Genomic DNA, 70941 nt, shown 5'->3' with positions numbered 1-70941 from the left:
CCCAAGTAGCTTGGATTATAGGCATGTGCCACCTCGCCCAGCCAAGAAAGGAATTTAAATGTTTCACTACAAAAATCAACAAAACACAAATGAAAACAGTAATGCAGGAAATGAGGGATGAAAAAGCTATAAGACATATAGAAAACAAATAGCAAAATGACAGAGTCCCTCTTTATTAGTAATCACTTTGAATGTAAATGGATTAAACTCTCCAGTCCAAAGACAGAGATTGGAAGAATGAATGAAAAAAATATAATCTAACTATATGCTGTCTACAAGAGACTCACGTTAGATTCAAAGACACAGTAGGTTGAAAGTGAAAGAATGGAAAAGAATATTCTATGCAAATAGTAACCAAAAGAGAGCAGAGGTGGCTCTACTAATATCAGACAAAATAAACTTCAAATAAAAAAGGTTATGAGACAAAGAAGGACATCGTTATATATTAATCAAAAAGTTCAATGCAGTACGAAGGTATAAGAATTATGAACAAAAATAGAAAAAATTAGCCAGGCGTGGTGGCATGTGCCTATAGTCCCAGCTACCTGGGAGGCTGAGGCAGGAGAATCACCTGAGCCAGGAGTTTGAGGTTGCAATGAGGTACAATAACACCACTGCACTCTACCCAGGGTAAGAGAGTGAGACTCTGTCTCAAAAAATAAAATAAAATAAAATACTTAGGAATTAACATAACCAAAGAGGTGAAAGACTTGTACAATAAAAAATACAGGCCGGGCGTGGTGGCTCACGCCTGTAATCCTAGCACTCTGGGAGGCCGAGGCAGGAGGATTGCTCGAGGTCAGGAGTTCAAGACCAGCCTGAGCACGAGCGAGACCCCGTCTCTACTAAAAAAATAGAAAGAAATTATCTGGACAACTAAAAATATATACAGAAAAAACTAGCTGGGCATGGTGGCGCATGTCTAGTCCCAGCTACTTGGGAGGCTGAGGCAGAAGGATTGCTTGAGCCCAGGAGTTTGAGGTTGCTGTGAGCTAGGCTGATGCCACATCACTCTAGCCAGGGCAAAAGAGTGAGACTCTGTCTCCAAAAAAAAAAAAAATACAAAACATTTCTGAAAGAAATTAAAGAAGACATAAATAAGTGGAAACAATCCCATGTTAATGGATGAAAAACTTAATGTTACAATGTTAATATTAATAATACTATCCAAAGCTATCTACAGGTTTAATGCAATCCATATCAAAAGCCCATTTTTGGAAAAACAGAGAAACCTGTCTTAAAATTCATATAGAATCTCAAGGGACCCCAATTAGCCATAATAATACAAAAAGAAGAATAAAGCTGAAGGACTCACACTTCCTAAATTCAAAACTTACTATAGTGCTTCAGTAATGAAGATACTGTGGTACTGACATAAAGATAGATATATAGGCCAATGGAATAGAATAGAGAGTCCAGAAATAAGTCCTCCCATATATAGTCAAATAATTTTCAACAAGGGAGCCAAGACATTTCAATGGAGGAGGGGGTCTTTCCAACAAATGGTGCTAGAAAAACCGGTGATCCACATGCAAAAGAATGAAGGTGGACCATCCCTTATCTCCATATACAAAAACTCAAAGTAGATTAAGGATCCACAACTAGGCCAGGTGTGGTAGCTCATGCTTGTAATCCTAGCACCCTGGGAGGCCGAGGCAGGTGGATCGTTTGAGCTCAGGAGTTCGAGACCAGCCTGAGCAAGAGCAAGACCCCATCTCGTAAAATTCCTAGAAAACAGAGGGCAAGAGCCTCACCACATTGGATTTGGCAATGATCTTAGATATGACACCAAAGGCACAGGCAACAAAAGAAAAAATAGGTCAATTAGACTTTATGAAAATTAACATATTTTGTGCATCAAAAGACACTATCAACAGAGTAACAAGGCAATCCACAGAATGGCAGAAAATATTTGCAAATCATATATCTGACCAAGGATTAGTATCCAGAATATATAGAGATTCCTAAAACTCAGTAGCAAAAAAAAAAAAAAATCCAATTGGAAAATGGGCAAAGGATTTGAACAGACACTTCTCCAATGATTGACAATGGCCAATAAGCACATGAAAAGATGCTTAACACCACTAATAATTAGGGAAATGTAAATCAAAAGTACAAGATACCACTTCACACCCATTAAGGTGGCTACTATAAAAAAAAAACCAAAACCAGAAAACAACAAGCATTGGCAAGGATGTGGAGAAATTGAAACCTTTGTGCATTGCTGGTGGGAATGTAAAATGGTGCAGCCACTGTGGAAAACAGTACAACGATTCCTCAAAAAAGTAAAAATAGAATTATTATATGATCCAGCAGTTCCACATCTAGATATATATGCAAAATAACTAAAAGCTGGGTCTCGAAGAGATACTTGTACACCCATGTCCACAGCAGCATTATTCACAATAGCTAAAAAATAGAAGCAATCCAGGTGTCTATCAACAGATACATGGACAAGCAAAATGTGGTAGATACATGTAATAGAATATGATTCAGCCCTAAAAAGGAAGGGAATTCTGACATATGCTGCAACATAAATTAACTTTGAGGACATTATGTAAGTAGAATAAACCAGTCACAAAATGACAAGTACTATATGATTTCATTTATATGAGGTACTTAGAGTAGTCAAAATCACAGAGACAGAAAGCAGAATGGTGGTTGCCAGGGGCCAAAGGGAGAAAAAAGTGGGCAGCTATTGTTTAATAGGTAGAGAGTTTCAGTACTGCAAGATAAAAAGAGTGAATGGTGGTGATGGTTGTACAATATGATACTTAGTACCACTGAATTGTCACTTAAAATAGTTCATTTTGGCCAGGCACAGAGGCTCACGCCTGTAGACCTAGCACTCTGGGAGGCCAAGGCGGGAGGCGCTCTCCTTGAGCTCAGGAGTTCAAGACCAGCCCGAGCAAGAGCGAGACCCCATCTCTACAAAAAATGGAAAAATTAGCCAGGCATGGTGGCGCACCATGCAGGTATCTGATTAGTAATGCTGGTGTCACCTTCCTTAATGCTGCCACGCAGTCACAGCCACAGACCTCTCCAAGGAGTCGACCATCCTGAGCTGTGGTCTGATGTCCCTGCAACATGCCTAGAAGGTGGGGTGGCCTATGATTCTGAGCTAGGAGGGGTGCTGTTTCTTGCTCCCTCCTGCTGCCATCTGCAGTTTTCCCTTTCCTTTCTTCTGCAGACAGACAACTTTTGCTTCCTGTCATCTTGTAACAGCCTCTGACATGTCCCACTGAGTTGTAGCCCTGCATTTCTTGGTAGCCTCTCTATTTTTTTCAAATTTAACTGAATACCATAAAGATAAAGAATTTTTACAGATGTTGAGATCCATGTGTGGACAGAGTAGCACTGAAAGTCATCGTACATACTTTAAGCTGGAGTCAGAGCCAAAATTTGCTGGGACCTCTAGTCCCAGCTACTCAGGAGGCTGAGGCAGGAGGATTGCTTGAGCCCAGGAACTTGAGATTGCAGAGAGCTATGATGATGCCACTGCATCCTAGCCAGAGCGAAAGAGCAAGACCCTATATAAAAAAATGTTAATTACATGTTATGTATATTTTACCACAATGAAAATAATTGAAAAAAGTAACCATTAAGTAATAACCATTGCATGATGTGCCACGGTTTGTTTAACCATTGAAGGACATGTGGGTTGTTTCCAGTTTGGGGCTATTACAAATAAAGATGCAACAAACATTTGAGTACAGGTTTTTGTATGAATAAACAAAATATATTTTCTCTAGGATATATGCCCAGGAGAGCAATTGTGTCATATGTTAGTCAAATGCTTAGTTTTTAAAGAAACTGATAAACTGTCTTCTAGAGGGCTGTACCATTTCACATTCAATGTAAAATTGATCCAGAGAAACTGGATCAATGTATAAGTGATCCAGTTTCTCTGCATCATCACTAGCATTTGGTGTATACCTATATGTTATTTTAGCCATTCTGATAGGTGTATAATGACATTTCATTTTGTCTTTAAGCTGCACTTCCATAATGGCTGATGTTGAATATCTTTCCATGCAATTACTACCAGCTTTGTATCCTCTTTAGTGAAATATGTCTTTATGTCTTTTGGCCATTTTCTACTTGATTTTTTAATAAGTTTTGGGAATTCTTTATATATTCTGGACACTAGTCCTTTTTTGGCTATGTAGTTTGAAATATTTTCTCCCAGTCTGTAGCTTTTTCATTCTCTTAACAGCGTCTTTTGCAGAACAAAATTTTTAAATTTTATGGATCCGATTTATCAATTTTTCCTTTAATGAATCATACTTTTGATGTTAAGTCTAAGAACTCTTTGCCTAGCTTAGATCCTTAAGTTTTTCTCATGTATTTTTCACTAGAAGTTTTATAGTTTTACATTTTATATTTAGGTCTGTGATTCATTTTGAGTTAATTTTCGTAAAAGGTGTGAGACTTTGGCTTTTGGGGGGGGTCTATTGATGACAAATTACACTAGCATCACTTGTTGAAAGGCTGTCTTCCAGGGTATGACAGGACAGCCCACAAAAAATTGGGCACCTATCTGCACCCAGATACTCAAATAAATAACGAGTGCAGTGGCATCAGCCTAGCTCACAGCAACCTCAAACTCCTGGGCTCAAGCAATCCTCCTGCCTCAGCCTCCACAGTAGCTGGGACTACAGGAATGTGCCACCATGCCCAGCTAATTTTTTCTATGTATTTTTAGTTGTCCATATAATTTCTTTCTATTTTTAGTAGAGACAGGGTCTTGGTCTTGCTCAGGCTGGTCTCAAACTCCTGACCCCGAGCCATCCTCCTGCCTCAGCCTCCCAGAGTGCTAGGATTACAGGCCTGAGCCATCGCGCCCAGACCAAAATATACAAAGACTCTTAAAACTCAACAATAAGAAAACATATAACCCAACATTAAAAATGGACAAAAGACCTGAACAGACATTTCATCAAAGAGGATATGCAGATGACAAATAAGCCTATTAAAATATGATCATCACCATATGTCATTAGGGAATTATAAATTGAAACAATAAGGAGATACCAGTATGCCCCTATTAGAATGGCCAAAATCCAAAACACTGACAACACCAAATGCTGGCAAGGATGTGGAGCAACAAAAACTCTCATCCATTGCTGGTGGGAATGCCAAGTGATTCAGCCACTTTGGAAGACAGTTTGGAAGTTTCTTACAAAGCTAAACATATTCTTACCACGTGATCCAATGATTGTACTCTTTGGTATTTACCAGATGAATTAGAAATTATCTTCACACAAAAACCTGCACACAGATGTTTATATCAGTTTTATTCATAATTGCCAAAACATGGGAGCAACTAAAATGTCCTTCAGTAGGTGAATGGATAAATAAACTGTGGTACATCAAGACAATGGAATATCATTCAGTGCTAAAAAGAAATAAGCTATCAAGCCATACAAACACATGGAGGAAATTTTAATGTATATTACTAAGTGGAAGAAGCCAGTCTGAAAAGGCTGCACACTGTATGATTACAACTAGATGACACTGTGAAAAAGGCAAAACTATGGAGATAGTAAAAAAGATCAGTGGTTGCCAGGGATTGGGAGGAGGGCAGGATAAATAGGTGGAACAGAGAGGATTTTTAGGGCAGTGAAACTATTCCATATGATACTATAAAGGTGGATACATGTCAATGTATGTACATTTGTCAAAACCCATAGAATGTACAACCCCTTATATAAACTATGAACTTTGGGTGATAACCATGTTTCAGTGTAGGTTCATCAACTGTAAAATATGTGCTACTCTTGAGCAGGATGTTGATATAGGGGAGGTTGTGCTTGTGTAGGGGGAGGGGATATGTTTGAAATCTTTGTCTTTCCACTCAATTTTGCTGTGAAGCTAAAACTGCTCTAAAAAATAAAGTCTATTTTTTTAAAAAGGCTATCTTTCCTCCATTAAATTCCTTTTGTGTATTTGTAAAAAATCAGCTGGACACATTTATGTGGGTCTATTTCTGGGCTTTCTCTTTTGTCCTGTTGATCTATGTAGGTATCTCTCCTTCTGCCAACACCACATAGTCTTGATTACTGTAGCTACAGAATGTCTTGAAATTGGGCAAACTGACTTCCCCCACTTTATTCTTTTTCAGAAATGTTTTAGTTATGGCAGAGTGTGGCAGCATGCCTGTAATCCCAGTTACCTGGAAGGCTAAGGTGGGAGGATCACTTGAGCCCAGGAGTTTGAGGCTGCAGAGAGCTATGATTAAGCCTGTGAGTAGCCTCACTATATTGCACTCCAGCCTGGGCAACAGAGCAAGACCTTGTATGAAAGGAAAGAAAGGAAGAAAAGAAAGAAAGGAAGGAAGGAAGGGGGAGGGAGGGAAAGAAAAAAAAGAAAATGTTTTAGTTATGCTTGTTCTTTTGCCTTTCCATATAAATTTTAGAATAATGTTGTCTATATCTATATGTTAGGGTATAAAGTCTATACTCAGGCTGAGAAAGATTTCTCACACAGTGATTATGATATACAGAAGTAAAAGTTAATTTATTTCTCCGAGAAAGAAAGAGAGGTGGGGAGAGACAGAGAGAAGGGAGGGAATGGCCATGGCACACAGAGGAAGGAGTGAAAATCCAGGTAGATGAGGGACAGTTTCTTGGTGCTTTTAAAGGGTAAAAATGGCTTTTTCCACAAAAAAGGGGGGGAGGGCTCCCCCTGCCCACTTCAGCAGACTGACAACAGAAGCGGCTGTGAGATGTCAGGGAGTTCTTTATTTTTCTCTTTTCTTTATGAGACCAGCTTATCTGAGCCCTTGGAATCTGTATTTTTGGCAGGAACTGAGGCAGAGAGCTGGCACAGGGAGCATTCACATCCCTACTGTCCACTTAGGGCTCTTCAAAGCTGAGAAAGAACACTTAGAGATAACGAGTTAGGTCACAGGTGTTTTAATTAAACAAAACAGAGGGGACAGTTGTGTTGTGAGTTTTTTCTCTTTCTGTTTGATAGTTTATTTTCGTCTGGTTAGATAGGTTGTTAGTAAGGCTGTCTTTCACTATAAAAATTTGTTCTGCAATTTTGATAGGAATTGTGTTAAACCTGTGTCACTTTGGAAAGAATTGCTATCTTTACTACATTAAATTTGCCAATTCATGAACAAAGTATGTCTCTGAATTTATTTGAATCATCTTTGATTTCTTTCACCAGAATTTTGTAATTTTCAGCACACAGATCGTGTATAAGTTTTGTTAATATTTTACCTAAGTAATTCATTTTCTTTGGAGTGATTGTAAGTGCTATTGTTTTTAATTTTGATTTCTTCACATTTATTGTTAGTATATAGAAATGTGATTGATTTGTATGTGTTGCTCTTATGTTCTGTGAACTTGCTGAACTCATTTATTCTAGGAGGTTTTCGTAGATTCCTTGGGATTTTCTGTATGGACAATCTTGTCCTCTACAAATAAGAACTGTTTTATTTCTTTTTTTTTTTATTTTTATTTATTTATTTATTTTTTTTTTTGAGACAGAGTCTCACTCTGTCACCATGGCATCAGCCTAGCTCACAGCAACCTCAAACTCCTGGGCTTAAGCAATCCTACTGCCTCAGCCTCCCGAGTAGCTGGGACTACAAGCCTGCGCCACCATCCCCGGCTAATTTTTTCTATATATTTTTAGTTGTCCAGCTAATTTCTTTCTATTTTTTTCAGTAGAGACGGGGTCTCACTCTTGCTCAGGCTAGTCTCAAACTCCTGAGCTCAAACAATCCACCTGCCTTGGCCTCCCAGAGTGCTAGGATTACAGGCATGAGCCACCGTGCCCGGCCTCTTTTTTTCCCCTTTGACCCCCAGAAAAACCCCAAAACCCTTACCCTTGATGCCTACACTGGCACTTCTCCTTTCTTTCTCTCGTGCCACGCCCTTCCCCCTCTTTGGAAGTAAATAAACTCTCTTTCTTTAAAACTATTCCAATCTTTGTGTTGAAAATTCTTTCTCATCCTGCACTGTGAGTCCCCACCCTAACAATGGGAATCTGACTGGTAATAGGAATAGAGAGTTCATGAGGGATTAAACAATAAAGGAAAGTAAAGAAGGCAACAATAGGAGAATATGAATGTGTGTGTATGTGTGTATATAATCTGGAACACAGGTATGTAATTTACTCCTGATATGTGTTCAGGGGAACAGGAAATTAGAAATCAAATAATGTCAGTCAGTGGTGATGGTAATCAAAAATCTTAATGCAAAGCATCTGATTGTGTTCAAATTGTACAGACATATTATGAGAGAGTCTGTAATACTGAACACTATGCCAGGAAGTGATTTTAAATTACATCTAAATGGATAGTAATTCAATGGCTAATATAACTACTATAAGTTTTTTTAGTGAATTATAAAAGAATTTTAATAATTTATTGGGTCACAGACATAATCTTTGTATAATTGTTCAAATTGGTTTTGAGTTTTATTAAAACAGGTGGTTCCAAATATTCCAGTATTTTGAAACTTATACTTTAACAAGTATTTTTTGCTTTTTAAGTCAGTAGTTTATTATCCATTTATTTAGATCTTCTTTAATTTTTTATTTTATTTATTTATTTTGAGACAGAGTCTCACTCTGTTGCCCAGGCTAGAGTGCCGTGGGGCCAGCCTAGCTCACAGCAACCTCAAACTCCTGGGCTCAAGCAATCCTCCTGCCTCAGCCTCCTGAGGAGTTGGGACTACAGGCATGTGCCACCATGCCCGGCTAATTTTTTCTATATATATTTTTAGCTGTCCATATAATTTTTTTCTATTTTTAATAGAGATGGGGTCTCGCTCTTGGTCAGGCTAGTCTCAAACTCCTGAGTTCAAATGATCCACCTGCCTTGGCCTCCCAGAGTGCTAGGATTACAGGCATGAGCCACCACGCCCAGCCTTCTTTAATTTTTTAAACCAGCTTTTTTGTAGTTTTTAGCATATAGTCTAGTACATTTTTGCTAGATTTTTACATAAATATTTTACCTTTTAGAGTGATGGTATATGGTACCGTATTTTAAATTTCTGTGTTTATGTGTGACATTGCTAATAAGTAGACATATAATTGGTTTTTCTGTTTATCTTCTATCCTGTGACCTTATTAAACTCACTTATTAGTTCTACGAATTTTTTTTTAGATTTCTTGGGATTTTGTATGTAGACAATTAGGGCATAAACAAATAGAGACAGTTTTATGTCTTCCTTTCTGATTTGCATTCATACTACATCCTTTTCCTGTGCTACTGTACTGGCAATAACTTCCAGTACTATATTGAATAGCAGTGGTGAGAGCTTACCTTTATCCCCATCTTATCCCCATCTCTCTTCCTATTGCTGCTCAGATTCCCATTGTTAGGGTGGGGACTCACAGCACAGGATGAGAAAGCATGCTCAACACAAAGATTGGAAGTATTTAGTCTTTCACCATTAACAATAATGTGAGCTGTAGTTTTTTTGTAGATGCTTTTTTTCAAGTAGAGGAAGTTTCTCTCTATTCCTATTTTTTGAGAGTTTTTGCCATGAATGCATGTTGAATTTGGTCAAATGCTTTTTTTTGCATTGATTTATATGATCATGTGATTTTTCTTTCTTACGTGTTGATGTGCATGGGTTACATTGACTAATCTTTGAATACTGAAATAGACTGCATCCCTGGAATAAACAGCCCTTGGTTATGGTGTATAATTCTTTTCATAGATTGCTGGATTCTATTTGATAATATTTTGTTAAGGATTCTTGCATTTAAATTCATACTGAAGGATATTGGTCTTCAGTTTTCTTTTTTTTGTAATGTCTTTGTCAGGTTTTGGTATCAAGGTAATATTAGAACAAAATTATTGGCCAGGCACAGTGGCTCATGCCCGTAATCCTAACACTTGGGAGGCCGAGGTGGAAGGATGGCTTGAGGTCAGGAGTGCTTGAGGTCAGGAGTTCAACACTAGCCTAAGCAAGAGCAAGACCCGTCTCTACTAAAAATAGAAAAAATTAGCCAAGTGTGGTGGTGCACACCTGTAGTTCCAGCTACTCAGGAGGCTTAGGTAGGAGGATTGCTTGAGCCCAGGAGTTTGAGGTTGGTTTGAGGTAGGCTGATGCCATGGCTCTCTAGCCCCAGCAACAGGGTAAGATCTTGTATCCAAAAATAAAACAAAACAAAATTATTACAGATAAAATTGAATCCTCATTCCCTCCTCCCCCTACCCCAGATGCAGCTACTGAGCTACTAGAACAACTTTGATTTATATCTAGTTCATTAATGTGGGCTTTTAAAAATAAATTATAGTATATTCCTATAATTAAATATTATATAGCCATGAAAAAAGAATGAGGCAGATCTATAGGTGCTAATTTGGCAGATCCCCATAATACATTATTACATTAAAAATATATAAACACACATATATGTGTCTAATTAGCATAATACAGTTCCATGTGTGTAACCAAAGGGATAGATATGTGTATGTGAATGTACTTGTATATAGAGAGAATATTTCTGGAATTATACGTAAGAAACTGGGGCCTGTGCTTGCTTATATATAAGAGGAACGAGGGTCTGGGGATCTGTGGTGGGAAAGAAACTTGCTTTGTAAACGTTTTATCAAAGCATAAAAACACACAAAGAAGAGTGAGTACATTAAATGTTTATACCTCAATGAAATTTCACAAACAGTACACTCGAGTAACTAACACCAGATGCCAGAAATTTGTTTAATATAGTTTCTGCCTCGGCATCTATTTTTAGGTCTGACACAATTTGTTTGAAACCCTGTCACATCCTGTCACACACCTTTGGCCTGGTTAAAAATTCCCCTTCTCATGTGATTATTTACAATATAGCCTGCTTGTTCCTCATCCCACTGACCCAAAACCCAACATACTCCACAGCTGCTGACCACAGTAAAACCTAAAACGTAATAGTCAACACCAGACTCATGTAAATAAGTTTCCCCCTTCATGCATGTTTTCTTTAAAATAGCCAGTCCACACTCCCCTGAGGAAAGCCTAGAGATAACACCCACAGACCTTTAGACAAGCAGAGTCCTCCCACCCACCGGTCGAGCACCCTGCTGTCTCTGGACTCCCTGTAGGCCCTCAGGGACACCCCACTTGTCCCTGGGACCTGTGAGGAATGAACTGCTTGCTATTTTATGTGTCCTGCTGTGCTGCCTCCTCTGTGTCTCACCTGGCCAACACACCCGAACTTGATGCCTCTCCTGGTCAGGACTTTCCTTGAGAGTGGCTTTCTGGTAGGAATAAACTGGACACAGGTCATGTAAGAACCGCGAGGGTGTCTGCCAGTATAAGCAAGTTTCCTGTAAAAGGGACACCTGGCTAGACGCTGGACACTTAGGTATTAGGCCATCCGCCAGGAAGAAAAAGTATCCCATGAAAGGCACATTGTAAACATGTCCCATAGAACCCCACCAGGGCAGGGCTAGGATTAATAACCAGTCTCCAGAGAGAGAGAGCTCTAGATCAAATTAGAGGAGAATTGGCGCCACATCAAGAGAGACATTTGCTTTTAAATGTACACTCTTATTTGCTGTCTAAGGAATTTTTTTTTTTTTGCCATGAGCATCATTCACATTTTCAATGAAAAAAAGTTAATTTTTAAAAATCAAGTTATCAATGGCTCTTGTAAAAAGTACAGACCAGCAGCCAGTGTGGTGGCTCATGCCTGTAATCCTAGCCCCTTGGGAGGCTGAGGAAGGATGATGACTTGAGACTAGGAATTCAAGACCAGCTTGAGCAACATCTCAAGATCCCATATTTACAAAAAATTTAAAAATTAGCGGGGCGTGGTGGCCCACGACTCTGGTCCTAGCTACTTGAGAGACTGAGGCAGGAGGATTGCATGAGCCCAGGAGTTCGAGACTGCAGTGAGCCATAACTACACACTGCACTCCAACCTGGGCAACAGAGTAAGACACTGCCTCCTAAAAACAAACAAATAAGAAAGTACAGATCAGTCCTTGAATGTCCCAAACCTCAGAGACAGACATTGTTTACGGAGTCATGTCAGAAAGACAGGCCCTAAGTTGCGTTTCTGGCCTTTTATCTCAGGAAATGCCCCTGAAGAGACTTGGGGTAATAAGTGAAAAGGGGGACTCTTGGCTATGCAGGGTCCTTCTGTGGGTCCTTTCAGAAACCTTCCCTCCTGCTCTCAGCCAGGACGATTTTCAGTGAACTTCTGCCCTCAAGAGGCCTCCCCCCAGATTGGACAGGGGACACTAGCTCTTCCTGTACACACCCTCAGCTGTGAAGAGCAAGAACCAAAGGCATCTGTAGTTCCTGGCTACGAGGCTGAATGTCCCAACTTGCCCTGCTACAGCACAGGTTGATGTCTAATAACATTTTACTGTGACTTTTTGAGTTCAGATATGAGATTGAGATTGTTATAAATGAGAAAAACTGGCTTCAACCACTTTTACTGAATACTGAATGGTTTTGGAAATTAGCTTTTGCTGCATACTTGATTGTGTTTTTTTTTTTTTATTAATTCAACCTAAAATGACAGAGCAAAACAGATCTTCTATGTGAAACTGTGTTGGAGATCCCCAAGACCCCCTCAGGTTCAGTGATTCACTAGAAGTATTAATAGTCACAGAATTCAGAAAAGCTGTTATACTCATGGCTATGGTTTATTACAGCAAAAGGATACAGATTAAAGTCAAGAAAAAGGTGTATAGGGCAGAGTACGGGAGAGGTTGTGTGCAAGCTTCCAGCTAGCCCCTCCCACTGGAGTTTCCCATGTCAAAACTGATACAGCACAGCCTAAGGCCCCACCATAAACTGGCTTGTTAGCATAAACTATCTGGCATTGCTCAAGACGCCAGGTGTACAAATTTATCAAGCAGGATATTCAAGGGCTTAGAGATTGTCTCCCAGGAGCCAGTCAAGGGCCAGATTTCTTTGAAATATGTGGGGTTTGAAACACACCAAACTTGCTGAGTTAACCCTTTATTGCACAGAAACTTACACCAGAGCAAAGTCATTTCTATGACAACTGACATTGTTTGAATCATGAGTAGTGTCAAGCTGCTTTCTACATTTCCCCTGGTGTCAAAAGTTAATGAAGTGAGATTTATATTCTCATACAAATTTTTAGGGGTTATACTTTTCAAGTTCAAACTACAGTGCCAGTGGCATTTTTTAGATCTTGATGCAAGTGCAAAGGAAATTTCCATATTTCTAAATCCATTTAACTGTGCAATTCAGGAGCTTCCTGCTAACCTTCAGCTGGAAGTGATTAATCTACAATGTAATCACATGCTAAAAGGCAAACGTCAAGAGAAAAAAGTTAATAGAATTCTAATATATATGCCTATAAACGCCTTCCAAGCAATGAATGTGCTAGCTGTTGGTTGATAGAGTATTTGGCAGTACTGTGTGAAAAGACATTATCAAAGATAACATAGTCATTACAGGTCATTATTAACTGATAAACATTTGTAGTCGATTTTGATGGCAGGGAACACTAACCAATTAAATAAAATGTAATCTCTTTCAAATAAGAATTGCATTCTTCTCATTAGCAGGTCTGTGTTACACAAAAAAGTACTCAATTGTCATTATCTTTTAAATTTTGAAATTAAAAATTTATGAAAATTTTTTTCTCTCTTGTTACAAGGACCTAGATGTTGTCCTTGATTTTACTTCTTGTCTAAAATATTTACTATTTGAACTTTTTCAGGAAAAGTTTGATGACCCCTGGTCTGTGAAAAGACTAGGGTCTCAGTTTTGCTTTGATTCTGCCCACCTGTCCTTCAGGCAGAACTCCCCAGGAAGAGAACCCGACCTCAGGAGGCAAACACCAGCTCCGCCTCTCCCAGCCCAGGCAGCAGTCTAGGGGGTCCTTTCTTCCTCTCCTGTGGTGACCACCATTCAACCCACCAGCATCCACAGGTGGGACCTGAGGCCCGGCTGATTGACACGGCCGTCTAGAGGCAGAGAGCTCTGCCAAGGGAGCCGAGCCCTCACCTGGAGCAGTCCTAGAAGGTCACACAACCAACTAATCACAGAACCAGGCCAGAATCCCAGATCCTGGTTTCCAGGATGGGGATGGCTACGGATGGGAACCAGGACCCACCTTGAGCAGTTTGAATTTGTTCTTCAAAGCCTGAAACAGGGAGGGGCTCTGTGGGACTAGGCACAGCAGTATTCTGGCAGCGGCAACAGTGGAAGCGCAGTCTCATACTTTGCTCTTAACTTGGGCTACCCCGAGGGCAGGATCCTGCTTTACCCCAGACTGGAGGCAGCAGGGCTCCTTCCACCTTGCTCCTCCCCTGCCTGTGCCCTAACCCGGCTTGCAATGCCCTCAGTGTATGTGGGAGGATAACTCTTGTAGCAGAGGGAACAGCCTGAAAAAGGGTAAAATGTATTACAAGCTGTCTCTTTAAAGCACCCCCCACTATTTTGGGGAATTAAAACCTACATCCCTGCCTCAGGCCAGTGGTTGGGAGGGGCAGGGGAGTGTCTTTTGTTCTTTTTACCATAGAAGATGGCTCAAGGGAACTGTCTGGGCAGACATCATGAGATTGTCTTCACTGGAGATGAGGTTGATCAGAACCATCAAGGGTAGTTAAACAACAATAGCCTGAAGCTGAAAACCCTCCCCTTTAAAAGCTCTGCATTTCTGCTTATAGAGAGGACTGTGGTACTTTAAGATGGGAGTCTGCCATACTCCTCATTTGCCAGCAAATTAATAAACTCCCCTTTCCTTCTCCTCAAACCACCTGTCCTCCTTCTTCTGATGCAGCCTTAGGGACAAGTGCTGAATTTTTGGTAACAGAATTTGGCGTCCCTGGCTGGACCCACCTGCGCCCCGTGGAACAGCACCCTACAACTGCTGGAAGCAGCCCTGGGTCCAGCTGTGGGTCTCTGATGGTAGGAGCATCTTCTTTTTGAGGTGAGAGAGTAAGGGAAGACCCCAGCAGCTGCCAGAGCCCGTTTGGGCTCTAAGGAAAGAATTCCTGTCCCTTTCCCTGTGAAGCAGATGCAGCTCCAGCAACCTGAACTGAGCCAAGGAAAAGGAAACGAATTTGGGAAGTGTCCAGACAGACACCAGGCCATTGTCTGAGTAAGCCCCCCAGCATGCAGGCTGAGACCCTTGATTCCACCCTTTTGGGAGGTTTTCAGACCTTCCTCTGGACCTGTTTTGAGGCTCTTTAGGGGTGGAAGTCATCAGGTTGAGTGGAACAAGGGAACCTGGTTTGGATTTGGAGCTCATTTGTGGTTCCCAGGTAACCTGGGGGCTTAGGAGATGTTGGTTCTCGTTTGAGAGAATTTGGTTCTCATTTTGAGTGGTTCTCACTTGTTTGGAAGGCCTTGGTATTTTAGATCGTTTGGGTTAGCAATTCCCCATATCGTCTCTGCTTGTTTGTGAATTTTGTCCCAACACGGGAGGCTCCATTTCTGTTCCATCTGAAAATCCCTTGGGGAAAAAAGAAAATACCACTTGGCCAACATATGTGTTGGACTGTGAAGAGAAGTGGATGTTGAATGAAACCTTAAATTATTATACTGTCTTGCAACTGGAATTATTTTGTCGAAGGTCAGGTAATTGGGACGAGATCCCACATGTACAATCTTTCATGAGAGCGCATAAAGGCCTGGGACAAAGTTAATGTACAAGAGTGACCTCTGCTGGTGGTGGGTGGGATAGTCAAGCACTGTGAGAATTAACCGGGTTCTGATCCCATGAACGCTTTACCCGCTGCCTCTCCCCCGGCTTCCCACTCATTCCAGAAAGAGCCGCAGGCTTGGCCTTGCTCAGGCCCACACAGCTGGGGCCCTGCTGCTCTGCCCATCACGGGCCTTTGTGATGCTTTGTTGTTGCTGTTGTTGTTTGTTTTTTGTTTTTTTGAGACAGAGTCTGACTCTGTTCCCAAGGCTGACTCTGTTGCCCTGGCGTCAGCCTAGCTCACAGCAACCTCAAACTCCTGGGCTTAAGCAATCCTCAGCCTCTTGAGTAGCTGGGACTACAGACATGTGCCACCATGCCTGGCTAATTTTTTCTATATATTTTTAGTTGTCTAGTTAATTTCTTTCTATTTTTAATACCGATGGGGGGCGGGGGCGGATCTCGCTGTTGGTCAGGCTGGTCTCAAACTCCTGAGCTCAAACAATCCGCCTGCCTTGGCCTCCCAGAGTGCTAGGATTACAGGCGTGAGCCACTGCGCCCGGCCATGATGCTTTGTTTTAATTAAACAGTCAGATTCCCTGGTCCCCACCAGTTTTGGGTCAGCTTCTGGATGCTAGCCCAGCCCCAGGGGCAGACCAGGCCAAAAGGGGACTGGCAAGGGGGAGCACAAGTGTGACGAGTCAGGGAGGCACCAGGCCTGCTGCAGCTGGGGTGATCCTGTCAACGGAAAAAAAAACCAAACTCTGTAAAATAATTTTAAAGAGATTTATTCTGAGCCAAATTTGAGGACCATGACCTGGAGCCATGTCCAAGAGGCCTTGAGCAAGTGGACTCGCTGTGGCTGGGTTACAGTTTGGTTTTATACATTTCAGGGAGACAGGGGTTACAGGTAAAGTCATAAATCAATACTCAGGAGGCATACATTGGTTTGGCCAGAAAAGGTGGGCCATCTCGAAGGGCGGGGAGTGTTACAGGTTATAGGTGGGTTTAAAGATTCTTTGACTTGTAATTGGTTAAAGACATGAAGCTTTGTCTAAAGGCTTGGAATGTTTTAACATAAGGAGCTGTTTATCAGAGATGAGCCACTGGACACATATTTGTTGTGTAGTTGAGGTCCTGCAGGTCTGTCTTGTACACCCTTAGGCCTGTTAATAATGGGTTACAAAGGGTGTCCCCAAGAAGGGAGGGGGGCATGATGAGGCCTGTCTGACCTCCCTCCTCCTGGCAGGCAATTTAGTTTTAGGATATTCCTTTGGCCACGAGGGGGTCCATTTAGTCAGCCAGTGGGGGGGTGAGCCTTAAGATTTTATTTTAGTTCACAATCCACAGAAAGACCGCATGGGCTTGGCTGCTCTGGAGCTCATGCCGATGGGCCCCTGCTGGAGGCCTGTGTGGATCCTGGCCCAGGCAGGCAGAGAGGGGCCAGGAGGGCTTGAGTGGCTTCAGTCCCATGCCCTCAAGGTTATGACTCAGGGGAGGGAATGGTCTCTCCTTCTAAGACCCGGCAGGGAACTCAGTTTGGCCAGAGGGCACCCATAGACGGGGCAGGGCAATTTCTAGTACTCAGAGACAAAGGAGGGGCCAGAGCCCCCTGCCTCACTAGTAGCTCAATCCAAATATTCCCCACAGGAGCCCCAGGTAAAATTGACAGTGGGGACTCGATTCTTTTTTTTAAATTGAGACTGGAGCTACCTTTTCTGTCCTTCCAAATAACTTTTTCTTAGTACAGGTGCCACGACCAGTGGCATACTTGTAAAGCCACTGGACAATATTGTGTGAGGGTGGCCACCTTGCCTCCAGGCAGTACCAGCTATTTGCAATTTGTTATTAAAGACTGTGTCTATTCTTAATCCTGCCACCCTGTTATAGCCAAAGAGAATGAGCCTTTGCAGCATGACTGATGAGAGGTTCTAGAGGCTGTCTATTCTAGCAGGATAAATATGTCAGATCGGCCAATGCCAGAACCAGGCTGGGATATTTTCACTGGTGGGAGCAGCTTTATGGACAGCGAAGGGCTGGATATGCAATGGTCATGGTCACTGAACACACTGCTGCCTGGGACTTCAGCCCAGGAAGCTGAGCTGCTTGCTTTAACCAGAGCTCTTCAGTTATCTAGAGGAGGAAGGGTAGACATTTATGCGGACTCTAACTGTGGTTTGTGGTTGTGCGTGCTCATGTGCCATCTGGAGGGAAGGGCACTCCTAATGGCAGGAGGTGGGGCCTCGGAGCCTTGATGCCCCAGCTGGATTTGGATCCCTTTTGATGAGGCTAGAAACTGAGACTCTGACGTTTGAGATGGCACAGCTACATGGAGACAGAATTCCCATGGGCTCGTTCTGCCCGGGGCCTTGGTTCAGCCTTTTATGGGGGGACCTGCATGAATGCACACATTGGGAGGGAGTGTGAGGCCTTGACGGATGTGGTGGGACTTCATCTGAGAGGACCTCGTTTGCAACAGACTATTTGTGTGCTCACAACGGTCCAAAGACCGAGAGGCCACCTGCTGCACAGGGAGCCCAGCATGTGGGGACCCACCCTCTTGACTGATGATTGGTAGTTTCACCCAATGCCCAAGCTCATATTGGTAGATACCTTTGCAGGCTGGGCAGAGGCTTATCCTACCTTAATCGAGGGAGCGTTTGAAGTTACCAGAATCCTTCTGAAGGAACTTAACCCGAGATGGGCTCCTACTAGGTGCTGCTGGCAGGGCCTTCGCTGAGTTCCTGCATACTGCACGTACTCCAGCCAGAGCAGGCACAGACCTCAGAGGATTATGGGATGACAGGCATCAGCAGTCCAGGGGAAGAGGCCAACCAGATGGAGAATGGCATGCAGGTGATGGACACCTCAGCAGCTCCTCCTCCTACAGCGGGGACATCAGCAGGCTTGGACTGACAACCCCATTCATTGTCAACAGGACCCAGAAGCACATTCCACGAGCCCTAGGCATTTCGCAACAGTGATAACGGACCGTCCTTTGTATTGAAGGTAACCGAGCAAGTAAGCAAATCCCTGCGCCTAGAATGGAAACTGCGTGCATCGTGGAACTGATGCAGGAGACCCAGCCAAAGTGGGATGAGGTATTGCCACTTGCCCTCCTCTGGATAAGGGTAGCCCCTGCAAACAGGCTTAAGTTAAGCCCCTGAGAAATAGTTTATGAGAGACCCTTCCCAGCACTCTGAGGTAAGTATGATAATATAACCATGAGTAAAGAAAGCAGAGTAAAGCAATATGTCAAATGAGGGGATTAGACACTAACCACTATGCATGAGTTTGCCTCTTTCAGGTCCCCACCCCCGGTGGAAGCAGAGAAGAAGGGACCCTCTGAAGTGCCTCTAACAACTCACACTTTGATGAATTGGTTAGAAGTAAAAGCTTGGGTCCACCATACCAAAGTAAAGAGGTGTCCCATGGAAGAAGTGGACCCAAGCTCTCAGTGGAGGGACCAGCCTTTAGGTGGTCTAAAGTATCTGTTTAGCTTTGGGTTATTTGTTCTGTCTATAGGATGGAAGAACAACTCCTTAGTGAGGATTTTCCCGGGCTGTTGGCTCTTCTACTGCTCTGTCTCAAGGCAGTTTGTCATCCTGGGCCCCATGCCGTGCGAGTATTCCTGCACGTGATTCTGAATTGGCAGCAGCCGGTCTCTCCATCACCTGCAGGGCATGACTAATAGCTTCGCACTCAGAGGGCCCATGTTTCTTTCTTGCCCAGCCCCATATCAGACCTTGTGTGCAAAGTGACAGTAAGGACCCACAGTCCTACTGGTGTCTTGGACACCAGGCGGATAAAATCTCTTCTCATCAGGTATTCTCCTCTATCTCGCCTTGTCAGTCCTCATGGTAGTAGCTGTTGCTTATGTCCTTTTTCACCTGGTCATCTGTTGCATTCTTTATTCTTTAAAATATATTGTCAAAGCTTTCAATGACACAAAAAACTATAAACCTTCTATCTAAAACATCACCCCAATTCAGCAGGAAGTACCTCGATGACCACCTGGCCCATCCTCCCACAGATATGGAAGGATGAACTTGACAGTGGAATGTGTAATGGCAGGAACCGCCTGAAAACAGGCAAAATGTATTACAAGCTGTCTCTTTAAAACCTCCCCCACTCTTTTTGGAAATTAAAACCTGCCTCCCTGCCTCAGGCCAGTGGTCAGGAGGGGTAGGGGAGTGTCCTTTGTTCTTTGTGCCACAGGAGATGGCTCAATGGAACTGTTTGGGCAGCAGTCAAGAGATTTTCTTTGCCAGAGATGGGATCAGTCAGAACCATCAACAGTAGTTAAACAACAATACCCTGAAGCTGAAAACCCTCCCTTTAAAAGCTCTGTATTTCTCCCATCCAAGCACTAACCAGGCCTGACCCTGCTTAGCTGCCGAGATCAGACCAGAAAAGCTCTGTATTTCTGTTTCTAGATAGGAAAATGGTACTTTAAGATAGGACTCTTTCCCTCATTTGCCAGCAAATTAATAAACCTCCCTTTCGTTCTCCTCAAACCACTTATCCACATTCTTCTGATGCAGCCTCCAGGACAAGTGCCAAACTTTCGGTAACACTCCTCCCACATGGTCCTTCAGAGACTCACTTGTGTGGACTCTGGTTGACAGGTGCATTAACATTTTTTTCTTTTCTTTTTTCCGATGGAGTCTCACTCTATCATCCCAGCTGCAGTGCCGTGGCGTCATCATAGCTCACTGCAACCTCAAACTCCTGGGCTCAGGTGATCCTCCTGCTTTTGCCTCCTGAGTAGCTGGGACTACAGGCACAAGCCACTGCCACACCCAGCTAGTTTTTTCTATTTTTAGTAGAGACGGGATCTCGCTCTTGCTCAAGCTGGTCTCCAACTCCTGAGCGGAAGCAATCCTCCCACCTCGGCCTCCCAGAGTGCTAGGATTACAGGCGTGAGCCACTGTGCCTGGCCTATTTTTTGTCTTTTCTGTATTTTTAATGCTCTGGTGTCTAGGGCCTCCCTGACTGGGAGGGACTGCCCCAGGATTAGCTAATTCCTAGATATAAAGGGATTCCATCCAAAGCTCTGTTAATGGAGGGGGGGAACCCAAACTCTGTAAAATAATATAAAGAGGTTTATTCTGAGCTGAATGTATGTGACGGGCCTAGAGCACATGGCCTCAAGAGGTCCTGAGAAAATGTGCTTGCAGTAACTAGGTTAGTTTGGTTTTATACATTCATGGAGACAGGAACTACAGATAAGTCAATATGTGGAGATTGTACATTGGTTTTGCCTGAAAAGGCAGGACCTCTCAGAGGGGCCCCGGCTTACAGGTTATAGGTGAATTTAAAGATTCTTTGATTTATAATTGGTTAAAGAAATGAAGCTTTGTCTAAAGGCCTGGAATGTTTTAATGTAAGATTAGGATGTTTGTTAATTAGAGACAAGCCACAGGACATTTACCAAAACTCCAGTGATCTGTTGAGTGAATTGATGGCCTGCAGGTGTGACTTAAGCTTTGCCTTGTATAGCCTATTAGGGTATCTCCAAGGGAGGGGGACATGACAAGACACGTCTGATCTCCCTTCTCATGGCCAGCAACTCAGCTTTAGGGTTTTCTGGGGTCCTCTTAGCCGAGAGGGGGTCCATTTGGTCATCTGGGGTCAATCTTAAGATTTTACTTTAGTTCACAGACCATACCTCCGACCACCCCTTTTACTGAACTCTCACACACCAAACCAACATTCCCCCACCCTGATCAACCCAGGGCCAGGTACCTGACAACTCAGGGGAGCCCCTACACTCCAGAGCCCACTGACATTATTCAAACTAGCCACTTTTAAGGCTGCTTACCTTGTCTTGCCTGTTCCTCGCTGTGAAAAGCACAACGCAGTCTTCTGCCCTCGCTCTCCCCTTGTTCCTGCTGCCTCCCGGCGGGCCCTGGTGCGGTCCTGCCTGGCATGGCGTGGTGTGCGCCCGCCTCTTAGGAACTGTGAGTGACAAGCTATCTTTTCTTTTCTTTTTTTTTTTTTTTTTTGACAGAGTCTCACTCTGTTGCCCGGGCTAGAGTGAGTGCCCTGGCTTCAGCCTAGCTCACAGCAACCTCAAACTCCTGGGCTCAAGCGAGCCTCCTGCCTCAGCCTCCCGAGTAGCTGGGACTACAGGCATGCGCCACCATGCCCGGCTAATTTTTTGTATATATATATTTTAGTTGTCCATATAATTTCTTTCTATTTTTAGTAGAGACGGGGTCTCACTCTTGCTCAGGCTGGTCTCGAACTCCTGACCTCGAGCGATCCACCCGCCTCGGCCTCCCAGAGTGCTAGGATTACAGGCGTGAGCCACCGCGCCCGGCCGAAGCTATCTTTTCAATAGCAGTCATCTCCTGATCTTTTGGCCTTACCATACCTGAATAATAATAAAACCTACATTGTAAAATAGGGGAAGAGGAGGAAGACAGTATGTAATATGGCAGAGGCATGAAGGAAGGGTGAGAAATGTGGAGTAGGGGGCATCTGTGTCCCTTTCTGCATTTGCCATCTTCCCCCTCTCCTCCCTCCACCTCAGACTCTTGCTCATGTCCCCTCCCCTCCCTTCCCCTGGGTTTTATCTCATCCTAGACAATGAATGAACTTCGTGAGACCTCCCACAGGCCTGAAAGCCTGGAGGGCAGGAGGGGTTCCCAGTCAGGGAACTTAAGGACGGTGATCAACAGAAGATGGTCTGAGATATCTGCACCTCTGTCCAGGTTTCTGTCTCCCACCTCAGGGAAGGGGGAAGAGGATTTGTCCTTGGGGGACTTGAGCCCCGAGAGGTGTCCTGGTGCCCCAGCCAAGTCTGTGCATTTCTTTATCCTTCCAGCAGAGATTTTTGGAAAATGGTGGAGACCTTTGAGGAGACTGCAAACATTTTCCTGGGGAAGCGTAATGGCATTTTGGCTGGAGTAGAGCTGAGTCTTGGGTAGGCTGCAGTGTGGCGTGTGGCCACATTGTCCCTAGAAGTCCTCTGAGTGCTGGGATCAAAGGCCTCCTGATACAGGCACAGCCCAGCCACTGCCCTTACATGAGAACGCCCACGGAGGAGGGAGAGAGGACCAGGCCTTCAGTCAGGATTCAGTCAAGCACAGACATGTGGGATGGACTGGAGGCAGAGACGGGGGCGGGGGGGGGGGGGCTCTGAGGAAATCCACCGGGAGAGGAAGGAATCTGTCATAGGGCCAGTGTGAGCAGTAGAGCCTAGTGGCTGGGTGAGGCAGGTCCAGTGGTGGGTTCCAGGTCAGGCTTGACACTGTTCTTGATGTTCAGCACTGCCTCTCTCCTCCAGTGCCTGGGGCTTTGGGGACATAGAGCACTGGGAAAAGAACTCTGATAGGAAACTGCTTTAGAGAGAGACTTATATGGAAAGTATTTTTCCATAGGCCAGGGAGAAAAATAAGCACAGAGGCCAGTGGTCCCAAGGAGGAGGCAGTGGTGTGCTGAGATGGTGTGAGGTCACCAGCACGCCATCAGAATCCACCTAACACCAGAGCAGGGAGACTGCACACAGAGCTCTGATTTTATGTGCAGAACATTAGATCCCTGCTGCATCCCCACCCCCAGTTCAAAGTGACTGATGGGAATAATGAGGGGGGCATCATGAGAAAATCCAGGCTGAGAGAATGGAGGTTTTGGCTTTTCCTGTAATTATGCCTCTTCTTCCTTCTTGTCTCCTCCTTCCTCCCTCCTCTCTCTCTCATTCTCTTTCTTCCTCCATCTTCTCTTTTTCCTCCCTCTCTTCCCCATTTTTCTTCCATACTCTTTCTCCTTTCTCTCTTTCCTTTGTTTCTCTTCCCCTTCTGTAACTAAACATCCACTGTACACTCATGCTGTGCCGGGGTCTGCAGTAGGCTTTGGGGAGCATGGAGATGGGTATGTGGCAGAATCCCATGTCTTTATCTCTCCCAGCTATAAGCCCCCTGTAGGACTTGCTGGTAAATTGACAATTGCAATTGAACTGGTGAACACTGTGATGGAGGGATTCACAAGGCCCTGAGGAGCCCAGAGGAGGAAACATCCAAGAGAGCACTGCCAGACTTGGGGCTTGAAGGATGAATAGGAATTAGGCATGGGGGTAAGGGGGCTGCAATGGGGATTGAGAGTATTCTTCAGAAAGGGCACAGCATTTAGTTGAGGCTGCCAGAGTCCTAGGGGAACCACAGGTGGGGCAAATGATGCGTTTCCTTTAAACCTCACAAATGATGTATGTTTCCTTTGAATCTCACAAATGCACCCAGGTTCAGTGGTCTTGGCAGCAAGTATGGAATGAGATCAATGCCAAGTAGGAGGATCCCAGAATGGTGGAATCACTGCTCTTACATTCCCAGCCCTGTTGTCTTAGCCCATTTGTGCTGCTATAAAGGAACACCTAAGGCTGGGTAATTCATAAAGAAAAGAGGTTTATTGGACTCATGGTTCTACAGGCCACAGAAGCAGCATCGTGCCAGCATCTGCTTTTGGTGAGGACTTCAGGGTGCTTTCACTCATGGTGGAAGGTGAAGGGGAGCAGCATCACATGGCAAGAGCAAGGAAGCAAGAGAGAGAGGAGGAGGTGCTAGGCTCTTTTCAACAACCAGTTCTCATGGAAACTAAGAGTGAGAACTCTCTCCTTCCCTTGAGAATGGCACCAAGCCATTCATTAGGGATCTGCCCCAATGATGAAAACACTTCCCACCAGGCCCCAACTACAACACTGGGGATCAAGTTTCAACATGAGATTTGGAGGGGACTAACATCCAAACTCTTTCACCTGTCGTCACACAGAAACAAGTTGTTCTATCATCAATACAATACTTTTACTACTTCCTGGCTGGGCATGGTGGCTCACGCCTGTAATCCTAGCACCCTGGGAGGCCAAGGTGGGAGGGTCACTTGAGGTCAGGAGTTTGAGACCAGCCTGAGCAAGAGTGAGACCCCCATCTCTATTAAAAATAGAAAAAATTAGCTGGGCGTGGTGGCGCATGCCTGTAGTCCCAGCTACTTGAGAGGCTGAGGCAGGAAGATCACTTAAGCCCAGGAGTTTGAGGTTGCTGTGAGCTAGGCTGACGCCATGGCACTCGCCCAGGCAACAAAGTGAGACCCTGTCTCAAGAAAAAAAAAACTTTTGCTACTTCCCAAAGTCTGGGTTATGGGCTTTGAAATATTGCTGTGAAGCTTCTGGTGCACTATCACCTTCCATGGATGTCACTTCAGGCCCTAAGAATTTTCCACTTTTATCCCTTTAGGGTATTTCTGTGGGCAGTCTGACCACAGGACCACTGCCATGGAAATGGGCAATACACAGTGTGATCTGCAGGCCGGTGCTGGTCTCTGAAGTTTGTTACAGGTCTGCGATGAGATAAGCATAGAAATTGGGAACTTTTCATATAAACATTTTCAGGAACTTTTTGTACACATTTGACGTTGGTATGATATCCAAGCACATGATCAGTTTCATTTTTTATTGTATTTTACAAAAATATTGGTTCATGAGGGATTGGGAATTTAAACAACACCCCCCCCACACACACACACCCAAATCAGTCCTTTACCACAGTTGGTAGTACTGGCTAGAACAATTTGGTGCCATGGACGGCACCTCATTCTACCTCCCAAACCCTTGTGTCGTCTCCCCTCTGCCTCTGCTCTCAGCTCTGGTGAATGTCCCTAGTGAACTCCTAGCTCCCAAATCCAATGGGTGCTTTTCGGCCCTTCTCTTAAATTAACCTTGCCAAAATGTTTGACTTATATTAACATCTGCATCTATCATATTTGTTTAAAAATCATTTCCAATGAAGGAATAAAATATGTTCCTCTAGGATTATCAATGGGACATACCACTGGAATTCTACAATTCTTGGTAGCTGAAACATACAATTAATCTTAAAACACTGGACCGGGCACAGTAGCTCACACCTGTAATCCTAGCACTCTGAGAGGCTGAGGGGGGAGGATCACTTAAGGTCGGGAGTTCAAGGACCAGCCTGAGAAAGAGCAAGGCCGTCTCTACAAAAAATAGAAAAATTAGCTGGGCATGATGTCATGTGCCTGTAGTCCCAGCTACTCGGGAAGCTGAAGCAAGTGGATCGCTTGAGCCTAGGAGTTTGAGGTTGCAGTGAGCTGTGATGATGCCACTGCACTCTATCCAGGGCCACAGAGTGAGACTGTCTCAAAAAAAAAAAAAAAAAGAGACCCAACCACTGTATTGACATTGTTCATTTACTTTTTAGTGGGTTCTTACAAGGTAGGAGACAGTTCTTACTCATTTTTGTGTTCAACATGTATCATAAGGCCTGACTCAGAGATTGTGTGAGCAAATGCCTGCCAATTATATGACCTTGGGCAAGATATTACTAACCTTTTTGATGCTGTTTCTCCAGTTGTAAAAGTGGAATAATATTAAAGTAGTCTACCTCACATAATTATATTTGAGATTAAATCAGTTAATATAAGTTCATGACCAGCCTGGGCAACATAGCGAGACCCCCATCTCTAAAAAAATGAAAAAATTCACCAGGCATGGTGGCATGTGCCTGTAGTCTCACTGACTAGGGAGGCTGAGGCAGGAGGATCACTTGAGCCCAGGAGTTTGAGGCTGCAGTGAGCTATGATCATGCCACTGCACTCTAGCCTGGAAAAAGGGCAAGACCCCATCTATTAAAAAAAAAAAATCAGTTAATACACTTAAAAGTGCTTAAAACAGTACCTGGGACAGATATCATCATCATCATTAAATATTGCTAAATGAGCTAATGAGCATCTATTATCACCAGGTACTAGGAGGTAAAGGACTTCATCCCACCACGTGGGTAGGACTACAGCCTTATATTAACATGTTTGAGTCTCCTACTCTACTCAGGGCACTGTGAGCTTTGGAATTTTTGAGGTTATCTTTCTCTGGGTCCCCATCTTGTCATTTTGGCCTCACTCTCCCACCTCCTTCAGTAATTGACCATCTTTCCTTTAAAAACAAATCAGCAATTGTGGTAAACTAGATGTAACATCTTAAGCATTTCTCGTGTACAGTTTGGTGGTATTAAGTACATCCATGTTGTGCAATCCACCTCCAGAACTCTCTTCATCTTACCAAACTGAAACTGTACTTATTAAAGACTATCTCATGCTCGCTTTGGCAGCACATATACTAAAATTGGAATGATACAGAGAAGATTAGCATGGCCCCTGCGCAAGGATGACACACAAATTCGTGAAGCGTTCTGTATTTTTAAGATTTAAAAAAAAAAAAAAACTGGCCGGGCGCGGTGGCTCACGCCTGTAATCCTAGCACTCTGGGAGGCCGAGGCGGGTGGATTGCTCAAGGTCAGGAGTTCGAGACCAGTCTGAGCGAGACCCCGTCTCTACTAAAAATAGAAAGACATTATATGGACAACTAAAAATCTATATAGAAAAAATTAGCCGGGCATAGTGGCGCATGCCTGTAGTCCCAGCTACTCAGGAGGCTGAGGCAGTAGGATCGCTTAAGCCGAGGAGTCTGAGGTTGCTGTGAGCTAAGCTGGCGCCACGGCACTCACTCTAGCCTGGGCAACAAAGTGAGACTCTGTCTCAACAAAAAAAAAAAAAAAAAAAAACTATCTCCCCATTGCCTTCTCCCCCCAACCCCTAGCAACCACCATTTTACTTTCTGTCTCAATACATTTGACTATTTCAGTTAGCATAATATCCTCAAGGTTTATCCATGGTACATGATGTGTCAGGATTTCTTTCATTTTAAAGGCTGAATAATATTCCATTGTATAATATATACACCACATTTTACCCATTCATCAGAGGGACCATTAGGTTGCTTCCACCTTTTGACTATTTTAATGCTTCTATGAACATGGGTGTGCAAATACCTCTTCAAGAGCCTGCTCTCAGCTCTTTTAGACAATACCCACTTTCCTTTCCAGCAGCATTCCTGCCACCTTCCTGCACCCTCCAGGCTCACCCACAACCTTCCCGTTTGGGTCCCTAGTACAGAGGGAAAGACACTGGACGAGGGGACCCTCCTGTGCAAGCCGATTCAGCCCAACTTACCTCCTCCTCCACGTCCCCATAACCCTTCTTCCCCTACGTCCTTCGTCCTTCGTTGGCCTACTGGCTGCTCCCTGGACACCCTAAGTCTCCTCCCCTAGGTTGTTCTTGCCCTCTGCTGCTCAAGGAGATTTTTAACCACCCTTCTGGGTTTGGGTCAAATCTGCCCCTTTCAGGAAAGTAACAACGTCTCTCTCTCCTCTTCCTGAACTTCAGTACGGCTTCAACCTCTAAACTCCACAGGGCTTCTCTGCAGTTCTTACTGTCTCTCCGTGCCACGCCCATGCCCCCACCTTCCCGCCCCGCCCCCATCCCCACCCCCCACCGTACCAGCCCCGCCCCTGCCATCCGCGCCGCGCTCCCTGAGGTCCGGGTTGTCAAGTTCCTCCCATCCCCACCTCTCAGCACCCATCACGGGCAGCTGCCCGGCAAATTGCAGAGGGCAAGCCCCTTCCCCTCTCCGAGGCTGTTACCCCATCAGCAAGACCGGGCTAAGACAACTCCCGCCTCGCTGGCTTTCCGCGAGGGTCAAGCGCGGCGGGGACTGGAATGCGCTCCGCGCGGCCTTGGTTGAGGTCGAGGTGGCCCGTCGGCGGCGTGGGCCGGGAGACTCTCCCCAAAAGGCGGTGGGGACCCGCAGCAGCTGCGGACGCTGATGGGCCGCGGTGGGGGGCTCTACCTCGAGGTCCGCGAGGTGAAGTGCTTTGTCCTGGAGACCCGATGGCACCGTGGTCCTGGGTACCTTGCCCTCCCCCCTCCGAGGCCTGGGAGCGGGGGCGGTGTGTGGAGCCGCGGGTCAGCTCCGGCCGCGCCTTTCCCTCCCCTGCCCTGCCCGGGCGGGCGCGGGTAAGAAACGGGAGACCGGGTAGGAAATGGGGGACCTCAGGTGGCCAGAGCTTCCCTGCCCGCGCCTGCCAGGGTTCGCGATGTCGAGGAGGCAAAAAACCTAGGCTGGAGGGGGGAGGAGAGAGACATGGAGAGCTGTGGGCAGGCGCCTCACTCTCAGACCGCTGGATCAAAGGTCAGGGGTCTTTCTGTTTCTCCTCTCCGACCCCTGTGACTCGAGGAGGTCCTCGGTGGGGTCTTGATCTAGGGGTGCATGGAGATGCCTCTCCTTTGGGTACCTACAAGACAGAGCTAGACCCCACTGTGGAAAAGTACCAGCCCTCCCCGCAGTGGATCTACTTGTTTGTCTTTGTGAAGGACCCGGAGAACAAGGTGAGGCAGGCCTTGGCCTCCTGCAGCCCCCAGGCCTCCAGCTTCAATACATTATCCCCGTTTCCCCACTGCTCAGACGAGGGCCTGTCTCCTCACAGGCAGGAAGGCTGAAGGAGGGGCGTGCTCTTCATAAAGGCAGAGTGGTGATTGTGCTTGTATATTGGCAGTGGTGGGCTGTCTGAGACTTTGCAGCTCAGTGTCATGCCATTTCCCTCATACCCGCCCCTCTGGCTCGGCCTGTGGGGGTCTTGGACCTCGGATACTCCCAGAGCTTCTCTCCTGGAAGCTGGTGCATAGCCAACTGCTACATGCTCACTGGAGGTTGCTTCCTCTAGAAACATTTGGTTCTTCTGTATGGCCCTCAAGGCAGCTTCACCTTTTCTTCCCTGTCTCCCAGAGAGCACAAGATCTGCATTCACCTTGAGTCCACCCTGTAAATGTTGTGGTATATAAATACAGATCTTTTTTTCCAATGAAACTTTAGTGCCAAACTAATAGGGCTGTAAATGTAAAGCAAACACTGGACTTTGAAGACTTACTATTATTATTTTTTGAGACAGAGTTTCACTCTGTTGCCCAGGCTAGAGTGCTGTGGCATCAGCCTAGCTCACAGCAACCTCAAACTCCTGGGCTCAAGCGATCCTCCTGCCTCAGCCTCCGGAGTAGCTGGGACTTACAGACATGCACTACGAGGCCCAGCTAATTTTTTCTATTTTTAGTAGAGACAGGGTCTCACTGTTGCTCAGGCTGGTCTTGAACTTCTGACCTCAAGCAATCCTCCTGCCTCAGCCTCCCAAAGTGCTAGGATTACAGGCATGAGCCACCACACCGGGCCTGAAGACTCTGAAGTCTCTTCTCCCTTTGGGAGATTTGTTTCCCAAACAGCTCTGCAAAGTCAGGCTCTTCAACACTGTCTGCTGTGTTTTCTCTCTTCTCCTGATGGTCTTCCCTTGAGAGTCCAATACAGGTTCAATTGTTCTTGCCTGATTAATTAGTGATTGGGAGTAATTACCATTTACTCTAATAAAGCAATCTACCAGTAATTTACTATTTATTTCCTAGAAAAAGAGTATCTGGTAAAAAAAAAAAAATACAGCATTAAAACTGCTGTATAATGGTTACTGTAACAGGCCTTAGAGCTTCAAAGAGGTCAGGGCAAAAGCCAGCAGCTTTGCCTTCCCAGAGGGCCTCACCCAAACATCCCTGTTTCATTCTTTCTGTGTCCCAGCTCCCTCACCCTCAAGGAAGGTCCAAATCTCACCCTGGGATTCAAGATCCTTCACACATGACCCCACCTCTCACCCTCTCCAACCTTATTTCTTTTTTTTGTTTGTTTGTTTTTGTTTTTATTTATTTATTTATTTTTTGAGACAGAGTCTTGCTCTGTTGCCCGGGCTAGAGTGAGTGCCATGGTGTCATCCTAGCTCACAGCAACTGCAAACTCCTGGGCTCAAGCGATCCTACTGCCTCAGCCTCCCGAGTAGCTGGGACTACAGGCGTGCACCACCATGCCTGGCTAATTTTTTCTCTATATATTTTTAGTTGGCCAGATCATTTCTTTCTATTTTTAGTAGAGACGGGGTCTCACTCTTGCTCAGGCTGGTCTCGAACTCCTGACCTCAAGCGATCCACCCACCTTGGCTTCCCGGATTACAGGCGTGAGCCACCTTGCCCGGCCCCCAACCTTATTTCTTCTCTAAACTTCCTCTCCCTCTCTGTTGAGGTTGGGAGGGTCCACTTTAGGCCTTCCTGCCCAAAGGTACAAGCCCATTCTCAAGGTGAGAGAGAGGAGGACTGAGGGAGAGGAGAGGAGTTGGTTGTCTCCCTCAAAAGGTGCTAAGAAATTCCTCTGCTATGCTGAGGTCCAACTCCAGGACTCAAGGAGAGGAAGGGCTTCTGATCTGCCTTCTTCTGGCGGAAGCAAGTCTTCATGGATGCCCACCTGGGATGAGGGTGAGGAGGCAGATGGTGCTCAGTGATCACTGGGGCTGGCTGAAGCACATACCTATGCAAGGTATCTTTTCATACATATCAGAGCAATCTCGTATGGGTGGAATTACAGCCAGCCAGGTCCCGGGCGGGGAGCCAGAGGCCAGAGTGGCCTTCTGTTTGGGGTAAGGGAGCTGATGGTCTAGGAGCCTTGCGGGCCCTTAGGTACTGAGCATCACCTGTGTGGATGGGAAACTATGCAGAGATGGTTATCTAGTTTGCATTGCTGTTATAATTTTCCCTTCCCTCTTCTCCACTCAAGCAATTAGCTCTGTGCCTGTTGCCTTGAGGCGGGAGTGGAGAGTAAATCACAGGGTAGGAAGTAGGAGAACTTGAAAACCTTCCTGGATTTGGGGTTCCAAAAGCCCAAGCCCTCACAGACCTGAGGGTTTAGGCCAGTGGCCTTCAAATGTTTGCTTGCATTCCCCTAAAATCAATTTAAAAAACTACACACGCTCTCACACAAAACAAGCTACATAAATTGTAGCATCCAGTGCACAATGAAAACATGGACCCCTTGTTCAAACATTAAGAATTTCAAGAAGGCAACAGCATGGCATTAAGCCAAGCACAGAGCCCTTCTGAGTGTGGGGCCCTGTGGGGCCACATGGTTATGCATCCATGAAGCCAAGCCTGCTCTCACACATTAAGTTAACATGTAGAAAAAGTAAGTTTAAACACTTGCAAAAGATGCAATTTCATTATACTGTATATTGTATACTTGCTTTAAATGTAGTTTTCTTCCAGTTTTCAGAGCCACATGATAAGCTAATTTAAGGCATGAGAAATGTTTGTCATGACTGCTCATCAACATTGAACAGATAAGCAAACTGTGCTACTTCCATACAATGGACTACTACTCAGCAATAAAAAGGAAAGCTATCACTACACATGGATGAATAATTATGCAGAGGAAGAGAAGCCAGGCAAAAGAGAGTATATACTGTATAAAAATGCAAAAGAAAGCAGATCAGTGATTGTCTGGGGAGAGGGGAAGGGGTGGGAGGAAAGGATTATGGTTGGGGGAACCATGTGGCAGAATTCTCTCCAATGGTGTGTGAATGAAAATGACGTATGGTCATTTCTGGGTATAGCCAATAAAAATGCCCAATGCAACCCTCACTCTGTCTCCCTTCCCATCCTCTAGTTGAATGAAGAGGACTTTGTGAGCCTAGGTAAGGGCAGAGCCACAGGTAGGAGACTGGATCTCTTGAGTGTTTGCAAAGTTCCTTCAACTGGCTTTGGCCTGTGACATGAACTATGTCTAAGGTGTTCAACCCTTGCCACCTGTAGTTTGTTACAGCAGCTAACCAACCCTGACTAATACGTAGTCCAATGTAATCACCCTGCTAGAAGAGAGCTGGCTGGGCCCCTCAAAGTAAGGCTCCACACAAGGGCTCAGGCCAGTTCCCTGAGGCTTGCAAATTGGGCTCAGTAGGTGGGTCAGCCTTGGGGGACAGTCCATATTGCTGGGCCAGTTTTCTCATGAAGCTGTGGAGCAAGGCCTGAAATGTGGGGAAGCAGACAGTCTGGTAGCCACAGAAGGGGCCCTACTGCCCATCGGGCTTTTAAGAGGTTCTTTTGATGAATGTTCTGGGACAAAATAACTTTCTACTCTGAAGCCATTTTGGGCAGTCTATCCACATTCGTCTTCCTCAAAACTTCCTGTTGCCAAGCCTGCAGTTTCCTTCCTTCCAAGTCTCTGACCAATGGATGAAACCAGTATCCAATGCCCAGGAATCGGTGTGCCTTTATTTCAGGGTCTCTGCACTGACTTCGCTTTTCTACACCCTTAGACCCTCTCTGAGGAAGCCTGGAACACCCTAGCAATCCACTTCTGGCTGGAGCCAGCATACCACTTGGCTTTAGGTTTTTCTTCCTCAGTCAACTCATCATAAACAACTGTCCACGAGACCACGAGAGGACAGGCAGGGAATGTAAGCAACTTGCTCAGGCAAACTACTTGTGCTTTAGGACTTGCATGGACACAGTCCATATGTGTCACTTCCTCTTGATGATGGAGTGCTGCTAGCCACCTTTGATTTTATGGCTGAGTAGGTCAGATAACACTAAGCACAGGTTACATAGTCACCTGGTATGCCATGATTGGGTATCCAATCTCACTAGACCTCTGGAGCAAGCCAGGAGCTATTTCTCAAAAGGCAAATAACTATTTGCTCCAAAATCCAATGCTTGAGTATTAAGGCCAAAGCTGGAACTACTTACTCTGCAGCCTGGTAAGAAAACCTTTCTCCTTGTTATGATCCTCCCCTAAAGTTGGCAGCTTTCAAGTAATCCAGTAACTGATCAAAATAATGTACCCAAATATATCTCTGTTACCTCTCAAGTCTAAAGAAGCCCAGCAAGTACTGCACCTCTTTCTTGGCAGGGAGTGTGATGTACAGCAGCTTATCCTTCGTTTTGTAGGGAATATCTCAACACACCCCAGACCCCTAGGTAGCTCATTGACTAGACAAGCCCCTGTATATTTGTGGGATTTATTATCCATCCTCTTATCCACATGATGCCTTACTAAGTCATCTAGGGTAGCTGTTACTTTCTGCTCTCAAGGTCCATCAGGATGATGTCATTGGTGCCACAGTAGATTAAACTGATATCCATTAGAATGGTGATTTAGTAAAAAATCCCTGTAAACTAAGCGTGTCCAGACAATGACATACCCCTGAAGCAGTGATGGTTTACTGCTGTCCCTGCCAGATGAACGTAAACTACTCCTGATGTTTAGTATCGAAGAATGAGAATTGACTAGACTGCTGGTTGCCTTTTATAGGTCAACACTGTGCCAATCTGCTCCAAGAAGGACCACATCTGGAAGAGTTCCTGGGGTCCTTACCAGGATAAGTCTATCATAATGCTCTATCATTCTTTAAGGCCATCTCTCTTTTATTCTGGCAAAATTGAAAAGGTAATAGTGATGTGATGGGAATCACCCTGCATCTTTCAAATCCCTGTGATGAGATAAAGTACTATTTTTGATTTATGTTCTTGGTAGTTAAGGAGAGCTCCAGGACCTTCCATTTTGCTCTTCTTCTCAAAATAGCCCTTGCCGCATGCATTAGGAAGCCAATGTTAAGATTCTGTCCCTGTCGATGATATCAATAGCACCTCTCCATATAACCACCGTATGGTTTCGGTGGCCCAAGCATAAGCAGACTGCACTCAAAACACTTAAAAAAATTTTGTACCATGTGCATGTTTTATACAGTATATTCACAAAAAAGGGAGGGAGGAAAATCTCATTTTTAACAATTAAAAATATAATCATCAAGTTTTTAAAATCCTCTCCTGAACATATCACATTTTTGGAAACACCGACCTAGTACGTGGCCTGGTCATCTCGTCTTTATTACACTGGTCGTAACTATATATTCACATGTCCACCTTCCCCACCACATTCTGGAACAAGGAGCCAGATCTTAGTCCCGCCGTCCCAAGCGCAGAACGCTGGACTCTTAGTGGACCGTAAGTTGCAAATAAAGACCTAGACGATGTCTTCGTCACTTTCAGCTCAGGCTGTCCACAAGACCATGAATTCTGGCTGGAAGATATAGAGCAATCTTTTGTACGCCTTTTATTGCCTCAATTTTTCTCCGCTGCAAAATGGGAATGATCCGTACCTACCTCGCCATGCTGTTAAGAGGCGTCAGGCGATGGAGGTGAAAGTACCATGGCACTATAGAAATTAAAGCTCCCAGGGCGATGCAGCAAGATTACCACAGCGATACACGCGTTCCTCCCGCAGGTCGCATCCTTACAGTCTGGGGGAGGGGTGAAGGACGCCTCCCCCCCAGGCTTTTAGCCCACGGAACTCCGGGTGGTGACCTTTTTGAAAATGGCGCAGGCAGCCTCGGGGGCTAGTGCGGCGGCGCGGACTCCGCGTGCCCTCTGACCTGCTGGCAGTGGGCGGAGGGGGAGCCGGGCGCCGCCATATTGCCTGTTGTCCTGTGAGGGGAGCGGCGGCGGCGGCGGCTGCGGCGCGAGTGCTGAGAGGGAGCGAGCTGCAGCATGACTCGGAGGCGGAGCAGGCCGAGCGGCGGCACGGGCCGGCGTGAGCGGGCTCGGGCTGTGGGGCCGCAGAAGCCGCAGGCGCCCGAGCCCCCGCCGCCGCCGTGCTTGGAGGCGGGAGCGGGTGCAAGGCCCCCGGAGGCGCCGGCGGAGCGCGACCGCGACGGCCCCAGGGAGGAGGACGAGCCCAAACTGGCGCCGGGCCCGCAGGTAGGAGCGAGCGAGGCGACTTCGGCTGCTCGGTCGTTTTCACCTCCATCCTGAACTGCCCTGCCCTGGCTGAGGCCGGAGCCTTCTCCCCAGGTCCGGGGCTGAGGCTTTCTCCCCCGGGGTGAGAATGGAGGCTGATCCCTTTCTCCAAAGCCGAGGCTCGGCCGGTCCTCCTGCGACCAGGCTGAAGCCGTCCCCCCTCCCCACCGCCTCTGAGCTGGAGCAGAGGCTAAGCGTTCTGGCCATACACCCACACAGGCACTCGGCTCTGATCCTGAGTCACAGCTCGGCTCCCTGCCTTCCACCTCCCTTTGGGCCCACCTGCTCCCTCACCCACCCCGGCCATCTCAGGGCGCCAGGGCCTGGAAGGCTGCAGCCTCTTCCCTCTCTCCCGGGAGCGCCTCCTCTCCTTCCCCTGCACTGCTTGCAGCCACTGCCCCCTCAGCAGCTGTGCCCCCAGCATCTGTCTCCTGGGGCCTCCCTCCTCTGCCTGCCCAGCAGAGCAGTTGGAGCAGACAGCCAGGCTGCCCAGTAGACTTTGTGGTGGGGCTTCTGCACTGAGGTGGAAGCCCAGCAAAACCTGCCCTTTCTCCCCTCCATACCCCTAGCCCACAAGGCAGCCCACCCCGACCCTCAGATCCCTCCCTGGTTTGGAGAATCCTGCTGAGACTGAGCATTAGCAGTATTCTCCAAAGATTCCAGCTTGCCACCTGGAAGAAGGTCACTTCCTTTTGAGCAAAAGAGATAATGGGAGGCACCCTGCCAGTGTTCACTGAGAGGCGGGGGTGGCATGGGCTACAGTTGCTCTGGGAGGGTTGTGGCACCCGGGGCTGGGTGGCTCTCCCTAAGCTTGCTCTGACAAAAGAGTTTTTGAGTTGGTCTTTTGGCTGAGCCTGCCAAGGAAGGCAGGCTCCTGCAGGAGTCTTGGAGGGTCGGATGCAGCGCCGGATGAGGATGAGGCGTGGCGGAAGATGCGTTTGGCTCTGCAGACACTGCATCGGGCAGCAGGGGACTCTGGGAGGCTGGTGCAGCCAGAACGCATGGCTCTTGACAGCCTTCTAGTAGAATCTCTGGAATTGTGCATGTGAGTGGGGATGCCGTTTGGGGTACCATTCCCAGAAAGCCTTCCCTGACCTCCCCAGTTGAGTCAGGTGCCCCCTCTGTGCCTCCCTCCGGGAGACTCCCCATTCTATGGTGACATGTTCTGTTGATGTGTCTGTTCCCCACACTGAACTGTAAACTCCACAGGGGCACAGACTAAGTCGTCTATCTCTGATGACATGCCTAGCCCAGGGCCTTGCTGATACAGAATATAACAGAAATACCTAGGTAAATGAGTGAATGACTTAGTTCAGAAACTGTGCTTATTATAACCCAGTTTTGATGCTGATCTCCTTTGTTATCTTAGATCACAATAAGAAGGGTTTAAATTAATGAAAATGTCACCTCTTATTGAGTGTCACAAGCCCTATCTTCACCCCCAACCTCCTACCCTGGGCTGACACTGGTTCCAAAGAAGACTCCCCAGGTTGGACTATACTCTCACTGAATCTGGCTTCCAACCCTGAGGCTGCTCCTCCCTCTAGCCTACTGTAGGTCCTCCTGGGAGTGCTGTTATCCAAAAAGGGAGAGTGGGAGAAGGGACAGCCAGGGAGCTGTTGTCTTCTCTCCTTCCCATTCAGACCATATCATACTTTAGGGTCCCTGCCACATGGAGGTGCCAAAAAGCTTGGATGATGGCTTAACAATTCAGTTTTTATTGAGGACACAACTTTCCCAAGAGCTATAAGCTTCATTAACTTCTCTGATCTCTAGGTTCCTAGCTTGTTCTTGTCTACTCCACTGCTTGATCTGCCAGTTCATTCATTTATTCGTGCCAGGCACTTTACATGCTTTCCTTTTAATCTTCCCACCTCCCCTGTATTTCTTCTAAACATTAGCACAAATGTGATTAGTTAACTATTGATGTTATTATTTGTCTATTTTTATATGTAGACTCTGAAAGTGCAGGAGCCATGTCAGTCACCGTTGTACCCCTGTGCCTGGTGATTAACAAATGTTAATGAACAAACTGAAAGATATAAGTATTATTACCCTGTTTTTCAGATGAAGAAACAGAAATTCAGAGCAACTAAACATTTGCCCATAATTAAAACAAAGCATCACGGAAAAAAAGAAAAAAAAAGTAAACATTTGCCCAACTGACTCCTACAATAGTTGTCAGGCCAAAAAAAGAGGGGAAAGGGACACTTTTATATACTTTGGGACATTTTTAACAAAACTTGTATTTTTTACTACATCCACAAAGAAGTGAAACAAACTGACAAACTCTATTTTGATTGTGCCCCACTTTTAGCTGAGGGTGAGGGTGGGATTTGGATGCTAGAAGCAGGCTTTTGTGCCCTGTTGAAAAGTCCCTGGTGAGAGTAGGGTTCAGTTATTCCTCTGCCTATGGGTGTGCCTTTGGTGAGGCACTCTGGCTCCCAGCGCTGCTCTAAACCCTGTCTAATTTGAGCCAGTGTTTTAAAAATCAAAAGATTTCCCATAAATCTGGATCTATGCCTTCTCTCAAAACGCTAAAGATCTGGTGATGCTGGGCCCCACACATTTCCACAAGGCCAAAATCTGTAGTCTCTGAGTGGCAGCTGACCTCTTTAGGTAGCATGTGCTGCTCAGGCCTCTCTGGTTCTCTCCAGGCCCCATCGCTCAGTTGTACAACCTATGCACATTTAAATGCAGGAGTTCAATTGGGATCCCAGGAGTCCTTAGTTTCAGTTGTTTTAGGCCACTAAACCACATTGATCTGTTCCCTAAGAACCCAAATCCTCTTTACTTCCCAAGAAGACTAAGACACTTACTGCCTTATTAGCAAAGAAAAAAACAAACAAAAAAAGAACTTAAAAAGCAGTTCAAGGAAGCAGTGAGGAATAATGTTTACAGAGTTGAGTTGAACTTCCAACTCAGCTTCCTTCTACCTTTGTGACTCTGGGCACATTTTTCCTCTCTCTGAGCCTCATCAACAACTTCACAAGAGAATGTGAAGCAACCTATGTAGCATCTAGTACGTAGAGGCTTCTCACTCAAGAATAGGAGTCAGTGCTGACAGAAGTTGTACCAGGTGGCCAGCCAGCCTGAGTGTTCTCACCTGCTAGTTCTGCTTGCTATCTTTGGTCTCTCTCGGACCACTCAGCTTGTAATCCAGGTGTACACTCACGGATAAGGCCCCAGGAGACTTGCTATAATAGAATGTTAAACCAACAGTTGATGGGGGTTGGAGGTGAGGTCATCCTACCCTTCCCTACCCCTTGTTCCCCTCTACCTCTGATCTCTCTACAACATCCCCTGGGACTGGGCCCAGTTTAGTTTAAAAGGACTCTAGAGACTTGGTTCTCCCACAGCTCCCTCAAGGAATTAGAGCAGATGATCAATCAGCATCTTTAATAAAACCATCTCATTATATTTAATTCACTCGGCAAGCATCAAAACAACCTGTGTGCCAGGGCCTTTATTTGGGGTGCACAGATGGGTGAGATAGTCCCTGTCCTCAGGGACTTCTCCCTTTAGGGTCACTGCCCACCCAGCATGCACTACTTCCATTGCCAGTGGGAGAAAATGACACTGTAGGGATCCCTGCCACCTCTGGTGGTTCTTTGTAAGCTAGTAGAGACTCACAAGATAGAGATGCCAAAAGCCCTTTGAAGATGAAGAGTTATCCACTCAGGGTTTTGGTTTTTGTTGGGGTTTTTTTTTTTTTTGAGACAGAGTCTCGCTCTGTTGCCTGGGCTAGAGTGTCGTGGTGTCAGCCTAGCTCACAGCAACCTCAAACTCCTGGGCTTAAGCGATCCTCCTGCCTCAGCCTCCCGAGTAGCTGGGACTACAGGCATGCGCCACCATGCCCAGCTAATTTTTTCTATATATATTTTTAGGTGACCAGATAATTTCTATTTTTAGTAGAGACAGGGTCTCGCTCTTGCTCAGGCTGGTCTCGAACTCCTGATCTCGAGCGATCCACCCACCTCGGCCTCCCAGAGTGCTAGGATTACAGGCGTGAGCCACCGTGCCCGGCCCACTCAGGGTTTTAAATTTTTAATTTCCTTAAAATGTCCCAGAGCTGATATGTCTGATATCAGATGGATGATCCTAACACCTTTACTTACTGCACCTAGAAGTTTTGAGAGCAAGGTCTATGTTTTAATTCGTTTTGTGGGTATGTATTGTGCATGGTCCTTATTGCTCAATACATGGCTGTTACACTAAATTATAATATTAAGTAAAAGAAATAAGTTAGGTTTCTACCATTTTTATTCTCTTTCTTTATTTTTTTATTTTTTTTGAGATGTCACCTGGACTAGAGTGCCGTGGCTTCAGCCTAGCTCATAGCAACCTCAAACTCCTGGGCTCAAGCAATTCTCCTGCCTCAGCCTTCCAAGTAGCTGGGACTACAGGCGTGCACCACCACACCTGTCTAATTTTTTCTATTTTTAGTAGAGACGGGGTCTCACTCTTGCTCAGGCTGGTATCAAATTCCTGACCTCAAGTGATCCTCCTGCCTCAGTCTCCCAGAGTGCTAGGATTACAGCCACCGTGCCCTGCCCATTTTTATTCTTAACCTGCCCCCACTGCTGGGCCAGGCTAGCAGTCATTCATTCATTTAGGCCAGCCAGTGCACACATGCTGTGATGCCCAGTCTTCCTCTCACCTGGCATTTATTCTGCGAACACTGACCAACCCCTGATCTGTGCCAGGACCTAGGCTAGCTGTAAATGCAGAAGTGAGTCAGATGTCCCTGCCCACAAGGAGCTCATAGTCTAGATAATATGTATACAGTAATTGCAGTTTAGAAGAAGGTATGGCATCTGCTTCCTCTGAGTAAAGGTTCAAATCCTAGATCCTATTGAGATCTAGTAAGTGGCCTTTGGAAGTGTTTTAGCCTCTTGGTTTGTTTTTTCATGTATAAAATGACAGTGAATCCAGGCTTACAGGGTTATGTTAAGGTCCAGCAAGTCCTACATGCTTAGCACCAGTGGTAGCTATGAGTATTTTAGATACTTGGTGCTGAGGTTGCCCGAAACATGATAACCTAGGGGAGAATGAGTAAGAGAAGGCTTCTCAGAACTGAGTCTTCAAGGTTAAGTAAAAGTTCTCCAGAGGACAAGATGGGACAAAGGGGTCTAAACAAAGGAAGTAGCATATACAGAGACCCAGAGGTGAGAATTACCCAACTCATTTAGAGAATGGGGAGAGAGATCAGGCTGGAGGAGTTAGCAAGAGGAAACTGCACAAAGAGGTTTGAGTTTTATCCTATAGGCAGTGAGGAATCAACGAAAAGTTTTGAATAGGAAAGTGAAGGTGATGTGCTTCAGTAAATTCTCTCTGATAGCACGTGAGGAAGTAATTCTCAGTGGGAGAGGCAGCTGTGGTTGCTTGATTCCTCCTCTCTCGCCCCAGCCTTGCTAATCATCAGAACCCCTGTGCTTTGCTGGACACTATCCCAGACCTACACAATCAGAGTCTCCAGGTCTAGATCCCAGGAATCTATTATGGAATTGTCCCAGGTGATTCTGACATCTGGCTGGGTCTGGGAACTGCTGAATTGAGAGTGCCATGGGGATCCTTGAGGAGAACTAAGGTATTGTTCAAAGAATGGGATTTCCCAGGGAGGAGCTTTTCCATAAACAGAAATAGAAACAACCTTCCCTCAGGTCTGCCTTATTAATGATAGTAATAAGACAACTGCTAATTTTCCCTTGTGTATCAAAATGCTTACCCTGCCTACTATGTGCTACAGCCTCTGCTGAATGATTGCAGTACAGTGATTCATGGGACACAGGCTATGTCTTTGAAAACCTCACAGTATTGTGGAGAAGACAGATTTCAACCACTAGGACATATGTGATAAGCTCTATTCTAGAGATATATAAAAAGGTGTCAGGGCCTCCCAGAGCCAAGCCCAGTTCATCTTCCGTCTATGGACTTACCAGGATATAACACTCAGACTGAACCAAAAAGAAGAGGCAGAGGGAACAGCATGCACAAAGGCTTTCTGCTTTATATATTGGGGGAAAGGAATGTGTGCTAGTCCTTTGTGGCAGGATGTGCAGAGGCAGAAAAGGACTGAGGAGAGTCATATTCTAGAAAGGGCCCTGTTTTTGTGCCGTCTGGTTTTGTGCCCATGCTTACACCCTCATCCTTCAAACTCTAGGCGGCTCCCAGCTAAATGGCTGTGAGGTTATGCAGCCTATGGGTGAACATGATGCAGTCCTATAGGCCATCTCCCCTTTATTCCCTACCCAAGGGTCTTAGCTCCCTTTGTGATTTCCCTGTCCATTCTGAAATGAGTAGATTTCCCTCTCTACTCTGAAAAGTGATCTAGGGAAACTAAAGCAGAAAGAAGGGGCCGGAGGGACAGCAAACACTGAAGGTTCTTACTAGGAAATTACAGCCAGAAAACATGGACTTGGGGGTTCAAAGAGGCCTTGAAGGTCACTTGTCTAGTCCTCTGTCCCATGCTTCAAGTAATTAATTTGGTTTGGTCAAATCTCAGGGAGTTTCCCTGTCATTTCTTCCAGGACAGAAGAGGAAAGAAACTAATGGGTATTGAGCACCTACTGTGTGCCAGGCCCAGACCAGGTACTGTACATAATTTATTTCCTTCTGTCCTCACAACTCTATGAAATGTGGTTTTATTCCCATTTATAAATGAGGAAAGTGAGACTCAAAACTATTGAGTAATAGTCCAAAATCATACTGAAAATGGCAGAGCTGAGATTTGAACTCACAGCTCTCCAGAGTTCATGCCCTCTCCCCACCCCCACGCCCCGTGAGTAACCCATGCTGGGGTTAGTATTAAAGTGGCAGTTTGGCCTGAGGATCCAGGTAAATCCACAGCTTGTCTTTCCTTGTAGCTGGTAGTACTCAGGAAGCAGATTCAATGGATGAGCTAGCCTTGTGGGGTGGGGGTCACTAGAGTCAGAGAGACTCACTGCGCTATCCTTAATTCAGCTTGTACAACCAAAGAGGATTCTCCACAAACTGGTCTTATGGTGAAAAACAGATGTTCTGCCTCCTGGAAGGGCCTGAGCCCACAGCCTGAGTGGGAGGTTTGGGTAAAGGGTTCAGGGCACTAAGGTGGGGTTGTGTCAGTTCTCTGATACTTACTATAGCTCTGTCAGCATTAGAATGATTTGAGATTCTTGGCACTGATTGCCCTCTCATCAGTGGCTCAGAGTGATGCAGCCATGCCTTTAGCATAGCATGTCAGGAAAGGGGCTGGTTTGTGTTTTATTTATTTTTATTTTAAACTTTTTTTTAGAGATAGGGTCTCACTCTGTCACGCAGGGTGGAGTGCAGTGGCACGATTATAGCTCTCTGTACCCTTGAACTCTTGGGTTCAAGTGATCCTTCTGTCTCAGCCTCCTGAGTAGCTAGGACTACAGGCATGTACCACCATGCCCGACTCATACTGAAATTTTTTGTAGAGACGGGGGTCTCACTTATGTTGCCTAGGCTGTTCTCTAACTCCTGGCCTCAAGCAATTCTCCCCCTTTGGCCTCCCAGAGTGCTGGGATTGTAGGCATGAGCCACCACGGCTGACCGACTGTGTTTTAAATTCTATCCTTTGTGTCAAGCTGCTGAGACATGAGCCAGATGGGCTTTAAGCATTGATTCATTTATTCAGTGAATGTCTGCTGTGTGTCAGGCCCAAGCCAAGCCTGGGTTCTTGGGCATACTTAAATGACCAAGATCCACATCCTGCCCACAAAGAGCTCACATTCTACCAAGGGCTTGGGGACAGACAGAGAATGGCATATCTATGGCACAGTGTGATAGGTGCTATGCTAAAAGAATTAGTTCTACTTAGCCTGGGCCAGCAAAAGGTTCACTGACCTTTGACCAGGATCTTAGGGGATGAGTAAGAATTTGCCAGGGAGATGTTTCCCAGCACGGAGCATAACGGTTGATAGGAGGTAGGGACTCTGAGAATGTTTGTTGGATGAGGGAATGAATGGATGAATGGAAAAATAAGTGATGATAACTGGGCTGATGAGTTTTTCTAGGCTGGGGATTAATCATTTTCTCCAATTCTGAAAGGGAATTTTAGCTGCTATTATTGTCCTCTACCTGCCTTGGTGACAGAGAGGCTGTTGGAGTTAGGTGCCTCGAGAGTAGAGTGCTCTAATGGGCCATTTTAGAATAGAGTTTTGAAGCTATTGCAGGGCAGCTGGTTAGATACAGCATGTGTCTTGGGGGAAATCCTGTACAAACATACATGAACTCTTGAGACTAAACGGAATCCATTGGAAGGAATGAGACCAGGTTGAGTGCTGGAAATTCAATCCAGCTTCAGAGCAGTCCTTGACAGCTGCCCGGTCTGGTAACTGGGGTTATTCCCAAATTGTGGACAGAAGGGCCAAAGTGGAAAATTGAGTCATGCCCTCAGAGAGCTACCCTGATATGCCATAAACTGTATAATCATTGTTAATAATTACTATTGCCCATTGTGCACCCACTGTGGCAGGCACCACTAGAGGCTTTGCATCAGCAGCTTTCAAAGTGGTCTCGGGACCCTTTTACATTCCTAAAAATTATTGAGGACCCCAGAGAGCCTTTGTTTATGTTGGTTTTACCTATGGATATTTACCAAATGAAGCATTAAAACTGAGAAAGTTTAAAAATATTTAGTGAGTAATTCATTTAGGAATAACAATATTAAAGCTATCACATTAACATAAATAGCAATTTTTTAATGAAAACTATATTTTCCAGAACAAAACAAAGTTAGAAGGCTTGTCTTGTTTTCATATGTGCAAATTTCTTTTCATCTGGCTTAATAGAATAAAACTGGATTCTAATATATGCTTCTGTATTCAGTCTGTTGCAATATATTGTTTTGGTTGAAGTATATGAAAGAAATCCAGCTTCACACAGATGTATAGGTGGAAAAAGGAGGAGTGTTTTAGTAGCCTTCCCAGATGATTGTAGGTACTCTTCTTTACAATATGAAATTTGAGACCATATAAATGACATTTTTATACTCATTTACGTTAAAATCCATGGGTCCATCCAGCACTTTGAGTGGATCTTTTACCAGTGTGTTAATTGTGTAACATGATGCTTTGATCATTCGGAAAATAGGTTCACTTAGTTTTGCAGATATTCCAAATGTTTTCCTATTTCTTTACAATACCAAAAGATAACATTTATTATATAACCACAAATTTCATCAGAAAAGTCTTTAACTGTTGGGAAGCTGTCAAGCTCATGGTAGTAGATACAAGTTTTCTGAAGTTCTAATTTTTACTTGAAAGCTTGAATTTTATCATTGGCCACAAATACTTTTAGTTGTTTTCCTTGAAGTAGCAGGCTCATTTTGTTCATTTGTTCTTTTTTTTTTTTTTTTGACAGAGTCTCACTTTGGTGCCTGGGCTAGAGTGCTGTGGCATCAGCCTAGCTCACAGCAACCTCAGACTCCTGGGCTCCAGTGATCCTGCTGCCTCAGCCTCCCAAGTAAGCTGGGACTATAGGCATGTGCCACCATGCCGGCTAATTTTTCTATATATATTTTAGCTGTTCATATAATTTCTTTCTATTTTTAGTAGAGACGGGGTCTCCCTCTTGCTCAGGCTGGTCTCGAACTCCTGAGCTCAAACAATCCGCCGGCCTCGGCTTCCCAGAGTGCTAGGATTACAGGCGTGAGCCACCGCGCCCGGCCCATTTGTTCATTTTTTGAGAAAATGTCTGCCAGTACCCAAGTCTGAGTAACAAGTCAGTCATTCTTTTAAGTAAAAATGGTGTTCCATGAAAAAAGTGACCTCTTCCTTTGATTTTATCTCTTTATCCAGGAAGAGCTAGAATGCCCTAACTTAATACTTCTCAAACAAGACAGAAAAGTCTTAGGCCTGGTCCAGGTAAGGAAGTAGAGAGATTGGTTTCAATGGCTCCAGATGCCAGCCCTGGGCCCTGGAGTGGCCATGGTCTAGAGTTCACCCGGTGCTCTGTGGGGATGTGCACACTACAACATGAATCCCATGTGAGTGGTCCCACCCTCCCTAAAGATTCTGGTTTTGCTCAGAGAGTGAAGCAAAATTATCTTGGAGCTTTTTTGAGCAGATCCAAAATCTGCTTAGAAAACCCTCAGAACTTTTCTTCCTCTTCCCCCATCTTTTGGCTCAGACTAGACCTGTATCCTTAGAGGCTCTGAAATTTAACACATTGACTGCCACGCTAGGAAAAAAAATGTTTCCTTGGGACCACCGTGTTTTATTACGAAAATAGAATAAAAACTTGAAAAACAAAATGATCGTCTCTAATTTAATGAAAAATTTGTTATTTTTTATTGTTTTCTGTGTGTGAGTTATATGCAACTTGAAAAATAGTTCATGGGGCTCCCAAAGTGAAGAGATGTGTGAGTTACATGTGCTTCACGAGGCCTGGGGCTCAAAACTAGCCTGAGTTAAATACAACTCACTTGGCAGTTAATGTGTTAAACTGAGGTGAGCAGGAACAATCAGTTGTTGCCCAGGGCTGCTGGGTTTAACAATCAGTTCCATTAGCCTTTGTGATGAGGAAAAAAATGGCTGGATGTTTCATCCCTTCGATAATTACTGATCTGTTCTTAGTGTGGGAATACTGTGCCAGGTGCTGAAAATACAGCTTGAGAACGGTTAGTTGAAAGTCAGGGTTGACTGACTCTTCAGGGAGTATGGGGGTCACAACTGTCAGAATTTGGAAAATGGCAGGAGAGAACAGTCAAAGGGAACTCCGAACCACAAGTTTTTCTCTATCAAAGCCAAAATTTGAAGGAACGATGGTATTATTGACTAAATATAGCATCTCCAGGGCTTGGGATTTTCACCAACTTCTGAGAGTTAAAGCAGAGATGAAAATGTCAGAGAAAAAATTCCCAGCTCCACAAGGCATTGTGCCCAGGGGCAGGCATCAGGGCCTAGGGTTAAGACATCAGCTTGGGGGTCATTGGGGGTCATCCCCTCGAACTGCCTGGGCCTGAGAGAAGGATTCAAGTATACTGAATGCAGAGGGGACAATGAATAAGCTAGTCTCCAGTGTAGGCTTATTAAGAACAAAACAGGGCCGAGCACGGTGGCTCACGCCTGTAATCCTAGCACTCTGGGAGGCCGAGGCTGGAGGATCGCTCGAGGTCAGGAGTTTGAGACCAGCCTGAGCAAGAGCGAGACCCCATCTCTACTAAAAAATAGAAAGAAATTAACCGGACAACTAAAAATACATAGAAAAAATTAGCCGGGCATGGTGGCACATGCCTGTAGTCCCAGCTACTCGGGAGGCTGAGGCAGGAGGATTGCTTGAGCCCAGGAGTTGCTGTGAGCTAAGCTGACGCCACGGCACTCTAGCCCAGCCAACAGAGTGAGAAAAAAAAAAAAGAAAGAACAGAACAGCCAAGGTGCCTAGATAATAGCTTGAGTGCCTACTGCCTGAATCCCTTGAGCTAAGTGCTTTGTATCTCTAATACTATGGGCAACTTTATGCAATGTAGCTTTTCAGGCCTTGTGTTTCTTCCTTTAATTGGGAAGACAATTGTCTGTCCTGTAAAGTCACTTCCATTTGATGGCTAATCTCGTTTATTTTTGTACCAGTTTGGCTCTAGGGAGATCACATTATTCCCATTAATAGGGGGGCATCTCATTGTTATTCCTGAAGAAGCAGTCTTCCACTCTTCCACACTTTCAATTGGAACCATTCTGGTAGAGGTCCAGGATGGAGAGATGGGCCTTTCACTGTAGGAAGCAATAATTCCAAGCAGTGTCTTCCCAGGCTGCCTGCCAGCTCCGTCACAATGGGGATACCTAACAAATCTGATTTAGCTGCTACAAGCCCAGCTGAGCCTGTGCCTTGAGCCAGGCTCTGTGCTGCCCTGTGAGGGATCCAGATAGGAATCAGACCTGATGCTTGCCTTCTGGGAGTACAGCCTAGCAGAAGAGACCCAAGTTACAGATAAATAAATATAAATAGAAGGCACAAGTACTGTAACCAAGGTATACTGTACTAGAGGGATATGGGAGAAGGGAGGGGAATTAAAAGAGGGATTCTCTAAGAGAAAGCCTGGAGGAGGATGGATTTAAGTTGGGCTTTTGCTCAGCTCAGCTCAGCTACTGATTAGTAAGCGGGAGAAGGAAGGAGGTTTTAAGCAGAGGACCCCCATTAGCAAAAGCATGAGGTAGGAAATTACAGAGAATATTGGAAACTTAAGGAATGACTTCATGGGGTTGAGGGCAGAGATTAAGATTTCTAACAAGTCACCTTAGATTCATCACATGTGAGAGACTCTTGCATTTTTGCAAAATATAGAACCATTTATTGTTTCCCATTGCTCCCATCATGTTAATAATTAATACTGTCACTGGACTAGGTGCTTTATTATATGTAATTCTCACAGCCGGACTGGGCATGGTAGCTCACACCTGTAATCCTAGTACTCAGGGAGGCCAAGGCGGGAGGATCACTTGAGGTAAGGAGTTCAAGACCAGCCTCAGCAAGAGCAAGACCCCATCTCTACTAAAAATAGAAAGAAATTAGCCAGGCAACTAAAAAAAAAAAAAAAAAAAAATTAGCTGGGCATGGTGGTGCACACCTGTAGTCCCAGCTACTTGGGAGGCTGAGGGAGAAGGATCACTTGAACCCAGGAGTGTGAGGTTGCTGTGAGCTAGGCTGACGCCACTGCACTCTAGCCCAGGCAACAGAGCAAGACTCTGTCTCAAAAAAAATAAAAAAAAAAAAAAGTAATAATAATCCTCACAGGCAACCCTACAAGTTAGGACTTAATCCCATTTTACAGATGAGCAAACGGGGGGTAAGTAGAACTTGCCCAGCATCATAAGTAAGTAAGCGTTGGAGGCCCAGGTGAATGACAAAACACAGTATTCCCACTGTGCCCCAGTGCCTTCCCACAAGTACTTTGGCACTAAGTAGAGTCACATTAGTCACATGGTTAACTTAAAAGAATTGTGTATTTACTTTTAAAATAAAACAAAAAACACATACATTGCCTTATACATTTGAATTCTTGGTCATACCTATAAAATCGCATATTGTCAACCGTCTGCATCTGTGGATTCAACCAATTGTGGATAGAAAATACTCATTTAAAAAAATGGATGACTGCATCTATACGGAGCATGTACAAACTTTTTTTCCTTGTTACTCCCTAAAAAATATAGTAAAACAACTATTTACATAGCATTTACATTATATTAAATGTTATAAGCAATCTAGAGATTATGAGAAGATGTACATAGGTTATGTGCAAATATTATACCATTTTATATCACAGATTTGAACATTTGCAGATTTTGGTATCCGTGGGGCATCCTGGAACCGATCTCCCATAGGTACCAAGGGATGACTGTGTATTGTACTTTATGAGCCATATAAAGAATTTCAAGAATAATTTTACTCATACAAGATTTTCAGCTTATGTAATGACTCAGAAACCTAGCACTCAAATGAAATGAAACTATGTAATAAAATTATATGTCCTGGTGTTTGCCTTAAGAATATGTTCACCAATGTGACAGGGAAAGGGACTTGGACATTGGCCTCACCTCCTCTATCTAGAGTTTCTTTTATGGCATCTTGTAGCGGTGGAGAGTCTCCTGGGTACACTTGTCAGAAAGGCTTCCTTTGCCTTAGTTTCTCTGAACAACATCCTTCTCTGTCAACTTTCCACCCCTTTCCGTAAGAAGTTAGTTACTCACCATCAACAGGTTCCTTTTGCAGTTGCCATTTAGCAACTACCTTGCTTCACTGAAATGTTCCCTTGGCAGAGACTAATTTAGACAGTATCTTTTGTGAGTTGCACATGTAAAATTTCTGTCTATCTAGTATTCTTTTCTGAGTTCCTTCTACTTCTAAGTACTCCCAAATGTTTCATTATGCTCCTGGTACTACTATTGGGTTGCTTTCTTTTTCAAGAAACCAGGGACCCAGGTCAGTTGTAATTATACATTACAGATTTAAGGATACCATGATGCCAACTCATTGTGAGAAGGTGATTTCATGCAAGAAAGATGATGGCATTGTTTTATTGGTAGGATGAGGGGTGATACCCTTATTATTCCTTTAGTCTTCTGCAAGCACATGTTACCTAGCAGTGGGTAAGTTTGGATGGTATGTCAGTTAACTATGGTTGCATAACAAACCACCCCAAAACCTAGTGGGTTAAAACAGCACCATTTACTATTTCTCATGAGTCCATTGCTTGACTGGGTGTTTCTGCTGATTGAGCAGGCTTGGCTGATCTCAGTGGGGCTCACTCACACATCTCTGATCAGCAGGCTGATCAACTTGGAAAACTGCTTTCTCCACACGTCTCTCACATCTCTCCAGCAGCTAGCCTGGTCAGGCTCTCTTGGCATGGCAGAGGTGCAAGAGTGAGCAAGCCCAGCTATGCAAGGAAGCAAGTGGAAATGCATACACACTTTTTAAGTTTATGGCTGGCATCTGGTTTCCTGACATCCCAGTGGCCAAAGAAAGTGACATAGCCAAGCCCAGTGTCAGAGGGGGAGGGAATACAAAGTTGCAGGATATAGGAAAGCTGTTAACTGAGGACACTAAAGCAATCGGTCTTCTAGTCAGGACCCTCTAGTGTGAAAGAAAATCTATTGGCTTATATTTCTGAGTCAAGTTTGTCCTAGAAGGGGGAAAAAAAAAAGCCGAAAGTAATGACTGTGCATTGGGCCCATGCTATGGGCATGCACAGGGACAGGCACTATACCTGCTTATGCAGTGATCCTCACAACAACTCTGCAAGGTAGGTAAGAATTGGAACTCAGAGAAGTTAAATAACTTGCTCAAGGTCATCCAGCTAATACATGGTCAGGCAGGGATTAGAATGCATATTTATCTGACCCCAAAGCCCAGGTTCTTCTCACCATACCTACTGCTTCTCAAGAGTACCAGCCAGAACCTTACCTTCCCCCTGACACAATTTTCAGTAGGGTTGATGCTTTTTGACTATACACACCCCTCCAAATTGTTGCTGTGATCCTAATGGAATTGTGCAGCTCTGCAGAAAACCCACATGTTCTCCTAAACTCTCCATTGTCTGAAATCATTCTTTCTTTCCAAATGGGGATTGGTCTGTAGGCTGCACAAGCAGCCCAAGAATTGTGGCCCCTCTCAGACATGCCAGAGAGGGAAAGGCCATCTTCTCTTTAACCTTTAAGATTTGGGGACACCAGGGCATTAGGATGTTTGAGCATGAACTTTGGAGTTAGACTCACTGGGCTTCAACCTCTATAGCCTTGGGCAACTCATTTAACTTCTCAAAATCTGTTTCTTCATCTAAAAAAAAAAAGCGGGAATAAGAACACCTTATTTGCAGAGCTGTTACAAGGACTAAAATTATGTATGTAAAGTGCCTAACCCAGTGCCTGGCACGTAATAAGTGGCATTACTAATACTGTTACCATTATTTCTAAGAAGAGCCTTTCCCATCCTGGGAAACCCTGTTTCTGTCTATTGGGCAGGTCCCTCTCGCCTCCAGCCACTCTATGCAGACTTGCTGCCTGCTATGTCACCGGGAACGCAAAGGCTGGGAAGAAGGTCCTTCTCAAAATGGACTGGTGTTGCAGGGTGAGAAGCTGCCCCCTGACTTCATGCCAAAGCTCGTCAAGAATCTCCTAGGCGAGATGCCTTTATGGGTCTGCCAGAGTTGCCGAAAGAGCATGGAGGAAGATGAAAGGCAGACAGGTCGAGAACATGCAGTGGCGGTAGGTAACCACTGAAAGGGGTCCCTGAATGCAGGAGGGCTGCCTCCCCAAAGAAGTCAGCCTGCTCCTTCCCTGCCCTCAGGTGGCTCTCCTCAGGCAGCCCCTACGCCCAGGCACTGAGGCTCCTGGGCTGCACTGACACAGCATTAGCAGCTTGGTTTCAGATTGGGGGAAGAAGGAAGAAACTTCTGGCAGCCCGTTGGCCCCTCCGGATAGTTTCTGCACAGGATGAGGGCCTGTTCATAGGTACTGGTAGATGGTGATCCTGCCCCCTTGTGGGAGCCTGCTGCCTTTAGCTCTGTGGTAGCCTTGGTCTTCTCCTCCAGACCCTCTCTTTTGCCCAGGATCAGTTTAGCTTCCAGACTCCTGACTGAAAGGCCCTTCCTCTCACTGGCAGTTCTTGCTATTCCCCACAGTTGACAGGCACTCTGCCCCTGCCACAGTCTTTGCACACTTCGTGTAGCTGGGAGTATCACAGCCCCTGCCTGGCCCTCATTTGCCTCTGCCCTGGAGCTGTGCGGATTGTTCTGGCTGTGGCACAGGGGCCTGGAGGAGGAGGGCCTCCTTTGGGTTAAGCTGAGGCAGCAGAGGGTCAGCTCTGATGTTTGCAGTTTGACCATGAGCCTTTTTCTTTCCCCTTCTCCAGATCTCCTTGTCACACACATCCTGCAAATCGCAATCTTGTGGGGGTGACTCTCATTCGTCCTCGTCTTCCTCTTCATCATCCTCGTCCTCCTCCTCCTGCCATGGGAACTCAGGGGACTGGGATCCCAGCTCGTTCCTGTCAGCACATAAGCTCTCGGGCCTCTGGAACTCCCCACACTCCAGTGGGGCCATGCCAGGCAGCTCACTTGGGAGTCCTCCTACTATCCCCGGTGAGTGTCCAAGCTCAGGAGAGAGTCAGGCCCCATAAATGTAGACAGCTGTGCTTTCATATCCATTTTGTTCAAACAAATCATAAGATCAGTTACTAAAATAAGTAAAAATGAAGCTGTTCTCATGGAAGCAGGGGCAGCCTAAACTCTATGGAACTCCTTTCTCAAGACTCTGAACAATAATACTGCCGGTAGAGAAAAATTTACCCCTCAAAGCTGTTACTGGCTCTCACAGTTGTTCCCATTAGATCCTAGAGGGGACCTGGTAAGCACTGTCTGAGTAGGAAGTGGCATCTGGGAGGACCCTCAGGGAAGTAGGACTTAAGTCACCTGACATCTGACCCCTGCAACACCACAGAGGACCTAAGTGACCTTGTCTTCCTAGGCCTTGATTTCCCTACCTGAGGGATAGGTATAAAAGCACTGCACTTATGTCTACAAGAGATTGGCAGTTCAAGCTGTAATGATATTAGCCCGTTTGGCAGCTGTATAAGTCTTCTGTAGACTCAGATAATTCTCAGAGACTCAGAGAAAAAACCTGTGGGCTTTTGGTTTATTATGTAAATATGATTTACTGTCATACTTCTAAATGGAGGGGCTAAGTTCTTCAAAGTGGTGCTGCCCCCAGAATTATGAAAATTGAGCAGTACGTAACTCCATTTATCTTGGTACATAAGCTAGAGAGAATTGTCACAGCCTTTTCCCACCTCTCTGAAATCTGGGTCCCCAGGAGTCTGGCATATCCTGGCTGCTTTGGTCCCTGTGGCCCAGAGGCAAAGCCTTGGCCTGCTGCTCCTTGGCTTCTGCAGACCTGCCCCAGGCCTCAGGAACACCTCTGAACAGGCGAGACCTAGAGACCCTGAGAGACAGAACGCGCACAGCCCCGTTCATGTCAGACTTCATCACCCACACACCTACCTCTCACATCATTCTGCCTTTCCCCAGGTGACCAGAGATTGATAACTTACAAATGTCACATAGGGAGACTAAAAAAAAATATTGCTGGTATTTTAATATGTAAGTGTATTGACTCATATATATGCCACATCTTTCTCCAGCTAAGAATAAAGTTATAGATCAGCTTGTGAGGTCCTTAAGAATCTAGATTTTCAGTTTTTTTGTACTAAAGTTTTGTTTAGGTATAGTGTCACTGTGGGTGGATCCTCAAATCTGTATGCTCTCCACTGGTCACCACAGAATAGGATACATTTAGGACCAGAGAAATTGTTAGGTTAGTAGAAATTGGTCAAAGTGTGTCATCTTTACCTATAAATTGACAGGGGTAATAAATAATGTCTACTTAGAGTGAGAGAGGAAAAAAACAGCAGCGGTGTGGGGTGTTTTGGGGGCCAACGTTCGTGGTGCTTTCTCCCTTGGGCCTGGGCTCTCCTCGAGCCTGTCCAGCCAAGCTGCTGCCCACAGAATCCTCTCCAGCTCCAGAGTACCCTGTGCTGAGAGTCTGCACCCTCTGGTCACAGCAAGTAGGATGTGGTGGCAGTCAGCCTCTGGGCTTTCCTTCCCAGGTCTGAGCTCCCATTCTGACCCCTTTCTCCTCCCTCCGCCCACAGGTGAGGCTTTCCCCATCTCGGAGCACCACCAGCACTCAGACCTCACTGCTCCCCCTAACAGCCCCACTGGCCACCACCCCCAGCCAGCATCTCTGATCCCGTCTCACCCTGGCTCCTTTGGCTCCCCACCTCACCCACCCCACCCACACCTGCTGCCTGCCACCCCAGCAGCACCTTTCCCTGCCCAGGCTTCAGAGTGCTCCATTGTTGCCGCTGCCCCCCATGCCCCAGGGCCATGTCAGAGCCCCCACCTGCCCTCCACCAGCATGCCGCTCCTGAAGATGCCTCCGCCATTCTCAGGGTGCAGCCACCCCTGCAGCGGGCACTGCGGTGGGCACTGCAGCGGGCCTTTCCCGCCACCAAGCTCTCAGCCACTCCCTAGCACTCACAGGTAAGTGCCAGCGTGAAGGGCAAACTCCCTGCTCACTTGAACTTAGAGTTTTCGAAAACTTTGATTGATCTTTGGGGTGTAAAGTAAAAGATAGACTATGGTTTTGGAGGGCTAGAGTGCAGTGGCATCATCATAGCTCACTGCAACTTCAAACCCCTGGGCTCAAGCCGCCCTCCTGCCTCACCTTCCCAAAATGCTAGCATTACAGGCATGAGGCACCACACCTGGCCTAGACTATGGTTCTTTTAATTGTTTTTCCAATTGTGAACGAAGTATGTGTTTATTGTTTTTTTAAAAAAACTTGGAACAATAAAGAACGTATAAAGAAAAAACGTTCTTGCAACCTAAAGATAAACTTCTACCACTGGAATATATTTTCTTCTTGATATTTCTGTATATAAATGACACAGTTATGTCCCTATTTGGCATACTGTTTTATGTAATAGTAATTTTTCAACATTGCATCGTTTCCCCAGTAAAAATTCTTTGAAAAACTTTTTAATAGCCAAATAATGTTTTACTGTATAGCTCTAACATAATTTATCATTTCTCTATTCCTGGCCATTTAGGCATTTCCAGTTTTCTTATCATGACAAATGAGGATGTAATGAGCATCCTTGCACCAGATAGTTTTTGAATGAGTATGTCCTTTAGGGAAATTCCTAGAAGTAACTCTAAGTGCTGAGAAAGGTTGTATTAATGTATGTTTTTTGGTTTTTTTGTTTTGTTTTGTTTTATTTTTTGAGACAGAGTCTTGCTCTGTTTTCCAGGCTAGCGTGCCGTGGCATCAGCCCGGCTCACAGCAACCTCAAACTCCTGGGCTCAAGTGATCCTTCTGCCTCAGCCTCCCGAGTAGCTGGGACTACAGGCATGCGCCACCATGCCCGGCTAATTTTTTCTGTATAGATTTTTAGCTGTCCAAATCATTTCTTTTCTATTTTTAGTAGAGACGGGGTCTCACTCTTGCTCAGGCTGGTCTTGAACTCCTGACCTCGAGCAATCCTCCCGCTTTGGCCTCCCACAGTGCTAGGATTACAGGCATGAGCCCCCGTGCCCGGGCTTACTGTATGTTTGAAAGAATTCTTTGGAGAAGATCAATGTGTATTTTTATATTACAAATCTGACCTAAGTGTATTATGTATTTAGATTTTCCCATTCTAGAATCCCACTGCCCTAAAGCAACCACTCTTGGCAGTTTTTTCCCCTCACGTGTCTTCATTATACTCGGTGTTGATGGTGTCTGTGCAGTTTATACCCTCTGGTTTTCACTTAGCATTACCTTGTAAAAACGTTATGTTCCCGGGTGGTGTTCTGACCCCACAGCTTTAAAGGCTGGAGGACATTGACCATAGTTCACTGTACTCCAGTTGTTGAACATTTAGTCATTCCAATATTTTAACATTATAAATAACATCTCTAAAGATGTCTGTGCTTAAAGCTTTTTTCCTCTTTTGGATTTTTCTCCTTGAAACAGATTCCTCGGAATGAAAAAAAGTTCTCAGTTAAAGGGTGTTTGATTTTGTGTTTTGTTTGTTTGTTTGTTTGTTTTTTTTGGAGAGCTTTCCAAATTGATGTAACTACCAACAATGAGTGCTAGTTTTACCATATTCTCAGGAGCACTGGGTATTTTAATTTTTCTAAAATCAATTTTGCTAATGTAATATATAAAGAACAGCCAACTCGGAATAACTTCTATAAGCACCACTGAGGATGATTCCTGCTGCCTTCCTTTTTTTTAATCCTTGCCATGGCTCAGTGCCCTTTATAACAGCAGAGAGGGGCTGTGTTGGACTGGGCATCCACGTGGCTCCTTGAGCTCTGTCCTTGCTCTCGGCTCCCCGGCCCCCTGGAGCCTCAGCATTGGGACCAGCCCCTGCAGCACTTCAGCTGCCGATGGCCCAGTGAGGGCTGTGGTTCTTCCCAGCTCCAATTCTTGGACCTTTCAGGCCCATGTCTCGTTCTGACCCTGGCAAAATATTATATATTACAAGCTGCCCTTGGTGCTTCCCAAAGCCCAGAGGCAGAGTAGTGCAATGAGCTTTGCACACAGAGAGACATGGGTTTGAGTCCTGGTCACCTGTTGGGCAGAGCAGTCAAGCACCCTGAGCCTTAGTCGCCACCACTGCAAAATGGGGATAATGACACTTACATTTTGCAGGACTTGGGATGGTCAGAAATAATGTGCTGAATGCAGTACCTGTAGCTCTTATAGTCTGTGGCCCAGAAGACACTTGCTTTTCCTCAGCTCAGTGCCCTGTGGTTAAGGCAGATCCACCTACTGCTTCAGAGCATGACTGGATCATAAGGACTTTAGAAAGTGAAAGGAGACTGACGTCGTTGACCACCCTGAATGTTCCAGGGGAGCCATCAGCCCACCAATCAGTTCAGACCTACTTATTGTGCACCTGTTGTGTGCATGGTTGTTATGCTATACTCTGAAACCCCAAAATAGAAGGGAGCAACACAGTCCCTGCCTGAACAAACAATAAACAGGAGGATGGAGAGAGGTGTACACAGTGCCCTGAGAAGGACATATGGTGGGCATAAGCAGGGGAGGCGTGGGGAAACCTTTCCAGAAGAGCAGCATTTGTGGTTGTGGTGGGCCCTGAAGGGCAGCACAGGTGTTGGCCTTGTTACTGTGAGAGGTGCTGATACGACTGCCTCAGACCTCTGTGGGGTGAGGCGGGTGGAGGGCAGTTAGGGTTGTAGATGTTGGGATGCTTCACGGGTTCCTGCTATGACCTGCTCCTGCATCACCCTGCCTCACCCCTGGGCCTGTCTCTCTCCCTATCAGCAGAGACCCCGGGTGCAAGGGGCACAAGTTTGCACACAGTGGCCTGGCCTGCCAGCTGCCCCAGCCCTGTGAGGCAGATGAGGGCCTGGGTGAGGAAGAGGATAGTAGCTCCGAGCGAAGCTCCTGCACCTCATCCTCCACCCACCAGAGAGACGGGAAGTTCTGCGACTGTTGCTACTGTGAGTTCTTCGGCCACAATGCGGTGAGTGAGCCTGCCAGGCCAGAGAGGGCTGGGGGCCAGCCTAGGTGAGCAGAAGGAATGCCCTGCTCCCCCTCAGAGACCTCTTGCTCATGGTGCTAATCACCGCGCTGGGACCGTGTGAGTCCTCGCACCTGCATCCGCTCGCCTGATCCTCACAGCACATTTGTGAGGTAGGGTATTTTTTAACATTTTGCTACCTTTGCTCTTCTCGTGGTTTCTCTTAAGATTGACTTTTTTTCCTTAGGCAAAAGGAAAGGAAGTGGCAGAGAGAAAGCTATGATTCTGATGAGTATGTATACGTGTGTAATCCCAGAGAAGTGAACACTTGGGCGTGATGAAGGCAGAGTGGAAGCAAAAAGGCTCTCAGTTCCCCAGTGTGACAGCCAGCCGAGGGACAGGCCGTGAGCACAGATGGCGCCAGGAAGGAGGCTCAGATCAGAGTACATGCTGTCTCTGGACAGGGGGAGAAAGCAGTTCAGAAGTCTCATAAGGTGAAGAGGAAAGGATTGCTGGTTAGGGTAGAGCAGTTGAGAATAGAAGACATGAAAGTAATTAAGTTGCTAGTCACCTTTGAACTAGGGGTTATTATCCTCACTTTAGAGATGACGAAATTAAGGCTCACAAAGACTCAGTGACTCGCCTAAGGTCATACAGCTTCCCAGTGATGAGGCCCAGGCTCAAACTTGCTTTCCTGGCTCCCCAGTCAGTGTTTGCCCAGCTCTGCCCTGTTCCCTCCCACTCCCTTCACCCACCAGTTCAGAGCCTGGCTGAGGGTGAAGCCATTTGGCCTTGGTGGCTGATGGTAGAGAGAACAGTTGTCTTGCTTCTCACCACATACTTGGTGCCAGCGGGTGGGAGTGCTATGGGCCTCCCAGGCCCAGGGTGTAATGTCAGCACCTCCCCCTCCCCCAGCCACCCGCTGCCCCGACGAGTCGGAATTATACCGAGATCCGGGAGAAGCTCCGCTCAAGGCTGACCAGGCGGAAAGAGGAGCTGCCCATGAAGGGGGGCGCCCTGGGCGGGATCCCTGGGGAGCCCGCCGTGGACCACCGAGATGTGGATGAGCTGCTGGAATTCATCAACAGCACGGAGCCCAAAGTCCCCAACAGCGCCAGGGCCGCCAAGCGGGCCCGGCACAAGCTGAAAAAGAAGGTGGGTGTGGGGGGGAGCCCAGCTCTGCCACCTCTCCTCCCTGAGGAATCCCTCACCCCAAACTCCAAGACTCCTGGGGCGTGAATGGTGCTGGCTGCCAAAGGCCTCAGCTTGGCTCACTGTTCTGGGAAGATCTGAAGGCGTTTGGGAGGCATCAGGGTCAGGGAGCCTGGGGCAAATGATTGGAGGAAAACCGTGTCCTGGCCTCAGAAGCTGCTTGCTGGATTCCTCCAAGATAAGGACTTGCTTCAGTTGGTCATTTATCCGTTCAGCAAATGCTTCTACAAGTACTGGCAGCCAAAGTATGACACGGTTAAGTTCTCACCCAGGAGAAGCTCAGTCCAGTGGGGAGACTGACAGAAAACCGGACAAGCACGTTAGCATGTGACAAGTACCAGGATGAGGGAAGTCCCCCATCCTGCCTGGAAATGGCTTTACAAGAGGCTGACTTGTGAGCTGAAACTCAGGGAGTGAGTACAGATTCATTAGGAGGGCCCCCCTGCCAGCGGGCATAGCACAGTCCCCAGCAGCTTGATACAGTTAAAACAGAGAATAGAAGAGTGGCGGGATGCATAGTGGGGTTGAGGGAGGGCCTCAGAGGCCTGCTGAAGAGCTTGGCTTTATCCTACAGGTAAGGAGAAGTCATGGAGGGTTGTAACCAAAGAATGTGCTTGGTCACATCTGTATTCTAAGACAGATGGCGCTGTGGAAGGTAGACTGGAGGGGTGATACTTGAGGCAGGAAAACCTTGAGTTTGATACCTCAGGCAGGAAGTGATGGGAGAGATGATTGATGGTGAGGCTGGAGCAGAAGAGAGAGATTTTCAGAGGACGTGGAAGTGACGGGCCTTGGTGATCTGAGGACAGAACAGGGAGATGGAGTCCGGAAGTCAGATGTGTCCCAGGTGTTGCTTAGAGACCAGAAGATGGTGGTGCCTTTCACTGAGCCAGGATGGGATTTGCAGAAGACAGTGAACTCAGTTGAGGCATGTTGACTCAGAGGTTCCCATGAGACATCCAAGTGGAGATGGAGGTGTGGGGCTAGCAATTGCCAGCACAGAGATGTAATTGAAGCCATGGGAATGAACCAGTCCTTGGGGCTGAGGATAGAACCCGGCAAGCTGTTTCCCAGCAGTCCTGCTGCCAGATGAACCCCAGGGCTTGATAGCTTGTCCCTTGTGGCTTCATTACCTCTTCGCCTGCCTACCCCCAGCTGCATCTGCACAGTGACACAGCATCTGAAGAGAGTTGTGTTTAACAACCAGCTAGCTCCAGCTCCTGGGTGGTCAAACAGCCCTAGTGCTCTGGAAAGCAGAAGTGATTCTCCGTCTTTTTCCAGCCCAAACGACAACCAGGATCCTTCTGCAGCCTGAAGTAGTGAGCCAAGGGGTACCACCACTGCCTTCAGAAAATGACCAGCACTTTCTTTCTCCTATCCAGAGTTGCCCAGCCAGAGTGTTGAGTGGGCTACAGGAGTCTCTCTGGCCTTTTCTGACCTCTCAGGGCAGTGATTCCCAGTTAGGTCTCTAGAGAGCACACTCGGCAGTTCCCAGGCCTGGTGTGCTTTAATAAATCCGTGTGCTCAGACATCCCTTCTCCTTTACTGATAATGCCGTCTTCTCTCTTCTTTTCTTCCTGACAAACTTTCCCTCCAAGGTCAGTTCAGCTGTTGCCTCCTTTGCAGATGGTCTTGGCTAACTTCTTCCCCTGTGCTCCCACCACACCTTGCATGTCTCCAGTTGCCATTGACTACACTGTGCTCACCCATCCCACAGCTTGCTGCACAGCTCCTGTCTGCTAGGCCCAGGCTAGAGGCCAGGACGCAATGGAATCAGATAGCCCTGGCTTTCCAGATTTATTCGTGGGGCTGTGGGCAGGACAGAGGCAGTTACAGTGTCCTGTGATAGGTGCTTACGGTCACTATCTATTTATACAGTAGCCTCTCCTCCCTAATGTCCTTCTGCCTCCTGGACTTAACCACAATCTTGCTTCCCCCAGTAGCTGTCCAGTGATGGCTGCTCATGCTCTCCCACCTCAAGAGGTAGATAGAGCCTTGTATCTTTCTGCTCCCTTATCCCACTGCCAGACTGCGACTCTCTCAGCTTTGTGTAGAAACCCCTGCTCTGTCATCTGCCACCTCCTGGCCACTCCTTTGTACCTACTGAAGACTGTCGCCTGCCGCTTTCTCTTTTTCCCAGCCAGCCCCTCATTCCCTCACTTGAACTGAGTAAGCATTGCTATGTATAGGTAAGAGAATGCACAAATTTTTTTTTTTTTTTTTTTTTTTTTTTTGAGACAGCGTCTCACTCTGTTGCCCAGGCTAGAGTGCCGTGGCGTCAGCCTAGCTCACAGCAACCTCAATCTCCTGGGCTCAAGCGATCCTTCTGCCTCAGCCTCCCGAGTAGCTGGGACTACAGGCATGCGCCACCATGCCCGGCTAATTTTTTCTGTATATATTTTTAGTTGTCCATATAATTTCTTTCTATTTTTAGTAGAGACGGGGTCTCGCTCTTGCTCAGGCTGGTCTTGAACTCCTGACCTCGAGCGATCCACCCGCCTCGGCCTCCCAGAGTGCTAGGATTACAGGCGTGAGCCACCACGCCCGGCCTGAGAATGCACAAATTGACCTAATGCTTTCTCTTTCTTCCTTGCCCCATTGCCCTTCCTTCAAACCCACTCAAGAACCGCGCCCTAGACTGCCTCCCCCTCTACATCTCTTGGGAAGCACATGATTGAATCTGTAGCACCTGGCCTTGTGAGCCCCCCTTGCCTGGCAGGCCTCATCACCTCCACTCACCACAGCCCCTTTCTCAGCCCTCCATTCTTCTCAAACCTCTAGGCTTTCCCAGCCCCATCTTATTTTTTGGCAAATAACCACACTTCCTGTTTCAATGAGGGGGAAAAAAGCTATTGGGCAGACATTCTTTTTTTTTTTTTTTCCCCTTCCTTCCCTTCCTTCCTTCCCTGTCTTTCTCTCTTTCTGTCTCCTCTCTCTCCTTTCTTTGGTTCTTTCCTTTCTTTTTTGAGATAGCCTCACTCTATCGCCAGGCTGGAGTGCAGTGGCATTGTCATAGCCACTGCAACCTCAAACTCCTGGGCTCAAGCGATCCTCTCGCCTCAGCCTCCCGAGTAGCTGGGACCACCGGCATCCACCACCACACCCAGCTAATTTTTGTATTTTTTGTAGAGACAGGGTCTCACTCTTGCTCGGGCAGGTCTCGAACTCCTGGCCTCCAGTGATCCTCCTGCCCTGGCCTCCCACAGTCCTGGGATTACAGGCGTGAGCCTCTGTCCTGCCCCACGCAGTCTTTTCTCGCCCCCTCCTGCCAGCATTAGGCTTCCTGCTCTGTAGTCCAGCCTCTCCTCCAGGCTGTTTCCTCATCCACATTTCATTGTTCCCACTACTCTCTCTTTTTTGAAAGCAAACTGTCCCTGTCACATCCCCTCCAGTCCCTTTCCTCTCATCATAGTCAAAGTTCTTGAAAAATGGTGTCTGTGTTCACTTCCCTTGTTAGCTCACTGCAGACTGTTTTCTACCTACACCCCCTCCACAGAGTCACCAAGGACTTCTTTGTTGCCAAATCCAAGGGTGACTCTCCTGTTCCCATTTTGTTTGCTTACTAAGAACATTTGACATTTTGTCCTCCTTTTCAAACGTTGTCTTTGGCTGCTCTGTCCTCAGCCAAGCAGGGCCAGGGAAAGGGCAGCAGGAATGCCATGTCCTCCAGATTTCTCACCTGCCTCTCTGACTTCCTTTCTGTCTCCTGGTGAGCTCCTCTTCCTCTACCTGACTCTCCCTCTTGAGGACATCTCCCTGGAAAAGAGAGAGGTCATCTAGAAAGGCCTAGATAGTGTTTCCTCCCTGCACTTCACATGGATGCCTCCCACTGCTACAGGGTATCTCCTTAGGGATATCCTAGAGGCACCTCAAACTCAGCACATCCCAAACTGAGCTTGTTATCTTTCTCCAAAGAGGCCTGCTCTTCCTTCTCCGCTGTCTGTCTAGTTAATGGTACCACCGTCTACCCTGTTCCTGAATCAGAACCATGGGCACCATCCTGGGGGCATGCATCACAGTGACCAAGAGCAGCGGACCTTGGAATTGGACCACGGTTTGAAGCTCAGCTCTGCCACACTTGCTATATGACCTTGGGCAAATCACTTAATCTCTAAGCCTCAATTTCTTCATCCACAAAATGAGAGTAACAGAACCTAAGTCATGGATTGTTGTGAGGATGAAATGAAGTGGTGTGTGGAAATGTTGGGCAGAGTGCCTGGCACATTTGAGTGCTGGGTCGGTGGTAGCTGCTATGGCAGCCATCGTGGTTGTCGGTGTTGTTTTCCTGACTCATTCTGTCTCCCCTCCTGTCACCTAAAGTCCTATCCATGCCACCTCCCCAATAGCTCAGACCAGTCTACTTCTCGCCACCCTACTGTCACTACTTTAAAGCCTTCAGTGGCTGAACGTTGCTCTCAGGATCAAACCCAGACTCTAGCGTGGCCTACAGGGCTCTTCGTGATCCAGCCTCTGCTTAGCTTGCCAGTTTCATCTCTCAGCCTCTCCTTTCTGGCCTTCCTGCCCACCCGCCCTGCCACCCCCTCCCTCCCGCCTCTGGGCTCCAGCTGAATGATTTGCATTCCCTGAAGGTACTGTGCTTTCCCGTTTCCCAGCCTTCACACTTGCCCTTCCTTCTGTCTAGATAGTGCTTGTCTCATTTTCTCCAGGATGATCTCACTTACCCTTCAGTGCTTAGTGCTGGTACTGCCTCCTCTGGGAAGCATTCCCTGGTGACCCAGTCTGAGTTAGGAATACCTCCTCTAGGTTCCCAGAGCACCCTTTCTTCCCTATAGCACTTGTCACCGTCACTCTAAATTAAACAGCCTGTTGGCATGTCTGTCTCCCCCAGCATACTAATGTCAGCAAGGCAGAGACTGTACTTCACACTTGGCTCAACTCCCAGAGCGTAGACCATTGCCTCACAGAGTTGATGGTCAGTAAATGGTTGTCAGACAGAGTTGAGAAACATGGGAACTTCTGGAGGTCATACCTGGGTATATTGTCCTGACTCTGCCACTTACTAGCCATGTAACCTTGAGCTAGTTCCTTATTCCTTCCAAAGTCAAGGTTCCTAATTTATAAATTGAGGATTATGATGCAACAAGGACTGCTGTGAGGATTAAATGAGACAGTCTATGGAAAGTGCCAGGTTCATTGTATATAGTAGAAAATGTGCATTTCTGTGCTTTCTTCTCTTGCTACCAAAGTATACGTATGTGGTCCCATGTAATTCCCTCCACACTAGTAGTTTTCAGATATTTTGTGTTTAATCACAAGGGTTTTTTCTGAAATCTTCCATGAAACCCCAATCTATAACAAACAGAAGCAGCAAAGTCATGCTGGCGCAGGGTGGAGTGAGGAGAAGGGCCCTCCAGTTCTCATCCATCCCCATGGCCTCCAAGCTCCATGCACAACTGGAAACGCGGCTCCAGACGGAGCTGCTTCTCCCCTGAGCACCGCAGTGCCCAGGCCCAGCCTTCACACACAGGGAAAGAGGCTCCACACGGACCCTCCCAGCTATCGTAGCAACCCTGTGAGATATACGTGTTTTTCTCCCTAATTTACAAACAGGGAAAGTAAGATTCAGAGAGAATAAGTGATTTGTCCAAGGTTCCTCAGGAACAACTGACCTTAGTCAGTTGTGGAGCCAGCATTCACGAACGATGAGAGAATAAAGGCCTGCCCGCTGGGGTACAGGATCACTCTGAGTTGACTGAGGCCGTGGCAAGCCCTCTTTTCTTTCTCTCCTTAGTTTCCTGTTCCTGTTTTTCCTCCTCCATTCCTAAATCAACTGGAAATTCATCATCTAGCACTTGGTGCACCATCACCGTCTCCTTCCCAAGGGTCTTGACATCTGTCTTCTGTGTCCCCCCAAAGGCCTTGTTGGCCTGCTGGTGCCTTGGGGTTGGGCGGAGAGGTGGGGGTGACTCAGAGCCCACAGACTTTCATTTTGATTGTCTAGATCCAGGTCTGTCAAAGCTGACTAGCAGGTTCTAGCCTCTCTGAGCCTCCCCATCCTCACCTGGGCAAAGGGGCAGCTTCTACATCTTGCTGTGAGGGCCCAGTGTGGCAATGGACAATATGCCATTGGGCACACTTTAGGTGTGGCCTTTCTATGGGAACATTGCCCTCTTCAGTAATGCCCAGCCCCGGCATCAAGAGGGCACAGGCACCCAGCCACCCAGAGCCTCAGTCTCATCTACCATGGCAATCTCACAGCCCCCATATCTTCCCTCTGTGAGACCCCATGATACCGTGGCTTTTCTCCTACCACATACAGTATTAGAGGGAATGTCTCTCTAGTGGCCATCTGCTTCACATGTGTCCCCACTTTGGTATTCACTCCAGAATTATTGTCCCCATTTGCAGATGAGTCCTCTGAGACTGACTCTGGGGCTCTGGATGAACAAGCTATGAAAATCCTAACCCCTTGGTTGTAACTGTCCCTCCACCTCCAGGACCTCCACCTCTCATTGCATTTCATCCTCACTCCTGCAGGGTGGGTGAGCAGAGCAGGATTGTGAGGTTCTGCCTCCAGCAAGTTAGTGGCAAAGCTGGGCCCCAGGCTGATATGTCAGGTGTCACATTGTGCCTGGTAGCTGACAAGCCCCTGCTGAAACTGCCTCTTGTATTGGCAGGAAAAGGAGAAGGCCCAGTTGGCAGCAGACACTCTAAAGCAGGTGAATAGTGTTTCTGGAAGCCGGGAGCCAAGGCCTGCCAGGGAGAGGCTCTTGGAGTGGCCTGACCGAGAACTGGATCGGGTCAACAGCTTCCTGAGCAGTCGTCTGCAGGAGATCAAGAACACTGTCAAGGACTCCATCCGTGCCAGCTTCAGTGTGTGTGAGCTCAGCATGGACAGCAATGGCTTCTCTAAGGAGGGGGCTTCTGAGCCCAAGCCCCAGAGTCTAACCCCCTCAAACCTCAGTGGCTCCTCAGAGCAGCGGCCCGACATCAACCTTGACCTGTCCCCTTTGACTTTGGGCTCCCCCCAGAACCACACGTTACAAGCTCCACGCGAGCCAGCCCCACCATGGGCAGAAATGAGAGGCCCCCACCCACCATGGACAGAGGTGAGGGGCCCCCCTCCTGGTATCATCCCTGAGAATGGGCTAGTGAGGAGACTCAACACAGTGCCCAACCTGTCCCGGGTGATCTGGGTCAAGACACCCAAGCCAGGCAACCCTAGCTCTGAGGAGCCAAGTTCAAAGGAGGTCCCTAGTTGCAAGCAGGAGCTACCTGAGGCTGTGGCCTCAGGTGGGAAGCCACGGAGGGGCAAAAGACAGGGCAGTCAGACCAAGAAGAGCGAGGTGAGCCCGGCCCCCCAGGCCCTGGCCAGCCTAGAGGCTCTCAGTGCTAAGGGTCACAGCCCTGGCCCCAAGCAGCCAGGCAAGGTCCCAGAGCCTCCCAAAGTGGGCACTTGTGCCGAGGCTGCAGTGGGGAGCCGGGGGAGCCGGCCAGGACCAGGTTGGTCTGGAAGCCCCAAAACTGAGAAGGAGAAGGGCAGCTCCTGGCGAAACTGGCCAGATGAGGCCAAGGCATGGCCTCCGGAGCAGGAGTCTGTGCAGCCCCCAGGCCCAACAAGGCCACAGAGCTTGCCCCAGGGCAAGGGCCGCAGCCGCCGCAGCCGCAACAAGCAGGAGAAGCCGGCCTCCTCCTTGGGTGAGTGCACCAGGAACCGAGTGACTGACCCCCCACCCCAGCCAGGCCATGGGGTGGAGGGCAGTCCTCTGGTGTGGGCAGCACTGCCCTCAGAGCATGACCCCAGAAGCCTGGCGGTGGGCACTGAGCCCTCCTGGCTGTGTCTTCCTAGACGATGTGTTCCTGCCCAAGGACATGGACGGGGTGGAGATGGATGAGACTGATCGAGAGGTGGAGTACTTTAAGAGGTAGGTGTGGGCTGCCTACTCTCCCACTTGCAGGGTCACTCCAGGTTCTGCCCACAAGCAAGCCTGTATGTGCCCCAGGCCTCAGAAAGTCATGCTTCCTTAGCCCTGGCCCTTTTGGGGGCCTCACTGCCCCTCCAGGCCCTCTCCTGCCGGCCTGTCTGCTGGAACCCAGGGCGCCACAGGGCAGGATGGCGCATCTAGGAAGGTGCAAGGGACAGGGAGGAGGCATGTCAGGCCCCAAGAACCAGGGCTTTTTCTAGCTTTATTTGCTTTGTTTATTCACTTACACTTTCTTGCTCTGCCTGGGCTGAACTCGGGGGACTACAGTGAATCAAGCACAGTGTAGACAGGGCATCGAGACAGCAATAGCCTGCAGCCTGGTGCTAAATGCTGTTAGAGGAGTGAGGACACAATGGCACTGGGCAGGGGGCAGGCCAGGAGGCCTTCCCAGAAGGGTGTGGTAACGGAGCTAAAACCTGACCAGGTAAAACGAAAAGGTATTTGTGACTGTGGGGCCAGTGTGTACAAAGGTTTGAGGGTGAAAGAAACACAGCATACTGTTGGCCCTTTATATCCTCCGGCTCTGCATCTGTGTGAATTCAACCAACCGTCAATTGAAAATATTCAAAAACAAAAAACAAATAAAAAATAACAATATAACAATTAAAAAATACAGTTATAACTATTTACATAGCATTTACATTGTATTGGTATTATAAGCAATCCAGAGATGGTTTAAAGTATATGGGAAGCATCTATAGATTTTTATATCTGTGGGGGTAGGGGCGGTCCTAGACCCAGTCCCGGGCATATACCAAGGGACGGCTGTCCTTAGGGGAACAGAAGCCAGGCCAGTACGGCTAGAGAGTGAACTAGGAGATGAAGAGGGGACTTGTGTCCCAAGGCAGTCATGCTGTCTTTATACATTGTCCCCTGGACTCACAGGCAGTGGTTTCTGGAAGCCCGAGAGGGTGCAAAGCCAACCTGTTTTCTAAGTGATTGGGACACAGTGTCTAGAAGAGGGTCCAGTAAGGAAGGGAGGAAACCTCTGATTGTGCTTCTCCCACGTCTCCCAAATCCAACAGGTTCTGTTTGGATTCTGCAAAGCAAACTCGTCAGAAAGTTGCTGTGAACTGGACCAACTTTAGCCTCAAGAAAACCACTCCCAGCACAGCTCAGTGAGGTATAGAGACCCCAAGTGTTGCATGCACCCCACTCCCTATGCTCTACCATCTTCTGTGCCCCCTGCCAGACCATTCTGTGTTCTGGGGCACAGGGAGTTGGCCGTTGGGTTTGGCAGTCCTGACCCCGATACCTCCACGGTGACTGCACAGTTGGCTACAGTCTTCAAAGGTCTAGGCCCCATTTCTTCTCCTGCAGCCACTCGAGTAGGCCTCTGTTCTTCTATCACTCCTCCCTGGGCTAGGCCCTCCCTGAACCCTCCTGCCCGTGCTCCTGAAGGGGCCCTTCCTGAACTGCCATCCCCTGGGGTATCATCATGAGGGCTCTACCTCTGTTACCAGCTACCTTCCAAAGTGCCCAGGCAGTGGCAGGCCCCATGGGATGGCCCCCACCCCAGACATTATCAGGTGTCGAGGTAGAATTCCACTTGCCTGGCCCGGCTCCTCAATGCAGGCTACCAGGGTGCTTCCCAGCTGAAGCAATGTGAGAAGGGGCCAGGCTCAAGGGAAGCGGTGAGGGGACAGGCAGGCTAGACCAAGGCCTTATAGGTCATTTAGGCATTGGTGGGGGCTCTCCCAAACAGAACAATTTCCATGAGGAAGTTGGTAGCCAAGCTGCCTCCTGGAAGAAGAGACAGATGGCTCTGGCCTCCCCTCCCAGCCACTTGCACGGGCCTGTTGTCAAAATATTGATGTATTGGGTGATGTTCTGGACTGGGAACAGAAGACTGGAGAAGGCATTGGGCCAGGAACTCTGGTGCGGAAAAGAAGGGCAGCTAGGAGGCAGGCCTTGTGCTGGGCTGAGGCATAGTGGCTGTGCAGTTCCATATCAACCCTGAGCTTCATCCCTGGGGCCAGGCCTTTTGTGGCTGGCAACCACACAGCTGCCTTCAAGGCAGTAGAAGGCTGGACCAGATGGGCTGAGCTCATGAACACCTGGACTCCCACTATGTCCCCCACCTGTCGTCTTCCTCCTCTTTCTAGTGCGAGGGCAGCTCCTTTCTGGGCTGAGGCAGCAGACTTCCTGGTCCCATAGCTCCCCAGGGGCAGACCAGAAAGCCTGAAGCCAGGACAGCTTTCAAGGCTGGGGCTTGCTGTGGCACTCTCGTGCTGCCCCAGAGCCAGGACTATCTTCTTCAGATTCACCTCAGCCCTCCTCTGCTCTGAGGGGGCTGGGCTCCCTGACCTTGACCGAACTCCGACATCCGTAGCCCCGGGGCATCGTCCAGAGCCAAAGTGCCTTCCTGCCTCTCTTCTCTACCACCTTGGGAGCCAGGAGGAGCAGAGACCTCAGGCACTTTATCTCTTGTCCCTGCTGAGAGAAAAGGGTGGACTCTATTCCCACAAGCTCAGTTCCACTGTCATCCCTATCCAGGAAACAAATCCAGCCATCTTTTCCTCTTGACCCTCCCTCCTCTAGACCCTTTCTCTCCTTTGCTGATCTCTTTTCCAAAGCAGAGGTGTCCCTTCCTCCCTTCCAGTAGGTGCTCTCCTTGACCCCCTCTGCCCTGCTCTGGGCAGCGCATCTGGAGCCTGGGGCAAGGGTGTGCCAGAGGGTGGGTGTTACTCAAGGGTTGTCCCACATGTTGACAGACCCCAGGACTAGGGCTCTGTCCCCCAACAGGGTCCTAACCTTCATCCTCTGCTAGAGATGATCCAGGGAATCTGTTGGGAATGAAAATAGCAGCCAGCTGCTCCTGCCTCCATGGGGACCCAGAGTCAGTATGGGGAGGCTGGGGCATGGGCTGTTGCTCACTGGGATCCTGCTGTTTTGTTCTTTCTCAGGCCCTGCCCAGAATGAGCTTTTTCAGGGCGTCCTGAGGCCTCGACTGCCAGTTGAAAGTCTACACTTTATCCCTCCATGTACCCCGCCTGCCCGACCAAGACCCTCCCTGCTCCCCGCCATCGTTGACCAACCAAAAGCTGAGTGGATGCCACACTGTGCTGGGGGCCCCTCAGGACCTCGGCAGAGCCGCTTCCTGGTGCTACGAAGCCTCCATACTCAGAGCCCAGGGATTGGGCTGGCCTATGGGCCGGGGGCTGATGGTACTGCTGGCCCAAACTGCTCTCTTTGTGTTCGGTTTTTTGTTTTTATTTTTTTTCCAATTCTTTTGATACTGTGAAGATCTTTCATGCCGAAAGATAAAGCAACATTTGGACACAGTTGGTTTGTTGGTGATTTGATGGTCTGGGTGGGGAGTAAGGTGAGGGATATACTCAGAAGCATGGGATCTGCCATTATTGAACAGGTACCATGCTTAGGCAGGCTGGCATTGTTTCCACTTACTCCTTGCAGCAATCCTAAATGGTATTATCCCATTTTACAGACAGGAAAGACTTGACTGAACTCAGTCTGGCCAGTTAGGGTTGAGCACAGACCTGTATGACTCCGACATCCGTGCCCTTTCCTCCCATTGGGAGGACTTTGGTATGTAAGCCTGGAACAGCCCCTACCCCGCTCTGCGTCTGTTTCCTTCTTTGCAAGATTGGTGAGTTGGAGGGGCTGGACTTGGTCTCTGTGCATCTGGATGTGAGAAGAGTCTAGGAAAGCCCTGAGGCCTCTATGGACCGTGCACCTGAAGCCTGGGCCGTTGAGGTTTCTCACACTGACAATGTAGTCAGGGGAAGTTGGGGATAAACTGAGTGTTTTATAAATTAGATCTTATTTTCCAATGGGAATGGGACATGTAGCCAAAGTCTTAAAAGTTAAGAGGATAATGAACCCTTCTGTAAAGTAAAGCAAACTACCTCATCCCCGCAATGGGATGTTTTGTAAATTCAGGTTTTAATATAATGGGTTTGCTAAAAATGCCCCACACATAATTGTGTCCAAACGCCTTACCCCCAATGTAGTTTTCTCTACCAGAACCAACTCTTAACTTGAGCTTATGTGGGGAGTACCCTGTCTGGAGACAATGGCCACATTATCACTAAGAGCCATGTGTGGATGGAGTGAGCAGAACCAAAAACCATGCCCTCTTCCCTGGCTCCTTCCCCTGCCAGGTTGAGCCCTATCATGGGACTGGTGGTGAGTGTCAGCTTCCTTTTCTAAAGGAAAACCAACAGCACTGACCACAGCCTTACAATTCCTGGTCCCTGGCCTTCGCCAGTCCCCAAGGTGGTGTGGACACTTCCTGTGAAACCTTTCCTTGTATATTCATTAGCTCTGTTCCTCTTTCCCTTGAACTCCTGCACGACACTCCTGCCCTGCAGTTGGATTGGCACAGCTATCTAAAATTCTGCTTCATCATTCAAAAATTGCAGATCTGATCAAGCAGCCCATCCATCTACAGAGAAAGACTTATTTGAGTGTCATTCAAGGGCCTTCGTGCCTGGGCCCCTGCCTCCAGTACTTGCTCTAGCCATGCCTGATGACCTGTCTGCAGGGAGGTCCTGCAACCTCAGGTCTCCTGACTTTGCTCACATATTTCCCTCTTCCCAAATTACCCTTCTTTCATGAATTCACACTGATGCTCACATCCCAGCTGAGAAGCCATTTTACTTTAAAAACCATGAAAATCCGTTTGCCCTGCCTTTGTGATACTTCCAAAAGTGGTACCTTGCCTGAGGATCATTCTCCTTAATGTGAAGACTAGTTACCTGTCTATATTTCTGTCTCCTCAACGAATCCGTCAGCTCCTCCCCTACCAGGTGTGTCTTGCTCATCCTTTATCTGCTTCAGCACTGTGCATAATGCCCAGCACGTGCTCACATGAAACACATGAATGAAGGAAAGTATAGCAGTGACCAGGTCATTCGGCTTTCAAAGTCTTTAATGAAGTTGAAATTACTTGTACAGTCATGGCTGGTGTGCTCTGGGCCCAGTCTCCTTTTCCAGCCTTGGGTCTGGCTACACCAGCTCACCCCAGCCGCAGTGGTCTTTTTCCTAAGGAATCTGTACTTGCACATGGCCAGACTTTTATTCTGCTGCACCCTCGCCCAGGAAGCCTCTCCACTGCCTGCGCTGAGATCCCCACACTTCCGTGGAAGCTCAGATCCAACGTCTCCGCCTCTGGTTCCCC

General features: G+C 47.0%; 1 protein-coding gene and 1 non-coding gene across 14 annotated transcripts; both read left to right on the top strand.

Moving 5' to 3' along the window:
- Positions 1-26710: 26710 nt before the first annotated feature.
- LOC138388748 (U6 spliceosomal RNA) lies at positions 26711-26817 on the top strand. Its single transcript, XR_011234239.1, has one exon. It is a non-coding gene; the product is annotated as a U6 spliceosomal RNA (small nuclear RNA).
- A 7962-nt stretch (positions 26818-34779) lies between these two features.
- Positions 34780-69083, top strand: FAM193B (family with sequence similarity 193 member B). Of its 13 annotated transcripts, XM_069476209.1 has the most exons (11): positions 41680-41697; positions 44473-44574; positions 50571-50813; positions 51460-51688; positions 53257-53647; positions 56442-56643; positions 57556-57795; positions 64491-65511; positions 65663-65738; positions 66824-66921; positions 68705-69077. In XM_069476209.1, the coding sequence occupies exons 3-10, from the start codon at positions 50595-50597 to the stop codon at positions 66918-66920; spliced, it is 2475 nt and encodes an 824-aa protein (XP_069332310.1). In that variant the 5' UTR covers positions 41680-41697; positions 44473-44574; positions 50571-50594; the 3' UTR covers position 66921; positions 68705-69077. The 13 variants fall into 13 exon arrangements, with proteins under 13 accessions (XP_069332306.1, XP_069332313.1, XP_069332314.1 ...); XM_069476205.1 differs by lacking the exons at positions 41680-41697; positions 44473-44574 and adding an exon at positions 34780-35067 and having other exon boundaries at positions 56445-56643; positions 68705-69083; XM_069476213.1 differs by lacking the exons at positions 41680-41697; positions 44473-44574 and adding an exon at positions 34822-35067 and having other exon boundaries at positions 53557-53647.
- The last annotated feature ends 1858 nt before the right edge of the window (positions 69084-70941 follow it).

The sequence above is a fragment of the Eulemur rufifrons genome, chromosome 7, assembly GCF_041146395.1.
Source record: "Eulemur rufifrons isolate Redbay chromosome 7, OSU_ERuf_1, whole genome shotgun sequence".
Lineage (NCBI taxonomy): Eukaryota > Metazoa > Chordata > Mammalia > Primates > Lemuridae > Eulemur > Eulemur rufifrons.
The sequence above is the reverse complement of the archived record's forward strand: the minus strand, read 5'-3'. Positions and strand labels throughout refer to the sequence as shown.

What these genes read in the sequence shown, in the direction of transcription:
- FAM193B (XM_069476204.1), top strand. Translation starts at nt 34,858, where the DNA reads ATGACTCGGAGGCGGAGCAGGCCGAGCGGCGGCACGGGCCGGCGTGAG. An exon ending in GTCGAGAACATGCAGTGGCG is followed by an intron (nt 50,814 to 51,459) that starts GTAGGTAACCAC and finishes CCCCTTCTCCAG; the next exon opens with ATCTCCTTGTCACACACATC. An exon ending in CCACTCCCTAGCACTCACAG is followed by an intron (nt 53,648 to 56,441) that starts GTAAGTGCCAGC and finishes TCTCCCTATCAG; the next exon opens with CAGAGACCCCGGGTGCAAGG.